General features: G+C 47.4%; 2 protein-coding genes and 2 pseudogenes across 7 annotated transcripts; 3 read left to right on the top strand and 1 right to left on the bottom strand.

Moving 5' to 3' along the window:
* Nucleotides 1-8,940: 8,940 nt before the first annotated feature.
* On the top strand, nucleotides 8,941-21,542 carry Ampd2 (adenosine monophosphate deaminase 2). 2 transcript variants are annotated; one of them, XM_070006221.1, is made up of 18 exons: nucleotides 8,941-9,378; nucleotides 13,990-14,120; nucleotides 14,349-14,479; nucleotides 14,751-14,819; nucleotides 14,917-15,028; nucleotides 15,484-15,670; nucleotides 15,895-16,036; nucleotides 16,147-16,236; nucleotides 16,470-16,599; nucleotides 16,761-16,955; nucleotides 17,043-17,174; nucleotides 17,304-17,467; nucleotides 18,833-18,959; nucleotides 19,049-19,212; nucleotides 19,481-19,601; nucleotides 19,863-20,036; nucleotides 20,203-20,313; nucleotides 20,434-21,542. In XM_070006221.1, the coding sequence occupies exons 1-18, from the start codon at nucleotides 9,369-9,371 to the stop codon at nucleotides 20,641-20,643; spliced, it is 2,400 nt and encodes a 799-aa protein (XP_069862322.1). In that variant the 5' UTR covers nucleotides 8,941-9,368; the 3' UTR covers nucleotides 20,644-21,542. The 2 variants fall into 2 exon arrangements, with proteins under 2 accessions (XP_069862322.1, XP_069862321.1); XM_070006220.1 differs by lacking the exon at nucleotides 8,941-9,378 and adding an exon at nucleotides 10,105-10,397.
* An 18,797-nt stretch (nucleotides 21,543-40,339) lies between these two features.
* On the bottom strand, nucleotides 40,340-41,902 carry LOC138817028 (RING-type E3 ubiquitin-protein ligase PPIL2 pseudogene; annotated as a pseudogene).
* A 7,568-nt stretch (nucleotides 41,903-49,470) lies between these two features.
* LOC138817416 (small nucleolar RNA U3) lies at nucleotides 49,471-49,570 on the top strand (annotated as a pseudogene).
* A 5,191-nt stretch (nucleotides 49,571-54,761) lies between these two features.
* Nucleotides 54,762-60,417, top strand: LOC138816467 (glutathione S-transferase Mu 4). Of its 5 annotated transcripts, none has more exons than XM_070006226.1 (8): nucleotides 54,762-54,863; nucleotides 55,147-55,222; nucleotides 55,629-55,693; nucleotides 55,994-56,075; nucleotides 56,180-56,280; nucleotides 57,235-57,330; nucleotides 57,980-58,090; nucleotides 60,053-60,417. In XM_070006226.1, exons 1-8 carry the CDS (start codon nucleotides 54,828-54,830, stop codon nucleotides 60,140-60,142), a joined length of 657 nt encoding a protein of 218 aa, XP_069862327.1. In that variant the 5' UTR covers nucleotides 54,762-54,827; the 3' UTR covers nucleotides 60,143-60,417. The 5 variants fall into 5 exon arrangements, with proteins under 5 accessions (XP_069862327.1, XP_069862328.1, XP_069862331.1 ...); XM_070006227.1 differs by having other exon boundaries at nucleotides 54,797-54,882; nucleotides 55,147-55,247; XM_070006230.1 differs by having other exon boundaries at nucleotides 54,798-54,882.
* The last annotated feature ends 9,642 nt before the right edge of the window (nucleotides 60,418-70,059 follow it).

Consider the following 70,059-nt stretch of genomic DNA (forward strand, 5'->3'; position numbering starts at 1 on the left):
TCGATTTCTCAACACCACATAAGCAGAAAAAAAAAAGGCGGAAGTGGCGTTGTGTCTCAAGTGGTAGAGCGCTAGCCTTGAGCTGAAGAGCTGAGGGACAGCGCCCAGGCCCAGAGTTCAGGCCCCACGACCGGACTCAAAAAAAAAAAAAAGTCTCGCCGGGCGCCGGTGGCTCACGCCTGTAATCCTAGCTACTCAGGAGGCTGAGATCTGAGGATCGCGGTTCAAAGCCAGCCCGGGCAGGAGAGACTGTGAGACTCCTATCTCCAATAAACCACCAGAAAACCGGAAGTGGCACTGTAGCTCAAGTGGTAGAGCGCTCGCCTTGAGCTGAAGAGCTGAGGGACAGCGTCCAGGCCCAGAGTTCAAGTCCCACGACCGACAAAAAAAAAAAAAAAAAAAAAAGTCTCCAACTTTTCTGCAAGGGCTGGCTTTGAACCTCTGTCCTCATATCTCAGCCTCCTGAGTAGCTAGGATTACAGGCGTGAGCCACTGGCGCCCAGCTGGCGAACATTTTGTTTGAGGTGATACCCTTACTTGGGAAGATTAGAAACATTTCCCCTGGCTCTCTCACTAGCTACTGCTCCAAGAAGCTATAAGAATTTTCCTTTATGTTGCTATTTCTTTGGGTTTGTACTATTTGTTTGCAGTATTGGGTGTGGGTATGGAATTTTCTAGGCAGGTACTCTACCACTTTCTAGCCCTTCTTCACATATATATATATATTTCTGTCCTTAGCATTTAACACTTCACAATGGACTTTGATATACTGATCTCTTTCCTACTGTGAATTTCTCCTCTTGGTGATCAGGAAACAAATCAGATTCATCTTTATGCCCCCTCAGAACTTGTAGTTTATTAGTGGATTATCATTAAAGGTTTGGTGGTGTTAAAAATAGCTTGGGATTGGGGTTGGGAAGGTGGCTCAGTAGTAGAGTGCTTGCCTTGCATGCATGAAGGCCTGGGTTCCATTCCTCAGCACCACATAAACAGAAAAAGTCAGAAGTGGTGCTGTGGCTCAAGGGGTAGAGTGCTAGCTTTGAGCTGAAGAGCTGAGGGACAGCGCCCAGGCCCAGAGTTCAGGCCCCATGACCAATACAAACAAAAAAATAGCTTGGGATGTTGGGGTGTCATAGGAATAAGAATACCAACAAGAAAGGAACTCACCAAGGCAGTTTGCTTCTGCAGATGGACCAAAAATGTGGCACACAAAGCAGACAGGTTGCTCCCTTTTTATCCCTCACCCAGAAGACCCTGCCCCTCTGCTCATATTGGCTGACCTCAGGTTCACAATCTGCAATAGGATGTAATTAAAAATCGAGGAACTTCTAGTAGATGTCTTAGTGCTCAGGAAAAGGATGAATGTATGTAAAATGTAGTTAACAAGGGTCAAGCCACCTGGCCAAAGCTGGAACCCTTCAGAAAAGCAATTCTCACAGAAAAGAAACTTTTTCTCACAGTGAGCTATGGGCAGAGGTGGCTCACATTTATAGTCCTAGCTACTCAGGAGGCTGAGATTTGAAGCCAGCCTGGAGAAGAAATCTGTGAGATTCTTATCTCCAATCATCCACCCAAAGAAACTGAAAATGGAGCTGTGGCTCAAGTGATAGAGTGCTAGCCTTGAGTACAAAAGCTCAGGGACAGTGTCCAGGCCCTGAGTTCAAGCCCCAGAAACAGCATTAAACAAACAAATATTTGGAGAATAAGAAAAGTGTGCATAGTAAAGAGGGTGGGTGAGACTGCTTTCCCTTAACCCACTAGAGACACCTGAGGCTGAGCTTCACTTGGCAAGAGAATTTTGCTGGTATTCAGAGTGGGATTAATGCCACCGCTACCCAACAAACTGCTTCCCTGGGAAACCGGAGTCTGAGTTGGGGTCAGCTCTCCCTCTACCTCATACCTGCTTCCCCCCCCCCCCTTGGGAGCAAAAAGGTACAATCTGGCAGTTATCCATAGGCACTGAGCAGTCCACTGGTCAGAAGACATCCCATGCCTGTTGTTTTCACTGAAATGTTTTTCTAGTAGAACCTTCTCAATTGGAGATCCTTTAGAACGTTTCCTCCCAAAGTTTCACAATCCTGAGGATCATCTGGTAAGTTTGTTTCTACCTCATGAAGTCTTATATGCCATCAACTATGTTTACTTAGCTTTCAAAGATGCCTCTCTCTATATATATGTATATAGTGATAGATAGATAGATAGATAGATAGACAGATAGACAGACAGATAGACAGATAGACAGACAGACAGACAGATAGATAGATAGATAGATAGATAGATAGATAGATAGATAGATAGATAGATAGATATCCATGAGCTGTATAAATTTTTTTTTTGTGGATCCTGGGCTTGAACTCAGGCCTAGGTGCTGTCCCTGAGCTCTTTTTGCTCAAAGCTAGCACTCTCCCACTTGAGCCATAGTGCCACTTCCAGATTTTTTTGTTTATGTGGTACTGAGGAATCGAACCCAGGGCTTCATACATGCTAGGCAAGCACTCTATCACTAAGCCACATTCCCAACCTTTACATATATTTTTATGTGTATGTTTTAAAACCAATAAATTTTAGTAATAATGTTAATCTCAGAGTCTGAGACACTGTTTTAAGGTGATTATTGTCATCTGGAAAATTTGAAAACTCTGGCCTAGAATAAATTCTCAAATTTTGTTTATCAGAGAGCTTTTTTTTTTTTAAGTACTGAATAAATTGATCTGTTCTACTGTCCAGGAATGAGGATTTAAAATTTCCTTGGATGGGGCTGGGAAGGTGGCTCAGTGGTAGAGCGCTTGCCTTGCATGCCTGAGGCCCTGGGTTCGATTCCTCAGCACCACAGAAGCAAAAAGAAAAAAGCTGGACGTGGCGCTGTGGCTCAAGTGGTAGAGCGCTAGCCTTGAGCTGAAGAGCTGAGGGACGGCACCCAGGCCTAGAGTTCAGGCCCCACGACCAGACCCCAAAAAAAAAAAAAATTTCCTTGGGTGACCTAGGCATTAGTGGTTCATGCCTGTAAAACTAGCTACTCAGGAGGCCAAGATGTAAGGATCATGGTTCAAAACCAAACCCAGGCGGAAAAATCCATGAGACTTTTTATGTCTAATTCATCAATTAACCTGCAAAAAGCTGCAAGTGTGTGGCTAAAGTTGTAGAAGTACCAACACCATGTGAAAAAAAGAGAAGTAAGGAAGTTTAAGCCTCAGAACTGGCACAGAAAATAAAATTTCGTCAAGCAAGTTGGATAGCCCTTAAGCTAAAGGATTTGTTCTTCCTATTAGCACTGGAATTGTGTAGCAGCCACCAGTGGCATGACAGAGTAGGAGGCAGAACCTGGGTCTCCTACCTATCAGACACCTCACCCTCTCTCCCCACCTTCCAGCTGGCAATCTGAGAAGCTGGACTGGTAGAGGATGAGGCATCTCAGAGGTGTTTTCTGGGGCAGTCCTGTTTTCCTAATCGAAACTTGGCAAGTGCTTATTGACTTAAGGGAAAATAGGAAAGTCCCTTTTTCCCTTTGCACAAGAAATTGGCTGTCTTGGCATCTTGGCTCTAAGGTTCCAGTAACAGTATCACACCACCAGTCCTGTTTTGTCCTACAGCATGCTGGTAATTGGTACCTAACTATCAGGAACTGTGCTCAACTATCAGGAACTGTGAAAGACCATGCATGTGGCTCACAGCCTTTAATTCTGAGGCATGCTGAAGGCCCACATAGCTTAGTAATAGATAAATTAATGCTCTTTTCCACTAACACCCTCCCCCCCGCCCCAATCCTGCCCTCCAAACTGCCAGTAAGAGAATTCTTGGGTGAATGCTGAAATCCAGGAATGGCAATCTTGTGTTGTAAAAGAAATCTCCAACTTGTTTCTTGGGCAAAATACTTGCACATATTCCTTTCTCAGCCCCCACAGCTACAGACTTCAATGCTGTTCTGCTTTGCTTGCTGGGTGGGAAAGGTCCCCATTCTGGCCACCAAGTTGGGGGAGGGAATTCCCAGCCCTGTCCTGGCCTCTGAGAGCACATGCCCATGATGATGGGTACAGTGAGCCCAGGCCTGGGGCCTTTTGCCTCACATCAGCTCTGCATTCTGTAACTGTTCCGTGTGATTATCCCATTTCGAGACAAGGTCCTGGTGAAGATAAAGTAAGAAGTAAGATTCCCATTTTTTAATATAACGTTATTGGTATGGTTAAGGTGTTGTACTGAAGGGTTACCATTTCCTAAGTCAGGTGATGAGTACATTTCTTTTTGGACCGTGTCACCCCCTCACTTTCCCTGTTTCCCCTGCCATTGCTCCCGATTCCCATTTTAAGAGTGAGTAAAGGAAGCTGGGCACTGGTGGCTCACACCTGTAATCCTAGCTACAGAAGAGGCTGAGATCTGTGAACCAAGGTGCAAAGCCAGCCAGAGCAGGGAAGTCCATGAAACTTATTTCCAATTAAACACCAAAAAGCCAGAACTAGAACTGTGGCTCAAATGGTAGAATGCTAGCCTTGAGCCCAAAAGCTCAGGAACAGCACCCAAGTCCTGAGTTTAAGCCCTAGGACTAGTGCACACGCGCACACACACACACACACACACAATAAAAAGAGTGAATAAAGGAAGCATAGATCCATGATCCTCATCAGCATATTGCCATATCATTTTGAGTGAAAGAGAAATCACTCATTCCTAACCATGTGGATTTACTTCCCGAGTTATTGGGACTTCTCAGGATCTGTCTCAGTCAGTGGTAGGGCTTGTCCAGGAACAGTGGGGTGGAGGCAGGGGACATATTGAAATTGGCCTTCAGGAACTTTCAGTCCAAAGGATGAAATTTACAAGAGTAACATTTTAAAAGAGACCATTACTAGTACTGGGTTTAAAAATCTCATCTCCCACTGGGTGCCCAACGCTCACCCCTGTAATACTAGCTACTCAGAAGGCCAAGATCTGAAGATCACAGTTCTAAGTCAGCCCAGGCAGGATAGTCTTATCAGATTCTAATCTCCAATTAACCAATAAATGAATAAGAAGCCAGAAGCAGAGGTCTGGCTCAAGTGGTAGAGTGTCAACCTTGATCAGAATAATCTAAGGGGCAGTACCTAGGCTCTGAGTTCAAGCCCCAGTACCTGCATGCCCATACACATACACAACAAACACAGAAAGAGGATCTAGCCTCCATTCCTGGTAAAGAAAAAATAGGCTTGTGCATTTGGGGAGAGGAAGCAGCATGAAAATGGCCTCGCGGCACACACATCCTCAAATTAGGCAGTTTGAAGTGACTGGGCTGGAGTGAAAGGTGAATAGAAGGGAGACCTGGGAGACGAGGACTGGGAAGGATTATTGGGACCAACCAGTTGAAGAGCTTTGACTGACAGGTTAAGGAGTTTAGTAAAATCCACTAGGGGCCTAACAAAGACAGATACAGCTGCATGGTACTATAAACAGTGCTGGGTGACTGAGATGAGGGGTAGGAGGAGTTGGCTGCTGTAACAGCTTGGATCTAGAAGGATCTGCATAAGGTGGTGCTTGGGAAAGTGCCCTGGCCAAGGTGGGTTTTTTTTTTCAGACCTGCAGGTAGTCTTTCCCGGTGTTCTGGCCTAGGGAAGCAAACATTATCAGTGTGTTAAAAGCCAGAAAAGAAGGTTGGTTTGTTTTTTTAATAGAAAGGTAATGACACTGGGGGCCTGAGGTTGCAGGAGAACCCCTTGATGCACATTCCCTTGATGGGAATGGACTGGGAGAAGAGGAAGGTGTGTTTGAATGAGGGAAGACATCAGGCAAAATTAACCTTAAGGCTTTGCTGTGGAAGAAGTCTTAAGGCCACAGGGTAACTTACTCCTTCATTTCCCAAGCTTTGATCTACATGGACAATGAAATCCCACTGGGATTCTTGCTACTGCTGAGTAGGTGTGAGACTGTTGCTTAGCTGGAACCAGGGCAGAATTCCTAACAGTGACTACTCACCAGATGGCCTGGGAATAGGGAGGGTTTTGGAGTGAAGGGCATGTTGTTGGTGGGAATAGGGAGACTCATAAAAGGGACTGGTTTTCCTGGGTTGGATGGAAGGCAGGGATTATCAAAAATTGACTTGTTAGGTAGGTGGATCTGCATTAGGAGGATGCTAAAGAAGCCTGGCCCATTATAAAACTCAGGTACTTAAAATTATGTCAACATTTGCATCTTATCAGAACATAGATAACCAATGTTACATGGTGCTTGATTTTTAATTCTGAGATTTATTTGTTTTCAAGATCCAACATCTCAAGTTCTTACAGGCCTTCAAACCAAGTAGAAGATCAAATTAACCAACTTTTATTGGATCCCTATCAGATCAGATAATTGTGGTTTGAAGCCAACCATGAAAGTTCATGAGACTCTTATCTCCAATTTACCAGCAAAAAGCCAGAAGTGGAGCTGTAACTCAACTGGTAGAATACCAGCCTTGAGTGAAAAAGCTAAGACACAGAGGCTGGGAAGATGGCTCAGTGGAAGAGTAGGCCCTGGGTTCAATTCCTCAGCACCACATAATCAGAAAAAGCCAGAAGTGGTAATGTGGTTCAAGTGGTAGAGTGCTAGCCTTGAGCTGAAGAGCTGAGGGACAGTGCCCAGGCCCAGAGTTCAGGTCCCCCAAACAACAACAACAAAGAAAAAAAAAAAAAAGCTAAGACACAGTGCCCAGGTCTTGATATTAACCCTCAGTACCAGCACCCAAAAAAACAGAATAGCCTATTTTTTTAAGTCAAGTATATGTGGGTGTGTGTTGGTCACTGCAGAAGTTAACAAATTTTTGTTAATTTATATTCCCTTGATCATGAAATTAGGGGCCATCCATCTACTGTATAATTTTTTTAAATGCAAGTAGGCATAAGGAAAAGCAATATAACCCATAATTCTAGTACTTTCAAAGAGTCATTTGTAAACTTTTTGGTGTGTTTATTTTCTGGGCAAATCACATAATTAAGATCTTATATGTACACTTAAAAGGTCTGTTTCACCTAACTATATTGTAAACATTTTCACACCATTAAAAATTCTTCAAGAATAATTCTGATGTCTGTATTTTATTATATGCATGTCATATAAACATTCCCTATGATTTCCAAATTTTCTGTGTGACACAGTTGGCCCTACTGTACAACTTTGTGCGTATCTTTCTGGCCAGATATTTTGATGTTTTATATTTTTGGCACTGAAGTTTAAATTCAGGGCCTTACATTTGCTAGGCAACCATTCTCTACTTGAGCTACATCTCTAGTTCTTTTTTGCTTTTAGTTAGTTTTTAGATAAGATTTCACTTTTTGCCTGGGCTGGCCTCAAACTTTGATCCTTCCAACCTCAGCCTCTGGAGTAGTTGGAATTACCTTCAAGAGCCTAAGAGAGCTTTTTTTTTTTTTTTTTTTTTTTTTTTTTTGTCGGTCATGGGACTTGAACTCCGTTTGGACACTGTCCCTGCTGTCTTTAGCTCAAGGCTAGCACTCTACCACTTGAGCCACAGCGCCACTTCTAGTTTTCTGAGTGGTTTATTAGAAATAAGAGTCTCACAGACTTTCTTGCCCAGGCTGGCTTTGAACTGTGATCCTTCAGATCTCAGCCTCCAGAGTAGCTAGGATTACAGGCCTGAGCCACTAGTACCATCCTGTTTTTTGTTTGGTGTGTCCCCACCCCCACCCCACGCTCTTTGCCCCCTTACAGTGCTAGGGAGTATACCCAGGATTTCTAGCTTGTGAGGCACTCTACCACTGAGCCCATATCCCTAGCCTAAGGCAATAGTTAATAAAGTTTGTTGCAAGAGGCAATACATGGGATTAATGGGATAGCACCATATAGGGTCCAGAATCTAGGGTGATGAGAGAAGGGGGGGGGACAAAGTTTGAGCCAGAGCTCCATATGGGTGTGGTGAGAATGGGGAGTAACTACATTAACAGCATTAGGACAAGTAGGTGTGGGGGCCAACAGCTCCCACAGGGAGAGAACAGGGAGAGGCTAATTGCTGCTTATAAATTTAATTATACTCACCGGAAGGGATTTCCTCCTCCACTTCCCTTTAGGTAAGATGCTCTACCCCTTGGAAATAAGAAAGATCCTAGCTTGATAAAATCTGCAGTTGTACAAATGGCTCAACTTCCCATCTCCTGATGCTTCCCTCACCTCCAAACTCCACTTCTTTGTAGGCCTCTAGGTGAACCAATTAGGTGTCAATAGGGACCCAAGGCCCAAACAAAGTAGTGACTACAGGCCAGACACAGCTCTAAACGCTTAATTCATTTTGAACCTACGGCCAGGTGCTGGTAGATCTGCCTTAGCCACTAAAAATTGGAAGTGGAGGTGTGGCTCAAGTGGTAGAGCACCATTCTGGGGGGGGGGGGAACTAAGAGAGAGTGCCCAGGCCTCCCTACTAAGTTTACAAACTTATCTGCACAGGGAAGTAATTTCTTCAGCACGGGTCAGGAAATGCATGAGGTTTGAATTAGAACCAGACTAAAGTTTAACAACCACAGGAATTAATATGGGAAGGGAAGGCAGCATCGCAGGGCACAGCCTGCCTACCAATGTCAGCCAGAAGACGAGACCCAGGTGAAAATGCCCAGGATATCTATAGACAGACAGACAGACAGACAGACAGACAGACAGACAGACAGACAGACAGACAGACAGACACACACACACACACACACACACACACACACACACACACACACACAATGAACCCTGGGACATCCTAACAGCTATCATTGGACTTGACTTTGTGCCAGGCACTGTGCAAAGGGGTTTTACGTTTAATCTTCCAGAGTAACCCTTGATTCTTATTGCCCCATGCCATCTTAATGATGAGGAAGCTGACGCACAAAACTTGCCCAAGACCTAGGCATGGCCTGGCCAACCGCGGCGTGTTGGCTGCCCACGTGGCGCCTGGGAAGAGGCAAGATGGCGGGGGCGGGGCCTGGGCCGGGGGGCGGGGCCTGGGCCCCTGCGGGACCCGGGGCTGCGGGGGCTGGCGCCGCGCCCGCGAGGTTCCCGAGGGGTCGCACCTGTTGCTTCGTTCGCCCGCAGTCCGGATCCCCAGATCCAGGGGCACGCCCGCAGCCTGGCCGAGTTCTGGGTCCGGTCCCCCCGGGGAGCACGTGGGCAGCCCGCGTCTGGAGCGCAGAGCTGGGGGGCCAGGACGCCAGGGGTCTCCTGAGGCCACTGAGGTCAGCTGGGGTCCGCCCCCAGCCGGCTGGCCATTTTGAAAAACTGTCTTCCCCTTTCTTGGCGCCAGGGCTGGTGGGGCGACGTGGTGGGGGGTCTGGGCCCCATCCCGCCCCTCTCTCGCCGCCCGGGCTTCTCCGCGGTGCAGACCCTCGCGGGCGGCCCTCCCCAGTGTCCCCCACCCGCCCCGGGGCTCGGGCAGCATGGCCTCAGGTAAGTGTGACGCGGGTGCGGCGCCGAGGGGCGCGGGGACCGGGGTGACCGGGTGGGGGGGGCGCAGCGCAGCCTGCGGGACGGAGGAAGGCGGCCGGCCCTGGGGAGCGGAGCCCGAGTGTGCAGCCTCGGCGGGGGCGGGCGGTGGGGGGGGGCCCGGCAGGCCCGGGGCGCCTCCGCAGCCCCGCGCGCGCGCGCGCCCGGCGCCGGCTGTCCGCCCTGCCTCGGAGGCAGCTTCAGATGGACAGTGGAATTTTCCCGAGACTGGCCCCTCCCTTCTGGGCTGGGATTCTCAGTTCGGCCCCCTCCGCCCAGAGTTGGGGGGGATCAGATGGAGAAGAAAAACAAAGGGGACGGGGCTCCGTCCTGGGGGCGCTGCGTTCCCCGTTGTTAACCCTGGTCTGGCTGGCCCCGGGAGGAGCGAGTTCTCAGCTTCGGAGTCGCTCACGCTAAGAGTCCTGTTCATTAGAATTTCTCTCCCAGCCTGGCTGAACTAGCCTAACCTGGACTTTGGCTCTTTTGCCTTGGAGCCTTGTCCAGGATGAGGGTTCGGGGGCGAGGCGGGAGGGGGGGGAGAGAGAGTTAGTGCAGAGTTAAGAGGCTGGCTCTGCCCCCATCTTTCCCCCCTTCCCCTAGCGCCTTTACCCCCCTCCCCAAACCCCCAGGGCCTGGCTACCTCGGTCACGTGACCCTGGGGACTCCCGCGGAGGGGAGGGAATGATTAGGGGCCGGGATGGAGGCCCCACTCCCGGAGGTTGCCTAGACAACATCAGAAATCGTGGCCAGGGCCTCTTCCGCCTGCGGGGCGCTGCTTCCTGCATCAGTCACTCCCGCTGGGGGCGGGGCGGAGGAAGGGGTTGGATGTGGCTGATCCGGGCCCCAGCCGGTGCCGCTCTGGCTCCTCTGCTGTATAGCCTTGGCTCCAGCCATGGCATCCTATCCATCTGGCCCCAGCAAGTCCAAAGCCAAATATCCCTTTAAGAAGCGGGCCAGCCTGCAGGCCTCCACTGCCTTTCCAGGTGAGTGTGTGCTTTATTGCTTTAGGCTTAGCTCCTGCCACCTCCTGTCCAGGCCACGCTGGACCCTCAGAGAGGGCATCCCCTCTTCTCTGCAGTGGTGCCTCTTGGCCACCATCCAAGGACTGGCTTGGCTTGTAAGGCAGGGAGACAAGGGAGGGGGTGTCTGAGGTTTCTGTGTCAGGGATGCTGGCCTCTCTGTAACAAGGAGTGGGCGTGGGTGTGGGTGCTGATGAAATGTGTGTGCACACGTGTTTGCATGTGCAGATGCTAAGACTGCGTATATGGAGTGTGTGTGAATGGAGTGGTGGGGGTGTGTGGGGCTGACTGGTTTGCCGACTGGCCACTCTGATTGGTGCCTGTGCCTTGTACCAGGCAGGCTCAGGCTAGTCTCTGGCAGCAACTGCTTCCCTTCCCTAGGACTCCAGATCTGGAATCCCTCTCTGGCATGCTGACATCTGGGCCCACCCATTGCTAGCCCACACACCAGAGCTAGGGCTTCTCTTGACACTGTCTTCTGCAGTTTGTGCTTGAAGCCTCCTTGGGAGAGTGGGGTGTCCTTGGCAGTCTGTGTGCTGTATGCCTTGCACCCTTTGGTTTGGTTCCCACTCCGGGCATCCCGCACCATTCAGAGTTGGTGGTATCCTGTGGCTATGCCCATCTTGTTTTGAGGGCTCTGTCTGTGCTTCCTGAGGAGTGTCTGCTGCCCCTAGGACCTGTGCTAATGAAAGACCCACACTCATTTTAGTGCGGACTGGCTCCCTGCAGCTACACTTATCTGTTGTCTGCCTGCCCCTTCCTGGTTGGAAGTCTGTGCTGTCTTGAGGATCTGTGTTCTCTGTGCTATCCAGAAAGTGTGGGTCCTTAGGCTATCTCTCAGTTGCTTGCCTTATTAAAGCAGAGACCCAGGTGGTGAGCTCACCTTTTCCTAGGGTCAAAGCCTTGGACATCTCTCTGTCCACTTGGCAATGAGTGAGAGGGACTCGATTAAGAGAGGGGACAATGAGGGATCAGAATCTTGGAGTGGGTAGAGTGGCTGTATGGGGTGTAGCCCCTGCTATCTTTTGGTGTACTCCATTATGAAGTGTGGATATGTCATGATACAACCAGGAGCCTCCAGCTCAGGTCCTAGGAGAAGGGACCAGCATGTGCTCAGTCTTTAGCCTTGCCTAAGAGATCCAGGAGGTTCCTGCCTGTGTGTCACCTCCAGTGAGTCTCAGGCAGCCCTCTGCAGTGGCTTGGCAGGCTGACTGCTAGAACTTGTCCTTCCCAGCATTGCTATGGAGGTCCCAGGCCACCAGCTAGAAGGGGGCTCCTTCCTGTTGAAGAGCTTAGAAGTGGTCTAGGGCCATATGTAGGGAGGAAGCACATAGGGTCTGAGTTTGGGCGTAAACAAAGGCCTTACAGCTTGAGCCTAGGCAGGTGCTCATCTTTCCTTCTTTGTATACTCTTCCCTTTTCTGAGTGAGATGGTATCACCTCATTTCCAGCCCTGCCAAGTTTTGTTCTCTTCATTGCTTTTCCTGCTCAGCTGCCTTGACCCTGATCTGGAATCAGAAAACCTTCCACCTTTTTCATTGAGCGTGGGCTCATGCATGACATCTTTTGAGGGTCCCAGGAGTTTCTAATTGCAGCTATTGCTGGGCTCAGAGCCTGTACCTTTCCAGAATACTACTATAACATTTTTCTCTGTGAGCCATGGGGCTGTAGCTTGTTTATAGCCCAAGCATTGAGATAAGCAGAGCAGAATCAAGTATCATCCTTGTGTATGGTAGTCCTTTCCTGAAGTTCTCTGGATAGACTAGCTGCCCCCACTTTGACAATGGGCTTGAAACGGATTAGGTCTAGGGCCCATGAAGTCTCCCTAACTGTCCCTATCCAGCTTAAGCCATAGGCCCAGCTGCCAATCAGCTCCCTTCCAGCAAAGCCTGTCTCTCCCGAGAAACCCTGTAATCAGGGGATAGTGGTAGGCACTATCTAGGGGATAGAGATAGGCAGAGGCGGCTGGCCTGGAGCTGCAGAGTTTGGAGAGGAGGAGGAGGATTGTTCCCTGTCCTTTTCTCCCCTCTTGGCTAGCCAGAGCCTGCCTAGTCCTTGTCCCTTCGAGCTGAGGTTTAAAGGAGGTTTGGTTCCTCCCTATCCCTGCCTATAGCAGCCTGCCCTGCTTCTCCCCCTTGGGAGTCCCTTATATGGCTGGGCCTCCTTGGCATGGAGGAGGTTAAGGCCCTGTTAACTCTGGAGTTCCTCTTGTCTCCCAATTCCTGCTCTTTCCCTGGATTTCTTGGCTCCCCTGAGCTTTCCCAGCCCCTGTGGTGTGGTCATCTCAGGGTCTCCCCTGCTTGCAGCTGCACTTGGTACAACCCATGCCGGCCCCTGAGCTGTCCTAGGGGACCAGCTACAGCTTTACTCGCAAACAGGCAGGCAAGGGGCACAGGGCTGCTGGTCAGCGTGTCTGAACTCTGCAGGTAGGGTCCAGGCAGGGACCAGGGCAAGCAGGTGGCTGGGTCCTGGGTCTGGGGTAAGCACTTCCCTCTTCCCTTTGTCCACCCTTGGGACCAGACTTGGAGGACTAGGGAATGGGCACAGAGACCTTAAGGTATGCTACTTGAACAGAACCACCATTCCTCCCTTGGGTCAGGGTGGAGGGGGGGAAAAGGGTGCTAGATGGGAGCCCTTCCCAGCTGGATGGGAGAGCCAGCTGCCTGTTGGGGAGGCTGGGCTGCTGGAACCCAGAAAAGGTCCAATAGACAAGCAACTTCAAGGCCTCACAGTGTCAGCCTCCTGAGAGTGCAGATGAAGAGTTCTGCCCTTGACAGAGGAGAAAAACCCCTGGTTCTAGTATACCCTTCCGTGGGGCCCTCCATGGGGCCTCTAGCTCAGATCCTGGGGCCTCTAATTGGTGTACACTGTGGTGGCTCCCTTTGGAGGGGCAGCCAACAGTGGGAGGCGCGGGCTGGGGCCAGGCCACATCTTGGCAGCCCTGGGGTCCTAGGGAGAGAGCAGGCCTCCAGAGAGGAGAGAGTTCCCTGCCAATCAGGTCCTTCTCTTGCCCAAGGGCTGCTTCCCTGGGTCAGAACTGGGTGTCTGCAGTGGCCTCCCCGAGTCTGTAGGTCTAGAACAGCAGGCAGGGCCCTGCCCTTTTGTATAGACCATCCGCAGGTCTTGGGCAGGTCTGATCCTGGATTAGCCACTCTGACAGCTGGCTGCTAAGGGTCTGTGGTAAGACCCTTCACCAGTACCTGGTAGTATCTGTGTAGAGTAGGTTCTCCAAGCTTCAGCCCAGCTGACAGGGTTGTCGTGTGAATGAACCCACTTATTCCAAGATTAGATGAAAGACCTCCACCCCTGAGCCTGGGATGGTGAGGGCCCCTGTGTAGACATGAGGGAGAGGATGATAAAGGGGCCCTGAGTAGAACGAGGGTGAGGATGATAAAGGGGCCCTGTGCAGATGTGAGGATGAGGATCCCGGGGAGTCCCACTACTTGGCTTCTCTGCCTCTGTGGAGGAATTGTCCACTCTGCGGGGCTGGCCTGGGGAAAAGGGGCACCTAAGCCCTGCTCCTCCACCCCTTGACTGTGGCATCACTGTCTCTGCAGAGGCTCGGGGTGGTCTGGGGGCCCCTCCGCTGCAGTCTGCCCGATCTCTGCCGGGCCCCGCCCCCTGCCTCAAGCACTTCCCGCTCGACCTGCGCACGTCTATGGATGGCAAATGCAAGGAGATCGCTGAGGTACCCCCCCGGTGCCCACGCCCCTCGCCCTGCACCCTGCCTCTGCTCCCACGCCCTCCACCTACCTCACGCTTGGCTGTCCCAGATCCTCAGTCTTCCCAGGAACCCCGGCTCCTGCTATCCTGCTGTTGTACCCCATGTCCAGGCTCTGCAGGGGAGGGCCCGGGGCAGAGGATCTAGGGACCAGGCCACCTGACCTTTCCTCCTTCCCAACCCCTTCCCACCCAGGAGCTGTTTAGCCGCTCACTGGCTGAGAGTGAGCTCCGCAGCGCCCCATATGAATTCCCCGAGGAGAGCCCCATTGAGCAGCTGGAGGAGCGGAGGCAGCGGCTGGAGCGGCAGATCAGCCAGGATGTCAAGTGAGCCAGACTGCCAAAGGGCAAGCTGTAGTCTGCCTAGAATCCTGTGCTTTCCTGGGGGGGGGGGGAGTGAAGGGGAGGGAGAGTGGTCCCGGGAGGCAGTGGAGAGCTCATTCTTTGGAGCCAGACTACTAAAGTCTGCTTAAATTCTAGATTTGTGTGTCGTCCCATGAGGACATGTGACACTCCTTGTAGGACACTTAGCACAATGCTGGGAGCTGGAGCCGCTCCCCTTTCGCTTTGCCCGACCCCTTGTCCCTCTCACCTCTAGGCTGGAGCCAGACATCCTTCTTCGAGCCAAGCAAGATTTCCTGAAGACAGACAGTGAATCAGACCTCCAGTGAGGGCAGAGGGATACGGAGAGCAGTGGGGAGGAGACGCTGGGGCCCGTCCTGCTCTGGGCACCCATCCCTCACTGCTCTCCTCCCTTCCTCTAGGCTCTACAAGGAGCAGAGTGAGGGGCAGGGTGACTGGGGCCTGCGGGAGCGGGATGTGGCACTGGAGCGGGAATTTCAGCGGGTCACCATCTCTGGGGAGGAGAAGTGTGGGGTGAGTATAGGGCGGGAGCTGGGGTGGGGGCTGAGAGGGTGCTATTCTTCTTAACACCTGGAGGAGTGGAGAGTCTGGCTGGGAGGCCCCTGGTAGGCTAGGACCAGAGTGTATGGAGTGTTTCTGGGGTCAGGGCTTGTAGGAGATGAAGTTTGGGGAAGGCCATGGGGCAGCAGGAGAGCCTGAGTTAAGTCAGATCCCAAAGAGTGACATGAAGTCCTCTTTTTCTTTCTTTCTTTTTTTTTTGTCTAGTCCCAAGGCTTAACGCAGGGTCTAAGCACTGTCCCTGATCTACTTTTGCTCAAAGCTAGCACTTTACCACTTGAGCCACAGTGCCACTTCTGTCTTTTTCTGTTTATGTAGTACTGAGGAATTGAACCCAGGGCTTCATGCATGCGAGGCAAGCACTCTACCACTAAGCCACATCCCCAGCCCTACCATGTCCTCTTCTCCAGGTGCCATTCACAGACCTGCTGGACGCAGCCAAGAGCGTTGTGCGGGCGCTCTTCATCCGGGAGAAGTACACAGCTCTGTCTCTACAGAGCTTCTGTCCTACCACGCGCCGCTATCTGCAGCAGCTGGCAGAGAAGCCCCTGGAGACACGGACCTATGAGCAGGGCCCTGACACCCCTGTGTCTGCTGGTGGGACCCCCATCCCTGCCACACCCCAACCAAGTTCCCAGGTCTCCTGGGCACTTGAACTTGGGACCTGAACATCTCCCTATTGCCTACTTTTCTTACACTTGGCCTCAATCCAGCATCTTGGAGCCTGGGAGGGTGGAGGTCGGAGCAGGAGCTGGGACTGTCAATGTCTCTTGCTCTCTGTGAGACCTCTGGGGATGACTTCTGTCTTTCTGCCTTTGCAGATGCCCCAGTACACCCCCCTGCATTGGAACAGCACCCATATGAGCGCTGTGAACCAAGCACCATGCCTGGGGACCTAGGCTTGGGTCTGCGCATGGTGCGGGGAGTGGTACATGTTTATACCCGCCGAGAACCTGATGAGCAGTAAGAGGGGTGTGGCACGTGCTTGGGGACACTATGTGGGAGGCTCCATTGGCTTGGGGGAGGGCTTTGGGCCTGGTTTACCTCCCTCACCCCAACTCCCTACATGCCAGTTGTGCAGAGGTGGAGCTGCCATACCCTGACCTACAGGAATTTGTGGCTGATGTCAATGTGCTAATGGCCCTGATCATCAATGGTCCCATGTGAGTCTCCACCTGTCCCATTCAGCGTCCCTCCCTGCCCAGATTCTCCAGCAAGAGCCCTACCCTGCCTCAGATACCTGTCGCCTGAGCTCATTCTGCTCCCTAGACACCTGACCTCCCGGTGGCCCCTACCTTATATTCTCCAGCCTTCTCTGGGTCTGCTACCTGGGCCCACTCAGGTGCTTCCTCTAGGGCCTGAGTTCTACCTTGCTTTCCTCCTTTCTTCTGCCCAGAAAGTCATTCTGTTACCGCCGGCTGCAGTACCTGAGCTCTAAGTTCCAGATGCATGTGCTGCTCAACGAGATGAAAGAGCTGGCTGCTCAGAAGAAAGTGCCACACCGAGACTTCTACAATATCCGGAAGGTGGGCCCTCTGCCCATGGCCTCCTGCGGATCCTGACCCTGCACCCTCCTGTCCGGGGCCCAAGCCATCCCTCTGGCATCCCTTCCCCATCAGCCCGCTGTGCTCATCCTGGACCTTCTCAGTCTCTGATGGACCCAGCAGCCCTGTTCTATGTGTTCCAGGTGGATACGCACATCCACGCCTCATCCTGCATGAACCAGAAGCATCTGCTGCGCTTCATCAAGCGGGCCATGAAGCGGCACCTGGAGGAGATCGTGCATGTGGAGCAGGGCCGTGAGCAGACGCTGCGCGAGGTCTTCGAAAGCATGAATCTCACAGCCTACGACTTGAGCGTGGACACACTTGATGTGCACGCGGTCCGTGCCTGCAGCCTGGCTGGAGGGGGTTGGGTCAGTGCAGGGGCTGGGGATCAGGGATAACCTAAGCCTGCCCATCTCCCCCAGGACAGAAACACCTTCCACCGCTTTGACAAGTTCAATGCCAAATACAACCCCATTGGGGAGTCTGTCCTGCGAGAGATCTTCATCAAGACTGACAACAGGGTTTCTGGAAAGTACTTTGCTCACATCATCAAGGTATGGAGGCAGAGAGCCTGCGTATGGGGAGGGGGGGCTCATTTGATGAGGACAGTGAAGAGGCATGAACAGGTCTCTGGAGCAGTCCTGGTAGAGCCTCTACGTGACAGTTTCCCCCCACCTGTCTAGGAGGTAATGTCAGATCTGGAGGAGAGCAAATACCAGAATGCAGAGCTGCGGCTCTCCATCTATGGACGCTCAAGGGACGAGTGGGACAAGTTGGCACGCTGGGCTGTGACGCACCGAGTACACTCTCCCAATGTGCGCTGGCTCGTACAGGTGCCCCGCCTCTTGTGAGTACCCCTCCGAGCCGCCATTCAAGGTACTTGTGCCTGCCTCCTGCCCGCCTGCCTCAGCTGAGCCCTCTTTTTTAAAAGAAAAAATGTTTTTGGTATTACAAACGTGATTACAGATTGGTTACCTACATAAGTCAACAAGAATTCTTTTCTTGGCCTGGGAAGGTGGCTCAGTGGTAGAGCGCTTGCCTTGCATGCATGAGGCCTGGATTCGATTCCTCAGCACCACAGAAGCAGAAAAAGTGGAAGTGGCACTGTGGCTCAAATGGTAGAGCACTAGCCTTGAGCTGAAGAGCTGAGGAACAGCGCCCAGACCCAGAGTCAGGCCTCACAACCGACAAAAAGAAAAAGAAAAAATCAATTTCCTTTTGGACAATGTCACCCCTACCCTCACTCCTAGTTTTTCCCTCCTATCCCCACCTACAAGTTTGTTTTTTTTTTGTTTTTTTGGGTTTTTTTTGGTCCGGTCGTGGGGCCTGAACGCTGGGCCTGGGCGCTGTCCCTCAGCTCTTTCAGCTCAAGGCTAGTACTCTACCACTTGAGCCACAGCGCCACTTCCGGCTTCTTTCTTTTTGCTTATGTGGTGCTGAGGAATCGAACCCAGGGCCTCATGCATGCAAGGCAAGCACTCTACCACTGAGCCACCTTCCCAGCCTCCCCACCTACAAGTTTTGTAGTTCATTTTCAACAGAGTGTCGTGTGAGAATCACACTCCCTGAGGCTCGGGTGGAGGAGGGCAGTCCACCCTATGCCTACTACCTGTATTACACTATTGACAACATTTGCTCATCCTTTGTCCCTCCATTTCTGTGCCTTCTCTTACCTACCCAAAGACATATAAATGAACAAAGGAGACCAAAAGAAAAGAAAACATAAACATGAACAAAGAAAAAAGCCTCTTGTTTCCATTTCGAGGAGTTCCATCTCGATAAATATTTTGTTATGATCAGATGCACATAGACATTGCACCTCTGTGTTCCTTCTCTGAGAGTATTCTCCTTTGCTCTCACTGTGTGTGAATGCCTAAAGTCCTGTACAATTTATCACAACCTAGTGTATTTTAGAGCTAGCTTCCACATATGAGAGAAAACTTGGTCCATTTGTCTCTCTGAGCTTGGCTTAACTCACTTAACATGATTTGTTCTAAGTCCATCCATTTCCCTGAAAATGACATAGTAGTATTCTTTCTGATCCATCCGAGCCCTCTTGAGTGGTAAGGAGGGACTTCCCAGGCTCATTCCAGGCCTGGCCTGCCCTAACAAGCCTGCTCTCCATGGCTCTGGCCGTCTGACCCTTCCTGGGCTTCCTGATTGCCTCCTGTTGGCCTCACTGCACTGGTTTGTTTACTGTCTTAACCTGCAGTGATGTGTACCGTACCAAGGGCCAGCTGGCTAACTTCCAGGAGATGCTGGAAAACATCTTCCTGCCTCTGTTTGAGGCCACCATACACCCCGCCAGCCACCCAGAGCTGCACCTTTTTCTGGAGCATGTGAGCAGCGGCATGGTTGGGGGGAGGGCGGGCAGCCAAGTACAGGCCCCATCCACATGTCTGGGGCTGACCACTGGTTCCTGTGCCAGGTGGACGGTTTTGACAGTGTGGATGATGAGTCCAAGCCCGAGAATCATGTCTTCAACCTGGACAGCCCCCTCCCTGAAGCCTGGGTGGAAGAGGACAACCCCCCCTACGCCTACTACCTGTACTACACCTTCGCCAACATGGCTACCTTGAACCACCTGCGCAGGTGCGTGTACCTTCCAGTGCTGAGCCTCTGCTCACTGTGGGGTCCGCCCATCAGACCTCACCCTGGGCTCTCTGGACTAGGGACTCCGTGGACCCTGACCTTTAAGCCCAGGCCGATTCCATTCTTGTCTCTGCTCTTGGGCCTCACCTCTAATCCTTCCTAGCCAAGGATCCATCCTTGCCTTCTAATCCCACATCAGCAGAGTCACTCTGGGTGCGGGGCATGCTGGGGTTAGGGCTGTGGACTGAACCTGTCTTCATCCCCCCAGGCAGAGAGGTTTCCACACATTTGTGCTGAGGCCGCACTGCGGGGAGGCTGGGCCCATCCACCACCTGGTGTCAGCCTTCATGCTGGCTGAGAACATCTCCCATGGATTGCTTCTGCGCAAGGTCAGGATCTGCACCCCAGCTCCTAGCCATACACCTTCCTTTGAACCTTTTGGCCCCTTCCATAACCGATGGGCTCCTCACCCAGTCCCTCACATAAGTGGTATTCTGCACCCCCCCCCAGCCTCTACTTTGGGACCCCAGCCTAGATTCTGTGTAGAACCATTCTCACACTGGGTCCAACATGGACCCAGTTGTGTCCTGTATCACCCAGATTTTCCAGCTTCAAATCTGCCTGACTGCTCTTCCCTTTCACCTGCACAGGCCCCTGTCCTGCAGTACCTGTATTACCTGGCCCAGATCGGCATCGCCATGTCCCCACTCAGCAACAATAGTCTCTTCCTCAGTTACCACCGGAACCCACTGCCTGAGTACCTGTCTCGTGGCCTCATGGTCTCATTGTCCACAGATGATCCCCTACAGTTCCACTTTACCAAGGTCAGAGCCCCAGTAAGCTGCTATGCTGTAGCCTCTGGCCCTGGGGTCTCTCTGGGCTGGCACTGCCCCCTGCTGGTGGAGCACTGCAGGCTAAGTGGCAAGTCCTACAGGGGAGGGAGGGGCATCAGGTCGGGGGACCTGCTTAAGGAATTTTGGCCTGTGCCAGGAGCCACTTATGGAGGAGTATAGCATCGCCACTCAGGTGTGGAAGCTCAGTTCCTGCGACATGTGTGAACTGGCCCGAAACAGCGTGCTCATGAGCGGCTTCTCCCACAAGGTACTGTGCTGGCCCACTAGCGGCAGGCTTTCCCCCTCTTCTTCATTTAGGGTCCTGGCTTCATCGATAGGTTGATTGGGAGCCGGTTGCAGCTCTGCTCCTTGCTTGTGTCTCCTGTAGGTAAAGAGTCATTGGCTGGGACCTAACTACACCAAGGAGGGTCCCGAGGGCAATGACATCCGCCGCACCAATGTGCCAGACATCCGTGTGGGCTACCGCCACGAGACTCTGTGTCAGGAGCTGGCGCTCATCACGCAGGCCGTCCAGAGTGAGATGCTGGAGACTATTCCAGAGGAAGCGGGCATTGTTACCAGCCCAGGGCCTCAGTGAGCCTGGCCCTGTGGTGCCTGGTCCATCTTACACCTTGATCATGCCTTGTTCTCAGACCCCTCCCGCCCTGATGTGGTCTCTGCATGTCTCTGTTGCTTTTTTCTTTGTTTCTGTCCTGCATGTCTCTTGACCATGTCCTGTCCCTGGGCCACCTCAGTGAAAATGACATCCAGGAATCTTCTTTGCCACTGTCTTGGCCCAGATGGTGCCTGATAGCCAAGATTTAAGGGCTGGCCCGGCTGGTGGCTCTGTGCCAGCATTCTCAGAATTCTGTCTGGCTGTCCTATGGTGTCTTCGCTGTCTGTAGGGGAGCAGGGAGTGGGATGGCTGGGTGGGACTGGCCCTTCTAGCCTCTCAGGTCCTACCTTGGCAAATTCCAGTTTTATCTGGAGCTGAAGTTCAGTCCCCCTACTTTGTAGATGTGACTGAGGGGAAGGTAGGGGGCCTATGTATCTGCTATGCTCAGGCTGCGGAGACCCTGGGGGGCTCCAGCAGCTTAGCACGGCGTGGATTTGGGCTTAAACTTGCTCAAGGCTCCAGATGCCGCCAAAGGGACGGACTTAGACCTTAGAAATGCTGGACCACTGCCTGTGCCAGTCTCTGCCCAGCAGCCTTCTCCATTCTTCCCTGGCCCACATGCTCCTCCTGTGGTGTCCGCTTCTGTGCCTCTGTAGGAGGGGCGGCATCCCTGTGCTGTCCGGGCCACTGCAGCTGGAGGGTGCTGGATCTTCTAGTAACCCTGGGGGTAGTTTCCCCTTTGTGGTCCCCAGATCTCTGACCAGACCCCAATCCCAGTTGGCCCCTGTGTTGTGTTCTCCACTGAGGCCTTTGCTGTGAAAAGCAGTGTTTGATATGACCCATCTTTCCTAGTGCATGAGAAATAAAGACTATTTAAGTAATGTGTTGGGTGGAGTGTCTGTTGGAAGAGGGAGCACTGTGGGTAGAGGAGGTTGGGGGCAGGGCCACTCTGGATAGAGGTAGCATGTGTACATGTGCGCATGTGTGTGTGTGAGAGAGTGAACAGGGTCTTGCTGATGATGTTCAGGTGGGTCTCAAACTTTCTGTCCTGCCTCAGCCTCCTGGGTGCTGGAAGTACAGAATGTACCAACATGCCCAGCAAGTGACAGGAGAGCTGCTGGACATGTATGGCATATGTGTGTGCACCTGACAGCTGTAGGAGAAAGGAGATAACCCACTCACCCAGCTTTCCTTTGAGGAGGACCTCTCAGGCCCCAGGGGGGGTCATCCCTGTCACACCAGCCTGGAGGAAGGCACTTCATACCATACCTGGCACTTCTTTGTACTTCCAGATAGATATTTGGCACTTTTTACACCATTCTTAGCTAGATGGAGGCTACTGGAACGGGTTTCCTACAGAACCTGTTTCTACTGCTCTTTGTAAGGCTCTGAGGTAGGACGTGTGGCCACAGACCCGAGAGCTTTTAGGAGTGGGTGATGACAAGGGTCTAGAACAAGTGATGGTGTTCAGCCTTAAGCTGTCTGGCAGCATCTCCTTGCTTCCAAGGTTGCTGGAGTTGATTGTCACTATACAAGAGGCTGGGGATGTGGCTCAGGAACCAGAACACCTGCGTAGTGAACACAAGGCCCTGAGTTCCATCCCTAGTGTCACAAAGAGGAAGTGATATGTACACAGATCCATGTAGGTGACAGAAACCAGTGGCCTGCTGTTTGGTAGGGATGCCCTGCCCAGTGTAGTTGGCGGCTTGGCTGGGGACATCCAAGGAGGAAGGTGAGCTTCTCCTCTGCCCCAGGTCAGAGGCCCTCCCTCCCACGGAGGCCTTGCCCCACTCCCTCCCCTCGTCAGAGGCTAATCTCCATGCCCCCTTCCCCACCCCTCCCCACCATTGCCTCTGCAGGTTACCTACTCACCTGCTAAAGGTTATAGCTAGGCTTATTGGCCAGGACCCTTTGTGGGTACAGAAGATGTGTTGCCAATATCAGAAGAAAATGCTGGAGCTGAGGGTGAGTCGAAGGCTACAACATTGGCCAATTTCTTGCTGAAGACACTGACAGAGGTAAAAATGGCCAGTGGCAGAATCTAGATGTGCTTGGCATCCAATGCTCTGTTATTCCCCCCGCCCCCCCCCCAGGCCTTGTCTGACCCCCAACAATGCTTTTTGAAGATGATGGAAGCTGGCATTTCAAAGAGGTGAATACATCTAATGGTACAAAACCACTCCTTTGTCAAACAAGCAAGCCGGTTGAGACCTTGCCTTGAAGCAAGGACTGCTTGTCCATAACAGCTCTCAAGACTTCGCTAAGAAGTGGGCACTCTGTATTTACACACTGAATACATCTGTCATTTAATCGAGGCTTTTGTTCATTTTCTTGTCCTCTGGCTTTCTCAGTTTGTTCCGAGGTCTTGCCCTAAGAATATACTAATGCAGAGTTTCTTAGCAACCTCTCCACAATGTTTGTGATCTCGTTTTCTCAGAAGTTTCTTTCTAATGTTTACCAAGAGCAAATAATCTTAAATCTGGGTCTAAAAAGAAAATAATACGTGCTAAAGAACATGGAGAAGTACAGAAAAATTTGGAAGAAAAAAATCCACTAACCATCTTCAGTTCAACGAAATGCGGGTAACCTGCATGCTTAAGATTTATGTATATATGTGTGACACATTTTATATGTTTATATCTTCTTTCTAGTTCTTTTTCCAAGGAATTTTTAAAAAACACAATTTTTTTTTTTTTTTGGCAGGGTTTTCTGTGTAGCCCAGACTGTCCTGGAACTTTCTGAACTGCTGCAGCCTGCCAAGTGCTTGGATTACTGATGTGAACCATGCTGGATATTTAAATGGCTTTTTTTTTCAGTTGAGGTGGTATATGTATTAATTTTGCATTTAAGATGATTTTTAACATGCATTCCTTATGAAATATTCTACAAATTGATTGAAAGACTTTATAAATATACATTTAACTAGACTGCCTTGCCCCATTTGTGAGCCTCACCATGATTTACCATCCTAGATCTCTGTTTGTTAAGAATAACTATAAGCCAGGCACTGGTGGCTCATGCTTGTAATCCTAGCTACACAGGTGGCTGAGATCTGAGGATCGGGGTTCAAAGCCAGCCCACGTAGGAACGTCCATGAGACTCTTATCTCCAATTAACCATTCAAAAACCAGAAGTGGTGCTGTGGCTCAAAGTAGTAGAGCATTAGCCTTGAGCTGAAGAGCTCAGGGACAGGGACAGAGTTCAAGCTCCATGACAACCAAAAAAATAAAATAACTATAAAGCCTGGCACTGGAGGCTCACATGTATAATCCTAGCTATTCAGGAAGCTGAGATCTAAGGATTGTGATTTGAAGCCAGCCAGGGCAGGAAAGTCTATAAGACTCTTATTTCCAACTAACTACCCCAAAACCAGAAGTAGAGCTGTGGACTCAAAGTAGAAGAACACTATACTTGAGTGCAAAAGCTAAGGAACAGCCCCCAGGCCCTGAATTCAAGTCCTAGCGTGTGCACGCGCACACACACACACACACATACACATTAATAAACTACACACCAGGCTCATAACTTTAATACATGGGAGACAGGATCACAGTTCAAGGCCAGTCTAGGTCAAATAGTTTAAGAACCCACTTCATGAGCCCCTTTCTCTAGGAATAGCTGAACATCATGGTGTGCATCTGCATCTTTGATTTAGAGTAAAGCCTAAGCCCAGGTGGGCCCAGGCATAAATGAGACACTGTTGGAAAAATAAGTAAAGCAAAAAGGCTGGCGGCCTGGCTCAAGATGGTTCAGTGCCTGCTCAGTAAGTGAAGGCCATGAGATCATTCGCCCTTACCACCAAAAAAATAACAAAATAATGCTCTGACTAGTATACACACTGGAATCGGAACACCTGGACTTGGGTTTGGGCTCCACCCCTTTTTGTACGCAGCTGGGTGACTTCCTCTTTTCAGCCTCATCCATTGCATGAGGATGATAATCACTCTCCTAATGCCTTGATGTTGGTTTAATCACAGCATAGAGAGCACTCAGCACTCAATAAGCATTAGCTGTTGTCTTTGTATAATGCTATAGAGATTTTTCTCCTATTCTAGATGTCCATGAGAAAAATTGCCAGGTCCCAGACATAGTATTATTTTCCATAGAAATGGATCAGCCAGGTGCTGGTGCCTCATGCCTGTAATCCTAGCTACTCAGAAGGCTGAGATCTGATTATGTTTGGAAGCCAGTCTGGTCAGGAAAGTCTGTGAGACTCATCCTCAATTAATCAGCAAAAGCTTGAAGTGATGCCAGGTACTGCTGGCTCAAATCTATAATCCTAGCTACTCAGAAGGCTGAGATCTCAGGATTTCAATTCAAAGCTACCTCAGGCAGGAAAGTCTGTGAGACTTGTCTCCAGTTAACCAGTAAACAGCCAGAAGTGGTGATGTGGCTCGAATGCTAGCCTTAAGCAGAAGAGTTAAGGGACAGCATCCAAGTCTTGAGTTCAAGCACAGGTCCAGGAAAAAAAAGGCCAGAAGAAGAGTCATGGATGGTACAAGTAGTACAGTGCCTGCCTTGAGTGGAAAAACTAAGGGACAATGCCCAGGCACTGCACTGAGTTCAAGCACCATTAACGTGTGTGTGTGCGCGCACACACACACACACACACACACACACGGAGAGAGATAAATGAATCAAAGCTTCCCATTTTCTCTACCTTCACCCCTTGTTGGAGTCCCATCATGCACCTCTGGTGACACGCATGGAAGGTATGTGACACATCTTCTCTTCCACGCTGGCACTTAGGGGTGGGAACTCTGTCTCAGGTGTGGTGAGATTTTTTTTTTTAGTTGCTCTGCCTTAAAAAGTCCTTATCAGAGAATATAAAACAGCAGAATCTGCCTTCTTTCCATACTAGAGCTGGTGCTGTGTGAAGTCTACCTGGGGACTGATCCTATCAGTCACAAAACTTTGCCAACGGGACAATTCCTGGACCACTCACCAAGCCACATTCTGCCCTGGTTTATCAAGGAGTACAGATGGGGAGGTGCTTAGAATCAGAGTCCAGACTCTCCCTGGGAACATTAACTCCAATACAGTATTGCCTCTGATGAATTTTCTCAAAGTAAATTCCAATAAATATTTAACTATTAAATCACATTTGGATGTTTGACTTTGTTTTTGAATTGAAAGAAAAGTTGCCCAACGATACTTCCTGGTTAGTTTGGGGGTGTGTGCGGTCTTTTTGGCTGGTCCACAAGGGCTATGTACATGTCTGGAGTTGGCACCCTAAATGCCCTGGCTTTGGGCATAAGCTTGTCCTCTGCAAAGGATAGAGCCAATTTTATAAGACCTGGGAAATGTGGGGCTGCTGAATCTCCGAGGGCTACAAAGTATGACAAAAGCAAAATTGACAAACGCTTAATGAAATGCCTTCAGAAAATAACATGTCAACTTCAATATTTGTTAAGTGTAGTATCGTTACAAATGTCACTATATTTGAAAACAAATTGTACATTGGATTTTTGGCAAAAGCTCTAGAAAATACAGGATGATGGAAGAGAAATCATGGCCAATAGTAAATTAAATGAGTTACTCATAGTGAAGTAATTGCAAAAGCAAATTTATTTTTTAAAAACTTGTTAGCCAGGCGCCAGTGGCTCACGTCTTAATCCTAGCTATTCAGGAGGCTGAGATCTGAGGATCTCAGTTTGAAGCCAGCCAGAGCAGGAAAGTCTGGGATAATTTTTTTTTTTGGGGGGGGGGTCCAGTCGTGGGGCCTGAACTCTGGGCCTGGGCACTGTACCTCAGCTCTTCAGCTCAAGGCTAGCGCTCTACCACTTGAGCCACAGCGCCACTTCCGGCTTTTTTCTTTTTGCTTATGTGATGCTGAGGAATCGAACCCAGGGCCTCAGGCATGCAAGGCAAGCGCTCTACCATTGAGCCACCTTCCCAGCCCAGTCTGGGATAATTTTATCTCCAATTAACTGCCAAAAACCAAACCAAAACACAAACAAACAAACAGAAGTAGAGCTGAGGCTCAAGTGGTAGAACTCTAGCACTGAGCAAAAAGTTCAGGGACAGTGCCCAGGCCATGAGTTCAAGTCTTGGACCAGCAGAAAACAAGCAACAACAACAAAACAACAACAACAAAAAAAACTTTTCAAGTTTAAAACAAAGAGTTACATGGATGAGGAAAATGCTGTGCATTTTTTGTTACAATAAAACTTTATTCATAAAAACAGAAGATGGTGGCTGGGAAGGTGGCTTTGTGGTAGAGTGCTTGCCTTGCATGCATGATGCCCTGGGTTTGATTCCTCAGCACCACATAAGCAGAAAATGGCTCAAGTGATAGAGCACTAGCCTTGAGCTGAAGAGCTGATGGACAGTGTCCAGGCCCCACAACCAACAAAACAAAAACAGAAGACAAGCTGTAGTTGCAAATCCTGTATTTAAAAATATGTCCACCCTTCATAGTGATGTAAAAGAACTTCAAGTTTCATTTTCTTTAAATCACATTATATTTCTTTTTTTTTTTTTTGTTTGTTTTTTTGTTTTTGGGTCCAGTCATGGGGCCTGAACTCTGGGCCTGGGCGCTGTCCCTCAGCTCTTCAGCTCAAGGCTAGCGCTCTACCACTTGAGCCACAGCGCCACTTCCGGCTTTTTTTTCTTTTTTTTTGCTTATGTGGTGCTGAGGAATCGAACCCAGGGCCTCAGGCATGCAAGGCAAGTGCTCTACCACTGAGCCACCTTCCCAGCCCCCATTATATTTCTTTAAACAATTTTACACTCTCTAGTGGTATATTTGATGAGATACTTCTTGTTATTGCCAAGAGGCCAAAGAGTGTAAGAGTAAACCTCCAGAGGAGGTGATAAACTTTCTTTGGGGTGTTCTCACTGCCTCACCTAGTTGCCTCTGTGACCCAAACCATGGATTTATGAAAGTTAGCTGGGCTCATGGGGTAGAAGTTTCTAGAAAGGAGACAGATTTTTGCACTTGGAAAATGTAACTCACCTGTGAGAGAATTTCACTTATGATCTAAGCATCTTTATCTTCATGCTTTATTGTTATTATAAAGGCAATGTACAGAGGGCTTACCATTTCATAAGTCAAGTAATGAGTAGGTTTCTTTTTGGACAATGTTACCTTTTCACTCTCTTGCTTAGTATGTTTAATGCTTGTTAACAGAGAGACTGGGGCCTATGAGAATTGCAGATGCAAGATTCAGGAGCTGGGGACTCACACTTGTAATCCTTTCTACCCCAAATCCCAACCCTAACCCTAATTCCTAAACCTAACTCTAATCCCTAACCCAAACCCCAACCCTAACTCCAGCCCCAACCCCAATTCCAGTGCAAAGCCGGACAGACAAGAAAGCTTGTGAGAACTTTATCTTCAATTAACTATTAAACAAAACAAAACAGAAGGAGAGATATGGCTCAAAACGCTCAGAGACAGTGCCTTGAGTACAAGCCTTAGCACTGACACACACACCCAAAAAATAAAGAAAAGGCTGGGCTCAGATGGCTCTCGCTTGATCGAAGGATTGTGGTTTGAAGTCATTCCAGGGAGGAAAGCCACCAATGCCTTGCCCTGGATTCAGTACACACACACACACACACACACACACACACACACACACACACACACACACACACACACACACACACACACACACACACACACACACACACACACACACACACACACACACACACACACACACACACACACACGGCTCTACCCTGAAGTGATCAGGGCTGGAATCAGCTGACCCTCTTGTCCGGCTCTTCCCCTTAAGCAATCTTGCCTTGTAGGCTGAGCAGACATGGAGCCGATACTGTTACCTGGTGTCTTCTGTATGCAATTTCCATCTTTGCTTGGCAGATGAGAAACTGAGCTGGCTGTGAGCCTATCAGGTGGGAAGTCAGCCCTTCCTGCTATCCTGGGCTTTGGGGAGATAAGCAAGGTGAAGGAGGAACAGCTTATTTCTAGTTGCAAATGAAGCAAAGGACTGGGGTGTATTTCTCATGAGATAAACGATCTGCACATACTTTAGCATTAGGCAAAGCCCTTGAAAAGCATGAGTACATTGAAGTACCTAAGGACCTCTGGGCACCAGTGATTCATGCCTGTAATCCCAGTTATTCAGGAGACTGAGATCAAAGTTCAAAGCCATCCTAAGCAAACATTTCCTAGAGACTTTGATCTTCAGTGTACCAGAAAAAAACCAGAAGTGGAGGTATGGCTCAAGGGGTAGAGCACTAGTCTTGAATGGAAATGCCAGGTCAGAGCGGAGGCTCCCAGTTCAAATTCCAGTACTGGCTACGTAATGATCTTGCATCAAGGGTCATTGAACTCCCTCTTTGTCACTGTCTCTGTCTGTCTGTCTGTCTGTCTGTCTGTCTGTCTCTCTCTCTCTCTCTCTCTCTCTCTCTCTCTCTCTCTCTCACACACACACACACACACACACACACACACACACACTCACACAAGTACTGTGGTTTGAACTCTTATGGCCTAGATGCTGTCCCTGAGCTTTGTGCTCAAGGCTACTGTTCTACTACTTGAGCCAAGCTCCACTTCTGGCTTTTTGGTGTTTAATTAGTAATGAGTCTGCCTGGACTGGCTTTGAACTCAAGTCCTCAGATCCCAGCTTCCTGAGTAGCTGGAATTATAGACATGAGCCATGGGTGTCAGGCTTGTATGCCTTCTCTTAAAGAGACAAAGTAGAGGTTCCAGAAAAAAAAGTTCAGTGACAGCACCCAGACCCTGAGTTCAAGACCCAGTACTGGCCCAAATAGACCAACAAAAATAATCTTCCCCCTCCCACAAACGACAACAAAAAGCTAAAGGAGACTATAAATCAGTGCGAGCTCAGTCACATGCATCCCTGCAAACATATTGACTGCTGAATGGTGTACTGGTGTACAGTGTGTGTGTGTGTGTGTGTGTGTGTGTGTGTGTGTGTGTGTGTGTGTGTGTGTGTGACCCAAGGGTATCTGCTTTGGCCTGGGAGCTCACAGTGTGAAGAATCCAGGTGTGTGGCTATTGTCTCCTTTCTACCTCTGGGTACCCTTGCAGGCCTGCCTGAGCCTCTGGGTCTTGCACTGTTCCCAAGCTGTTGCTCACCCCCATGTAACCTTTGTGTGAGAAAACAGGGAGTTCACTGGGCAGACCTCGCTCAGAGAACTGATGGTATCTTTGCATAAAGATCTTCAAGTAAACTTCCTTCTACATCATTGTGTCTGTAGTGTGTCAGGGTAAAAGTTCCTGAGAACTGCCAAGTGCAGGATTTCAGTGTCCACTTACTTACAGTCCTGTGCAGTTCCAAACTTGTCCACAGGGTGACAGTATAGAGAATATTGTAAGCACAGCAGCTGAAGGCAGGATGGGTCCCTTTTCTGGGCATCCATGCCCATTAGTTCATATAATGGGCATATAATAGTTCATATAATGGGCACCCATTCTAGACTCTGCTTCTCTGGCATTATTCCATTACTGCATTATTTCATTGCTATCTTCTTCCTTCAGATATGTGGGCGTGGTGTGGATGAGCCATACTTCTTTGTGTGAGTGTGTGTGTGTGTGTGTGTGTGTGTGTGTGCTGGTCCTGGGGCTTGAACTCAGAGCCTGGGCACTGTCCCTGAAATTCTTTTCCTCAAGGCTAACATTCTAACACTTGAGCCACAGTACCACTTCTGGCTTTTTTTGGGTAGTTTATTGGACATAAGAGTCTCACAAACTTTCCTGCCCAGGCGGCTTTGAATTACGATCCCCAGACCTCAGCCTCCTGAGATTACAGGCGTGAGCTACCTATGCCACCAGTGTCCAGCAGACCCCATCTTCTCTTATATCATCAGATCCTAACTGGATTTCCAGATTCCCTTTCCTGTCTGTCTGGAGCCCCTCTCAATTTCTAGATGATTTCTGCAGGTATGCCCTTTGTCTTTTCTGATGGACTTTCCTGTACCCCTCAGAGCTTTGAGAAGTCTTCGTTTGAACCCCCATGGACTGTCATACTCCGGGCCTGGTGGAGATGAGGCTGCACACTAGGAACCCTGGTAGAGGCCCAGCTGGGCTGTGAGTGGTCACGACAGCTAGGGAGCCCTGAGGTCTGCAGCACTTGGGCAGTGTCCAAGGAGATGGGCTTTGACTAACTGTGCAAGGACAGGGAGGATTTGCATGGAAGACATTTTGTAACTGTGTTGGGGGCATCTCTTCCTCATCCTCTGGGGTAGGGACAATAGAAGGCCACAGGTGCAGGGGACAGCAAGCACTGCCTTTGGCCTTCAGACCAGGACTCTATTGGGATGGGACCTGGATGGTCTCCTTGCCTCTCTTGGAGGCAGGGTTTGAAGAAACCAAACAGGGCCTGGGACATTCCTAGGCACTGATAAACTTGTTTAGGTTAGAGAAGAAAACACTGAAACTTCAAACATGTAGAAACTAGTTGCAGTATTAAGCCAGTCTACATCCTCATATGAACCCCATGTCCTGACTTTTGTGTAGACATATTGAAGCTGATCATCACCACTGCCATTCCTCCTCCTCCTCCTCCTCTTGCTCCTCTTCCTCCTCCTTTACCTCCTCCTCCTCCTCCTCCCCCACTCCTGGGCTTGAACTCAGAGCCTAGGCACTGTCTATGAGCATTTTGCTCAAGGCTGGTGCTCTACCACTTGAGCCACAGCTCCATGTCTGGCTTTTTTGGTGGTTCATTGGAGATAAGAGTCTCACAGATGGGCTGGGAAGGTGGCTCAGTGGTAGAGCACTTGCCTTGCATGCTCGAGGCCCTGGGTTCAATTCCTCAGCACCACATAAGCAAAAAGAAAAAAGCCGGAAGTGGTGCTGTGGCTCAAGTGGTAGAGCGCTAGCCTTGAGCTGAAGAGCTGAGGGACAGCACCCAGGCCCAGAGTTCAGGCCCCACGACCAGACCCAAAAAAAAAAAAAAAAAAAAAAAAGAGTCTCACAGACTTTCCTGCCCGGGCTGGTTTTGAACTATTATCCTGAAATCTCACCCTCTTGAGTAATCAGGATGACAGGGGTGATTCCTCAGTGCCTGGCTCAGATCACTTCTTTACTTGTCCAACTCATCGATTAACTGCATCACTGGGTATGCAGTTCTCCTGATTTGGTGATTTCGACATCATCTTGGTGTTCAGTGATTCTTTCTTTGAAATCCTAGTCAGTCTCATCTCTGATGAGGGAATTCTCTGCCTTTGGTGCCAGCCCAGCAGTGAGATCCACACAACAAAACGTACTTTACAGGGAAATCCATTCTAGGAGCACTGGAAAAGCACTTTGAGAATGAATCTGCTTTAAGATAGAAATACTGAAAATATTGATAGCCATGGAATGCAAGGGTTTCTTAAATAGGACACAGGAAAGAGGAAAATGATATTATATTAAGATAAATCCTATTTATGAGAAGCCACAGAATGGAATTAGATATTTTTAAAAATGAGGTGGGTTGAAATCAGGAACTGGTGGCTCACACCTGTAATCCTAGCTACTCAGAAAGCTGAGATCAGAGGACTGTGGTTCAAAGCTAGCCTGGGTAGGAAAGTCTATGAAACTCTTATCATCAATTAACCACCAAAAAAGTTGGAAGTGGAGCTGTGGGTCAAGTGGTAGAGTGCTAGCCTTGAGCAAAACAAAGCTCAGGGACAGTGCCCAGGTCCTGAGTTTAAGCCCCTAAACTGGCACAAAATAAATAAATAAGCAAATAAACAAATAGGATTATATTCAGAATAAAGTCATCCTCCTTCAAGTCAATCAGAAAAAGAAAATTTTACATTAGTTCTAAAAATAGAAAATAATCAGAGGTTTTGGTCAGGCATTTCCTAGAATAAGGCATCCAAAGAACCAAAAAATGACTGTCAGGGAAATGCAAATTAAGACTTAAAGGAAGTGTAAGCCAAACAATCCAACAGAGCTGGGTGCCTGATGGCTCACACCTATAACCCTAGCTATTCAAGAGACTGAGATCTGAGGATTGTGGTTCAAAGCCACCCAGGCAGAAATGTCTGGGAGACTCTTATCTTCAAATAACCAACAAAAAGCTGAAGGAGAACTGTGGCTCAACTACTAGAGTGCTATCTTTGAGCACAAAAACTAGGGGACAAAGCTGGGTGCTGGTGGCTCATACCTGTAATCCTAGCTACTCAGGAGGCTGAGACCTGAGAAATGGGGTTCAAATCCAGCCCAGGCAGTAAAGTCTATAAGACTCTTATCTCTGATAAACTACTCAGAAAAAGCCAGAAGGGGTGCTGTGGCTCAAGTGGTAGCCTAGAGTAAGAATTCTAGCCTAGAGTAAAAGATAAAAGAAGTTCAGGGATAGCACCCAGGCCCTAGGACCAGCACACACACAAAAAGGCCTAAAGCTCAAAGTTTGTGCTAGTGAGGATGTGGAACAGAATTCTAAGGCATTAATGGTGGCAGAGTGAAATGGAACACAGGATGATGATCTGGAATCCCACTGGGATAGTACTATTCATCTAGCTCAGGAAATACTATACACCAGTCAATTGTAGAAGGAACAGCCACATGGCATCTGGTCAAGCTATGGACAGGAGGTAGAAGCAACGGTGGACACAGTGCTGTTACCCACAGCAACGTGAATGCAGGTTCCCCAAATGATGCTGAGTGGAAAAAGCCAGACACAAAAGAATATATACTATATAATTCCATTTAGGGAAATGTGAAATCAAGCAAAATTAATCTGCAGTATTAAAAGCCAGAAAAGTGATCGAGACAGGATATCTTTTTTTTTTTTTGTTGGTAATGGGGCTTCAACTCTGGACCTGGGTGTTGTCCCTCAACTCTTCAGCTCATGATGAGCACTCTACCACTTGAGCCACAGCTCCACTTCTGGTTTTCTGGTTGGTAATTGGAGATAAAAGCTTCATGACCTTTCCTGTCCGGGCTGACTTTGAACCTCCATCCTCAGATCTCAGCCTCCGAAGTAGCTAGGATTCCAGGCGTGAGCCACCGGTGCCCGGCAAGACAGGATATCTTTTTTTTTTTTTAATATTTTTTTTTATTGTAAAGATACTATATAGAGGGTTACAGTTACCTGAGTAAGGTAATGAGTACACTTCCTATTGAGCATTGTTACCCCCTCCATTGTTTTCCCCCTACCATCCCTTCTCTCCCTACCTTCCCCGAGGTTCTTTTTTTTTTTAATTGTGATTAAGGGATTACATAATTTCCCGAATTTCACAGTATTGTGGCATAATGATGCTCATTTAAAGTCACAAGTTCATTCTAACTTTCCTGGAGCAAATTGTCTATCACAGTCTATAACATATAACGGTGTACACATGTTATACACCATACATGTGATCAGCAGCATGGGGATATTTAGTAGTGGTTTGACCAGATGAGTGGGAGTTCTTTGTTTCTTAAGTCCTGTTAGTTTTGTCGTATCACCTAACATTTTGGATTTAGCATCCACTTATCAGGGAGACCATGTACCGTTTGTCTCTTTGCTCTTTTTTTTCTTTTTTTGGGGGGGTCCAGTCGTGGGGCCTGAACTCTGGGCCTGGGCGCTGTCCCTAAGCTCTTCAGCTCAAGGCTAACGCTCTACCAGTTGAGCCACAGTGCCACTTCCGGCTTTTTTTTTCTTTTTGCTTATGTGGTGCTGAGGAATTGAACCCAGGGCCTCATGCATGCAAGGCAAGCGCACTACCACTGAGCCACCTTCCCAGCCCCGTCTCTTTGCTCTTGGCTTACCTCGCTCAACATGATTTCTTCTAGCTCCATCCATTTACCTGCAAATGCCATTATTTTGTCATTTCTAATGGCTGCATAATATTCCATTGTGTATAGATACCACAATTTTTGGATCCACTCATCTGTGGTGGGGCATCTGGGTTGTTTCCATATCCTAGCTATTGTGAACAGTGCTGCAATAAACATGGAGGTGCACGTGTCCTTGTATATTGGTTCCAAGACAGGATATCTTAAGCCTGTAATCCTAGCTACTTGGGAGGCAGACACTGGAGGATTGCAGCTCAAGGCCAGCCCAAGCATTAACATTCATGAGACCCACCTGCTCCTCATCTCTCTAAATAGCTGGACTTGGAAATACAAGGGAAATACAAATAAGAAGGTTAAAGTTGGGCTGGGAAGGTGGCTCAGTGGTAGAGCGCTTGCCTTGCATGCATGAGGCCCTGGGTTCGATTCCTCAGCACCACATAGCAAAAAGAAAAAAAAGCCGGAAGTGGCGCTGTGGCGCAAGTGGTAGAGTGCTAGCCTTGAGCTGAAGAGCTGAGGGACAGCACCCAGGCCCAGAGTTCAGGCCCCATGACCAGACCCCCCCCCCAAAAAAAGGTTAAAGTCCAGGTCAGCCTGGGCATAAAACAACATCCTATCTCAAAAATAATCCACATAGCCAGGTGCTGGTGGTTCACATCCATCTGTAATCCAAGCTACTCAGGAGGCTGAGATCTGAGTGAGAATTGCAGTTCAAAGCCAGCCTGGGCAAGAATGTCCATGAGACTCTTATCTCCAATTACCTACCAGAAAACCAGAAGTGGAGCTGTGGCTTAAGTGGTAGAGTACTAGCCTTGAGCAAAAACAAAACTCAGGGACAGTGCTCAGGTCCTAAGTTCAAGCCCCAAGACCAGTGCATGCACACACACCTCTACTCCCCCTGACACACACAAAAAGGGGCCAGAAGAGTGGTTCAAGTGTGTGGCCCTGAGTTCAAGTGCTAGTACTGCCAGAAAAAAAAAATCAGAGTAGTCACTCTTAGGGGTAGCACAGGCCCTTGGGATTTTGGAGTTGTTGAATGTTCTGTTTTAGCCAATTGCTGGCTACCCCAAAATGTTAAATTTCTGAAAATACATCAAGTTGTGCATTTACAACTTGGGTACTTTTTCTGAATGCATTTTACTTTTTATTTATTTTTAGTGTGCTGGGGATCAAACCCAGGACCTTGAGCAGGCTGGGCATGTACTCTCCCACTGAACTATATTCCCAGGTACATTGTTTTATAATCCAGTAAGAAGTAAAACGCGAAGGAAGTGCCAGGCCCCAAGTCCCAATCCCAGTGTTTAAAAAGGAAAAACAACAACAACCACCTCCCCCCAACCCCCCCCCAAAAAAAAATTCTGGTGAAGGATGTCATCCGCAGACACTCCTGGGAGCCCTCATGGTCCTGGGTAAGGGAGTTCCTGACCCAGGCTTGTGGTAGAGCTCAGGGCTCCGTGGGTAGCAAGTTGGTATTGAAGTGAGGGGCATAATGTGACTGTGACTACCAAGAGGTGACCCTGAGCTCACCTTCAAACAAGGGGTAGTCAGGCACCAGTGGCTCATGCTTGTAATCCCAACTACTCAGGAGGCTGTGATCTGAGGATCGCAGTTCAAAGCCAGCCAGGGTAGGAAAGTCTGTGAAACTTTTATCTCCAATTAACTACCAGAAAACTGGAAGTGGCGCTGTGGCTCAAGTGGTAGAGCGCTCACCTTGAGCCGAATTGCTCAGGAACAGCACCCAGACCCAGAGTTCAAGCCCCACAACTGACAAAACAAAAACAAACAAACAAACAACAAAAAAGAAGGGGTAGAGGGCACAACAGATTGGAGAGAGGCTCAACAAATAGGACTACCTTAAAAGTTTCTGCACAGCTAAAAACATAGCTACCAAACTAGAGAGACAGCCAACCAATTGGAAAAGATATTTACTAGCAATATATCAGACAAAGGCCTGATATCCATTATATACAAGGAGCTCAAGAAATCCCTCCCAAATCTAACAAGCCAATCACTAAATGGGCAAGGGAGCCAAGGGGTACTTCTCAGAAGAAAAGGTAAAAATGGCAAGAAACACATGAGAAAATCTTCATCATCCCTGGCTGTAAAGGAAATGCAAATAAAAACAACCCTGAGATACCACCTTACCCCAGTCAGAATGGCCCAAATCCTAAATTCAGATAATGACAAATGCTGGAGAGGCTGTAGAGAAAGAGTAATCCTATTGCATTGCTGGTGGGAATGTATACTAATGCAACCACTCTGGAAAGCAGTCTGGAGGTTCCTCAGAAAACTAAACATAGACTTTCCCTACGACCCAGCCATACTACTCCTAGGCATCTTCCCTGAACAACAGGAACCAGGATACAAGGATACATGCACCTCCATGTTCATTGCTGCTCTGTTCACAATATAGCAACAACCCAGATGCCCCACCACAGAAGAATGGATCCAAATATTGTGGTACCTATATGCAATGGAATTTTACATAGCCATTAGAAAGCTCAAAATAATGGCATTTGCAGGGAAATGGGTGGAACTAGAACAAATCATGTTGAGCGAAATAAGCCAAGATCAGGGAAACAAACAGTGCATGTTCTCCCCAATATGTGGATGTTAGATTCAAAATGCAACGAGAAGTCAGGTACTGGTGGCTCACACGTGTAAATCCTAGCTACTCAAGAGGCTGAGATCTGAGGATTGCGGTTCAAAGCCAGCTCAGGCAGGAAAGTTCGTGAGACTCTTTCCTCCAATAAACCACCAGAAAACTGGAAATGGTGCTGTGGTTCAACTGGTAGAGCACTCACCTTGAGCTGAAGAGCTGAGGAACAGTGCCCAGGCACAGAGTTCAGGCCCCATGACCGACAAAAAAAAAATGCAACAAGATATGACAAAGTAAACAGGACTCAAAAAACAAAGGACCTCTTCTTAATTTGTCTTATAGCTTCTAGATGACTATGGGGTACACACGTGCACATCTGAGGGGAGCTAGGAGGAGGGCACAGAATGAGAGGAAAACAGGTGAAAAAATACAGCAGAGGGGCCATCAGCTGCACTGGACAAGGGAATGGGAGGGAGGGAACAAGAGAGAAAGAGGGAGCAGCTGACACTAAGCAAAAAGAAAGAAATGTACAAATCACCTGATTTGGAAGAAATAGTTTTACTGCTAAAGTTTGTAGAGTTCATAAACTTTGTAGATTAAGATAATGACAATTTGCATTGTGAAGGTTATGTTTGGGACTTTAGTTAAGTATCACTCTGCTGCAATATGGTTAAATTTATGCAATCACTTAATCTCAATAAAGAAATTACAAAGAGAGAGAAAAACCAAATGTCAGAACCAAACTCAGGGATGATACAGAATCTGGAATTATTGAACAATTTAAAGTGATTAGGATTTGTAGGTTAAGGGCTCCAATAAAAAAAATATACAACACGGCAAGAAAAAAAACAAGGGGTAAGAAAGATCTGTCAGGGTTGGGGGTGTCCTCAGCTGCCAGAGGGGAGGCACTGTGTGGGCCCACCGAGAGTGACCACTTATGTAAATCTGCTTTTCTAGCTCACGTTTCAGGCTTTGGGTGTAGGCCTTCCCCATCCACGAGCTACCATGTTAGTATTTATTAATAGTTTTTGTTGTTGTTCATGTGGCTTGAACTCTGGGCCTGGGTGCTGTCCCTCAGCTCTTCAGCCCAAGGCAAGTGCTCTACCACTTGAACCACAGTGCCACTTCCAGTTTTCTGGTGGTTTATTGGAGATAAGAGTTGCACAGCCTTTCCTGCTTGGGCTGGCTTTGAACTGCCATCCTCAGATCTCAGCCTCCTGAGTAGCTCGGATTACAGGAGTGAGCCACTGGCACCCAGCTAATAGTTTCTTTAAATTGATTGTCCCCCCTCCCCCCCCCCCCCCCCCCCCGCCACCTCCCAGTCCTGGGTTTGTGAGAAAAACATTATTTCTACCAAATTGGTTTGCTTCCTTTCTGTTAATCTTTTTTTTTTGGGGGGGTCCGGTTGTGGGGCCTGAACTCTGGGCCTGGGCGCTGTCCCTCAGCTCTTCAGCTCAAGGCTAGCACTCTACCACTTGAGCCACAGCACCACTTCCAGTTTTCTGGTGGTCAATTGGAGATAAGAGTCTCACGGGACTTTCCTGCCTGGGCTGGCTTTGAACCGGGATCTTCAGATCTCAGCCTCCTGAGTAGCTAGGATTACAGGTGTGAGCCATTGGCGCCCACCTCACAGACTTTCTTGTCTGAGCTGACTTCCAACTATGATCCTGAGATCTCAGCCACCTGAATAGCTAGGATTACAGGCATGAACCATCAGTGCTTGGCCTTTAAATTGATTTATTTTTATTTTTTTAACTTCACAGCAAGATTTATTAATACATCCAAAAGAAAGAAAAAGCATTTGTCACACTATACACAGATAATACATGCAGAGGTTTAACACACATATTACATCCCTTTTTACACAAGAAAAAATTCATAAAAATGTAAACTTTTATATACAAAAACCATTACACAAATTAAACAAGGACCAGATAACAAATGAGACCAATCCATTATTATTTTATCAATTTTTTAAAAAAACAGTAATACAGTACATTCATTGAGAGATATATGGAAAATGTAAGCTATCTCTTTTTGTTTAAAGGGAAATTACAAACCAAACATTTTTATTTTTTATTAAGGTGATGTACGGGGTTACAGTTACATAAGGTAATAAGTACATTTCTTGTTTCCCCCCCTCATTTTCTCCCACTTTCCTTCCCCCAATGTCCCCCCAAGTTGTACAGATCATTTCCAATATATTGTCTTGTGGGTATCACTGTTGCATTGGTTTCCCCCTTGTCCTTTGTCTCACCATTTTGTTGTTCCCTTTCAGGAGCTTTTGAGTCTTTGAAAATTCAAGAATTTAGAGAAAGAGAAAACCAAGGATCAAGTTTAAGTTAGAATTTGATACAAACCGGAAAGGAGTGGTAATGCAAAGACAACAGGGAGCCTGGGCTGGGCTGGACATCAAGTGGGACTAATGCCAGACAGAACACTGCTATGACTCTGTCCCCACACTTCCAGAGAAGCCCTTAGGGGATGAGATAGCAGGTCCTAAGATTGGGACTGACACAGACTGAGGCTGGACAACAAGCATTGAGAAGCAGGTGAGGGATTTGGACTTATTTCATAGGGCCAAGGGAAGGAGCTGGTGCCATGGTTTGCAAGCCAGAGAAGATGGGCTGGACTTGGAGCAGGGCAGCCTCTTCTTCAGCTGTTCACACACACATGGGCTATTAGCTTCATGCAGGTATGGCTGACAGAGAAGACAAGTGGAGCAGCCAGCAGTGTGGATAAGCCAGACCCAAGCAACAGGCAGCAGCTAGACATAGTTTGTAAAGCTCACCAGCTTATAGAACTCAACAGGTGTTTAAGCTCTGCCTTAGGGTCAGCTCTATCTAGTGCCTGATGTTTTGTTTTGTTGAGATAAGGTCTTGCCATGTAGTTCAGGATGTCCTTGAACTCTCCATCTCTGCTTTAAGCCTGTCAAGTGCTGGGATTACAAACATGTACCTCAGCACACAGTTGGTGAGAAGATGTATTTCTAACAAGGTACTAGGTGGTGGCACTGGTCAGGTGACCATGCTTAATAAGCACATGGGTCATTCTTAAGATGACAGAAGAGAGGACAGGAAAACCTGGTGGGGACCCAACTTTTGTCAATGATCCTAGCCTTCCTATAGATACCAGCTCACCAGGCAAGGTGGAAAGTCAGACCCAGAAGGCTGGGTTCGAGCCTTAGAAAGGAGCCAGACTCCTCCCGGGTGAGGGATGGGGAAACCACAGCCTCCCAGGAGCCAGGAATGGGGCAACAGGCAATGGTTTCATTGAACCCGAGCCTGTCAGGCAGTTTACAAGGGTAAAATTTGCAGTGGTGTGGACATAGCCCTCAATCCCTGCACCCCTACCAGATCCAGGGTAGCAGCCCACTGCTACCAGGAGCTGAAGTCTCCAAAACCCCGTCTGGGCCTTTTCTTGGTCTCAGAGGCAGCTGTACTGGTTGATGGTTCTTCTGCTGCTCGTTTTATGGCTGCTGGGTTGATGTACTTGCCCACCCCCTGACGGTATGTCTGGGGGCCTTGGCTACCAGATTGGGATTGGCCGGTCTTGACCTTGATCTCTGGGGCTTCTTTTAGCTGTGTCTTCTTCCGTTCCTCGGCAATCTGGGCATCTGCTTCCTCATATGGGTCCACGAACACTGTAGTGTTGTGGATACGGATCTCCTCCTTAGGACGGTCAGTTTGGGGGTCACTTTCTATATTCTCCATGAAAGTCAGTGTATCAAAGCCCCCAACAACCCGTCCAAAGATGGTATGCTTCTTATCCAGGTAAGCACAGGAGCGGAATGTGATAAAGAACTGAGACTTGTTGGTGTTGGGTCCCGAGTTGGCCATACTGAGGATGCCACGGCCTGTGTGAGAGAGGTTGGGTCGGAACTCATCTTCGAAGGGCTTGCCCCAGTATGACTGCCCCCCTGTGCCAGTGCCTGTGGGGTCACCACCTTGGATCACAAAGTTCTTGATGGACCTATGAAAGACGGTGCCATGGTAATAGTGCTTCCTGCAGAGTTTGATGAAGTTCTCACAGGTTTTTGGTGTCAGGTCGCAATGCAACTCCAGGTTGAGATCTCCCTTGTTGGTGTGCAGTCGTACATAGCCCTTCTTCTTCACAAACTGGTATCGCAGCACATCTTCATCGATGGCAGCTGCTTCATGAGTTGTAACTGGCACCATGGTGGTGGAGGTAAAGGAAGCACTGACCTTCCCCGTGGAATAGTGGGCAGCATTCAGCTGATCCACTTTTTTCTTCTCTGGGGGCTTCATGGTGGCTGCTAGGATCTCATCCCCTTTGAATTCCTTGTAGAGCTCCTTCAGGGTCTCTCGGGTCTCAGCATTTGTGTTTTTCAAATAGTAAGATGGGTCTTGCTTGGCTTTTTCCTTATTTGAGTCTGTTACTTTCATGTTATTCTTAACATGAAAGAAGCTGGAGATGTTAAATTTGTCCAGATTGGTGGGATCCTGGAGAGTGATGATATCCTGGCGAGAGAAGGGCTCATCAGTCAGCAGGTCCCGGAAGTTCTTGGCCTTGATGTTCAGCTGTTCCACTGCCTCATAGGCATAGACATTGCCAGTTGTCCTAATAGCCACAATGTGGGTGTTGTCAGTGAACACGGTGAATAGCACCGGGCAGTGGTACTTCCCTTCACTGTTTTTGGCAAAGTTCAGAATGACCAGGGATTTTGTATCAAGTTTCTCTCCATTGCTGGGGTTGATCCCATACTCTGTAAGCCATGGATAAATATTCAGCAAGTCAAAGATGATGCCTTCTGGAGTGCAGACTGGGTGGGTGAAGGGCTGTAGAGAGAGGCTGCAGTGGTCAAAAGGTAGACGGCGAAAATTTGACCTTGGGATCTCTGGCTTCTTGCCACCACAGAAGTGAGTGTATTCAGCACAGGTGATGTACATCTTGTCCTTCTGGTGCTGTCGCTTCCCCATGGTGGCAGCGGCGACTGCAGAACTAGCGAGTGTACAACTCAGAATGAAAATTAATTCTATTTGAATTAAAACACCCTGCACCGACTTCTTTGGAAAGAGGTTATTTAGAAGAAAGACGAACTTACCAGCTTGCAGGTGACTGAGGTGCGAAGAGACTGAACGTTTAGGGCAGGGGAGAGGGATTATATAGTGGAGGGCAAGGAGGAGGTGTGGCCACAGCAGTTGCGGAAATGACCTCAGGGAGCCTCTAACTGTGGGAAGAAGGCGTGGCTGGGTGGGTGAGGGTGTGGCTGGGTGGGTGAGGGCGTGGCTGGGGCTGAAGAGGAAGCAACCTCAGCCTGGGTCTCTTTGCTGAATCACAGGTAAATTTTCCCCCCTTGGTTTATAAACCTTTAATGAATGCAACTTTGGAAGATCTTACAAATTTTTCCAGTTCAGTCACTAGGAGGAGCCTGTGCCCAGCAAGTCCATGTTGTTTACTAAATCCACATGAATTTCTGCAATTCCACTTTGAAGAATTTTTTTAAACATTTTAAAACTTATTATTATCTTTAAGTAGTTGTACAAAGAAGTTCCCGGGCACTGGTGGCTCACGCCTGTAAACCTAGCTACCCAGGAGGCTGAGATCTGAGGATCACTGTTCAAAGCTAGCCGGGTAGAAAACCACTCACAAAAATAAACCACTCACATAACCAGAAGTGGCACTGTGGCTCAAGTGGTAGAGCACTAGCCTTGAGCTGACGAACTGAGGGACAGTGCCCAGGCCCAGAGTTTAAGCCCCATGACCATAAAACAAAAACAAAAACAAAAAAATGGCAAAGAAACACATGAGGAAATGTTCATCATCCCTGGCTGTAAAGGAAATGCAAATAAAAACAACCCTGAGATACCATCTTACCCCAGTCAGAATGGCCCACATCCTAAATTCAGCCAATGACAAATGCTGGAGGGGATGCGGAGAAAAAGGAACCCTACTACATTGCTGGTGGGAATGTGCACTAATACAACTACTTTGCAATCTGGAGGTACCTCAGAAAGCTAAATATAGACCTCCCCTATGACCCAGCCATTCCACTCCTAGGCATCTACCCTGAACAACAGGAACCAGTATACAAAGACACATGCAGCATTGTTCACAATAGCCAAGATGGAAACAACCCAAATGCCCCACTACTGATGAATGGATCCAAAAATTGTGGTACCTATATACAATGGAATATTATGCAGCCATTAGAAAGGACAAAATAATGGCATTTGCAGGGAAATGGATGGAACTAGAGAAAATTATTTTGAGCGAGGTAAGCCAAGAACAAAGAGAGAAAAGGCATATGGTCTCCCTGATATGTGGATGCTAAAGCCAAAATGCAAGAAGATATGACAAAGTAAACAGGACTGGAGAAACAAAGGACAGCCACTCATTTTGTTGTATCATTACTAAAGGACTCCATGTTCTTGACCATATATATGGTAATATATGCACGCAACAGAGGAAAGCCAGGAGGAGGACACAGAATACATGGGAAACAGAACAACATACAACAAAGGGGCCCATCAGCTGACTGGACATAGAAGAAAAAGAACTAAGCAACCCAAAGACAGCGATGGGAAGGGAGGAATGAGAGGGAAAAGGGGAATAGCTTACACTAAGTAAAAGGAAAGAAATGTAAACATCACCGATGTGAAAGAAACAATTTATATTGTCAAAGCTCATAGAATTCACAAACTTTATAGACGATGATAATGAAAATATGCCTTGTGAAGGTTAAAATGTGTTTGTGACTTTAACTAAGTATCACTATTCTTTAGAGAAGAGTATAGATCTTTATATCTATATAAACATGTTTATATAGTTATAAAAACACACCAGCTGTCCTTCAGCTCCTCAGTTCAAGGTTAGGGCTCTACCATTTGAGCCACTGGGCCACTTCTGGTTTTCTGAGTGGTTTATTGGAGATAAGAGTCTCACGGAATTTGTCTGGGCTGGCTTTGAACTGCAATCCTCAGATCTCAGCCTCCTGAGTATCTAGGATTACAGATGTGAGCCACTGGGACCCCTTCTTCAGAGACGAGCATAGATTTTTCCTAAGCAATGTTTATATCTATATAAACATATTTATATCTATATAGTTATATAAACACACCATCTGTGGGCCCTGGGTCTTCTGAATATATATATATATATATATATATATATATATATATATGTATATGTATATACACACACAAATAGGTATATATATATTATTTTGCAGAACACAGTGTCTCATGTTTGGGCAAGTACTCTACCATTTGAACCGTATTTCCTGCCATTTTGCTTTTGAAATAGGGCCTCATAAACTTTCTCAAGGTTGGCCTCAAACTCTAAATCCTCCTGACTCCCACCTGGAGTAGCTGGGATCACAGGCATGTACTACCATAGCTAACTCCTTTATTTCCTATTAAGTTTCTACTTCATAAGATGACTCCTCCCAGGCTTCCTGGAAGGCAGAACATACTCCAACATCACAGCAGTGTTTTGTACCTTCACTAAGCAAGCTAGACAAATGGGAAAGCTGTGATTCTGATGGTCCAGAAGACTTCCAACAGAGTGAAAAATCCACATGTCTGTAGCTCTGGAAATCTCAGTGTCTCCCACCTTCGACATATAATATGCAAATAAGGCACATAATTTATTCAAATTTATGACATGCTCAGCTATGGAGAACTCTCGGGGAAATTAGAAAGCTAATAGTGAGTATAGCCAGTGCCCCAAAGGTATTCCTTGTAGGCTGTACAAATCCCTACAGACAGCCATGACAGGAAAGGTTCCAAATAAGTCAGTCACACACTGGTAAAGAAACTGGTTAGACAGAATTTGAAAACAGGTAGGAGGAAGGTCAGGAATCTGATTACTTGCAAGCAATCTGGATCTTGAGTAAGTGGTTTAATCTCTTTGTTCTTGAATTTCCTCTTCTGATTATAGTAGCTCATACTTCAAAGGGCACTTTCATTCACCTCATTTGATCAGGTATCTAATGCTTACCAAATCACTGCTGTGAAATTCAGCAGTAAGCAAATAAACAAAGTTCAGATTTCACAAAAATTCCTTCAGTGGGGTTTATTTTGCAGATTTAATAGGTTGATAGTGGGAATCTCTTTGACCAGTATCATATAGTATGAGGTGTGTGTGTGTGTGTGTGTGTGTGTGTGTGTGTGTGTGTGTGTGTGTGTGTGTGTGTATGTGTGTGTGTGTGTGTGTGTGTGTGTGTGTGTGTGTGTGTGTGTACTGGGGCTTGAACTCAGGGCCTGGGTGTGATCTCTTAGCTTTTTGCCAAAAGTTGGTGCTCTACTACTTGTGGCACACCTCCACTTCTAGTTTTTTAGTGGTTAATTGGTCTTGTGGACTCCTGCTTGGGCTGACTTTGCAACGTGATCTTCAGATCTCAGTCTCCTGAGTAGCTAGGATTACAAGCGTGAGCCAAAAGTGTTTGGCCAACATGATATTCCTAGTGTATGGTAAATGTGTGCGATCTTCAGCCAGGCTCTGCCCTTCCTTGTTCTGTGGCCAGTGAGTGCTCTCCTGGGGTCCCTCTCTGCTCTTATATTTTTAGAGATTTGATCTCACGCTTGACTGTAAACCTTTTACCTATTTCCTTTGAGATAACTCTGCCTCTGCTCTCCTGGTCTAGCCATTGGAATGGACATCATGCTCTCTGCAGGGTCCCCTGCCTAGAGAGAGTTCTCAGCTACACTAATTGGGAAACCCTTCCATGTGGGGTTGCAGCTCTCCCCCAGTCCTGGAACATATTGCCCCTAGCCTCTGCTTCGGGGTGTCTTGAGGAGCAATATGTTCTTGACAATTGATGTAAATATGATAGTAGAGTTGGTGGAGGTGTCACAGGCCTGTCATCCCAGCTTCATGTAAGCAGAGGCAGAAGGACATTGGGTTTAGAGGCTAGCCCTGCAATGCCTAGTATTACTCTGTATTGAAGACAAAATAAAAGCAAAAGGGCTGGGGCAAGGGGGATAGCTTCGTTGGTAGAGTAAGTGCCTACAAGCACAAGACCCTGAGTTTAAGTCCTAGCATTGCAAAATAAACAGTAAATAAATAGGCAAAAAGAGAAAGAAAAAAAGGAAGAGAAAGAAAGAAAGAAGAGAAAGAGTAGAGAATAAAAAGAGAAAGATAAAAAGGAAAAAAAGGATAAAGAGCTCTTCTGTTCTCTGCCTGCCCCCATTCTCCTCCTTCCCTCCTCCTCCCCTTCCATCTCCACCGGTTTAGTGACTCTCTCCCACCTCACCTGGAGCTCATTCTGGAGCTCAGCTCCAAAGTTTGGAGAAGTTTTGACACTGCCATGTTCAGCCTTGGGAGCTCTCAACCCTCACAGCCAATTATTGTATATAAAAATAAATAACATATAGATGTTTACAAAGTGTATTTTTAATAGTTTTTTTGTCACTAGAGGGGCTTGCTTGGCTTTCTTGCTCATGGATGGTACTCTACCAGTTGAATCATACCCCCAGTCTGGCTTGGTTTTTTGCTGATTAATTGGAGATGGAGCCTGTGGGACTTTTCTGCCTGGGCTAACTTTGAAACTTGATCCTTTTGAGTTTCAGCCTACTGAATAGTTAAGATTACAGACATGAACCAACAGTATTCGACTTTAAACATACTTTGAAATTCATGTATTTACACCCATATAGTTACTTTGTCCCATCCCCATCCTTCCTTCCCAAGAATTTAGAAGGTCTATGGCAAAGCCCAGCATCTATCCACAGGGGGTAGATCTAGTCCATTGATGTTTGTGTGCATGCATGTGCCAGTACTAGGACTTGAATTTAGGGATTTGTGCTCTTCTTGGCTTTTTTGCTCAAGGCTGGCATTCTACCACTTGAGCCACAGCTCCATTTCCAGCTTTTTGTTGGTTAATTGGAGAAGAGTGTCTCACAAATTTGTCCACCTGGACTGGCTAGCTTCCTGAGTAGCTATAGGTATGAGCCACTGGTGCTTAGCTTGCCTGGTTTAAAAAATATATAATTTTATTATTAGGGCTTTGTACAGAGGGGTTACCATTTCATAAGCCTGGTAATGAGTACATTTCTTTTTCTTTTTCTTTCTTTTTAGACAATATCACGCCTTCCTTCGCTTTCCCTCATTTTTCCCTTCCTATCCCTGCCCATAAGTTGTATAGTTCATTTTCTTTTTCTTTCTTTCTTCTTCTTCTTCTTCTTTTTTTTTTTTTTTTTTTTGCCATTTGTGGGGCCTGAACTCAGGGCCTGGGTGCTATCCCTCAGCTCTTCAGCTTAAGGCTAGCGCTCTACCACTTTTGGCTTTTTCTGCTTATATGGTGCTGAGGAATGAACCCAGGGCTTCATGCATGTAAGGCAAGCACTCTACCACTGAGCCACTATCCCAGCCCATATAGTTCATTTTCCACATGGTATATACTGAATAGCATAATTGCATTTGTTTACTTTTCCTCCTTCCTTTTGTGCGACCCTTATTTTATCCCCCCTAAAAAGAAACTCAAAAGCAAAAACAAACACCATCACTATCAACAATAATAATAAAGACAAACAAAAAAAACCTCTCATGTTCTTGGCCTTTTCTTTTTTCTTTTTTCTTTTTTTTTGGTAGTGGGGCTTGAGCTGTGGTCCTGAGAGCTTTCCCTCAGCTCTTCAGCTCAAGGCGAGCACCCTACCACTTGAGCTACAGCGCCACTTCCGGTTTTCTGGTGGTTTATTGGAGATAAGAGTTTCACAGACTTTCTTGCCCAGGCTGGCTTTGAACTGTGATCCTCAGATCTCAGCCTCCTGAGTAGCTAGGATTACAGGCGTGAGCCACCAGTGCCCGGCTGGCCTTTTCTTTTTTAAATGTACAAGTCTTTTGTTTCCTTGCTTACAATTATTTCTAAGGATTTTGGGGGTCTTATTTTAAATGGATTGCTTTCTCTGTTTCCTCTTGGGCTTTTTGTTGTAGTGTATAGAAATGCAACTAATTTTTGTATATTGTTTGGACCCTGTAACTTTATACTGAATTCAGCTGGAAGCATAGTTTAAGTGGCAGAATACTTGTCTAGCAAGTTTGAGACCCTGAGTTCTAACCCTAATACTGCAAAACAAAACAATTGCAACAAAACATTTTACACTGAATTAACTGATTAGTTCTAACTTGAATTTTTTTCTGAAATTATTGGGATTTTCTATGTGTAAGATCATATCATCTGCAAATGATAAGAGTCTCATGCCAGGGCTGGCTTTGAACCTTGATCCTCAGATCTCAGCCTCCTGAGTAGCTAGGATTACAAGTGTGAGCCACTGGTGTCCAGCTCAGTTTCAGTGTTTTACAGTTAATCATGATTGTCATATGTGGTTTTTGTTATATGAACATAAATTTCTTCTAATACCTAGCTTATTGAGAATTTTTTTTATAAATCAACAAAGTATGTTGAATTTTGTCAAATGCTTTTGAAATGATCATAGGATTTTTTTTTCTGGTCCTGGGGCTTGAGCTCAGGGCCTGGGTACGGTCCCTGAGCTTTTGTGTAGAATCTAGTGCTCTATCACTTGAGGTACAACTCCACTTCCAGCTTTTTCTGAGTATTTTATTGGAGATAAGAGTCTCCAGGACTTTCCCGCCTGGGTTGGCTTGGAGCAGCAATCATCAGATCTCTACCTCTTGAGTAGCTAGGATTATAGGCATGGGCCATCAGGATCCATCTGGATCATAAGATTTTTAATCTTTCTTTTAATGTGGTATATCAAAGTAATATATTGAGTCATCTTTGCAAGGACCATGACATTTTTCTGAGAAGACATACACATGGCCAATTGGGATATTAAGAGAGTCTGCCTAGTTCACCCCCAGGGGAGTAGCAACTGTCCCTGCACAGGTCTGCTCCAGAGTTGTCAGGGATGTTGTCTCCACCAGGGCTTCTGTCTCTGCCTTACAGGGTCTTCAAGAAGAGAAAGCAGAAGGGGCGTTGCTCCCTGGGGCCCCTGGCTCTTCCTATCTGCCTAGTCTTTCTCTTTCTGCTTCTCCCTCAAAATGGTTCAGCCATACTAGGAAACAACATGGATATAGTTATAAATAGAGCTTTCACATGATCCGAAATCCTGGGCTGGGTATATGGCTTAGTGGTAGAGTGCTTGTGTAGCACACGTGAAGCCCTGGTTTTGATTCCTCAGTACCACAAAAGCAGAAAAAGCTGGAAGTGGTGCTCAAATGGTAGAGTGCTAGTTTTGATCAAAAGAAGTTCAGGGACAGTGTTCAGGCCCTGAGTTCAAGCCCCAGGACTGGCAAAAGAAAAAAAATCCTGTCTTTTGGGTATAATCCCCCAAAAAGTGAAGTCAGGGTTTCTAAGCACTGTTAATACTCCTGTGTATTCATAATAGCCTAAACATGGAAGCAAGAGAAATGTTCCTTAATAGATTCAAGGATAAAGAAAATGTGGACTACACACACACACACACACAGAGGAATATTATTTAGCCCCCAAAAGAAGAAAATTCATCAGTATGTAACACTCTGGATGAACTTAGAGGATGCTATGTTAAGTGAAATTAGCCAATCATGAAAGGACAAATATTGCAAGACTGTACTTTCAGGGATTATTTCTAAAGTTTGCTACTAGAGAAGTTTCTCTGAATGTGGGTACACCAGAAGAACAAATATTACATGTTTCCACTTGTATGAGCTATGCAAAGTAGGCAGACTCAGAGAGGTTAGGGAGGGGAAATGGGTGGTCACTGTTCACTGGGTAAGATTTCAGTTATGTAATGTAAATAAGCTCTACAGGTCTATTGTACTACACTGTGCTTACAGTCATAACACTGTAAACTTCACATGATGCTAATGAGGTAGGCAGAAAGTATGGGATCCAGAGTTGCCCACCCAGCAGGCCGTGTGTCCTTTGCATGGTACCAAGGCCATTCACAAAGACCAGGTGCTGAGTCTGCCCAAAAGATCTGACCCTGACCTTTGCATGTGAAATGACTCAGTTACTTTACAACTAAGTTAGTAGAATTCTTTTTCTCACTAAATCATTCTGTTAACTGTGTTTTTTATGCACTCTGTGTTTTTAAACCATTTGGCCAGAAATTCCCCAGACTGCGCTGACCTAATTTTTTAATTTAACATACATTAGTTATACAAGGGGGAGATGTTTAATGTGACATTTCCACACGTGTAAACAAGATATACTTCTCCCCCTGTTTAAAACAATTTCAGCAGTTATCAGTGTTCCATTTTCATATAAACAAATAAACTACAGTTTGGACTTTATTTTGAATATTTATGAATATGAATAAATGTAATAAATAAAAATAATACAAATAAGCCAGGCACCGGTGGCTTACATCTATAATCCTAGCTATTTAGGAGGCTGAGATCTGAGGATTATGATACAAAGCCAGCCAAGGCAGTGAAGTCCATGAGATTTTATCTCCAATAAACCACTAGAAAACCGGAAGTGGTGATGTGGCTCAAGCAGTAGAGTGCTTGCTTTGAGCTAAAGAGCTCAGGGACAGCTCCCAGGCCCAGAGTTCAAGCCCTACGACCTACCCCCCCCCCATATATCTATATATACATTTAAATATATTTCTATTTAATCATATTTTTCTACAAATATTTATAAATATGTTCTCACAATCTAAATTCACCCTTAAAATATAAACCAAAATGAAAACTAAAACAATTGTTCTCACCTGGCTCTACCAGCTGGTAAGAAGTGTGTGTGTATATATTCATTATAGATGTATCTTTGTGATAGACTATGATTTAGAGCATTTTGGAAATGAGTTTCTAACCTGGACAAAAAAAAAAAACCTGTAAGGACTAAATAAGTTAAAATAAACCTTGTAGCTGTTTTGCTATTACCTAAGGAAATAGTTGTAATAAAACCAGAAAGAACATTATTCAAGCATAAACACCCAGAGCCTCAGATTACTGCTTTTATTGCCATGATAAATAAAGCAGGATTAACCAAGCTAATTGCTTCTATAATCACCCAGAAAAGAAAGATGGGAAAAAAATTCAAGAAAGCTATTTTTAACTATCACAGACAAGCCTTTGATTGCAAAAAGCAGGAAAGTGGAAAATTTTCGAAGGTGGAAAATTCTGGATGCTCCTTGCATGGCTAGGGCAGCTGACTCATAATCTTAATTATTTACAATAGAGTTGAACAAAAATGTTTCAGGGTGTTAATAGCAGGGATAAATTAGCAACAATATTAACAACATTGGTATTGTATAGGTATTACCAGTGATGTTTTTAAACCATGTCTCTCTGCCAACAGTGCACTTGTAATAACTCTAAATATGGCATATGAACAAGAACCAAGGTCCGGAAGGCCCTTTTAACTTCCAAATGGCTTTGTGCTCTCTCGGCTTTTTTTTTTTTCCCCCTGAAGCTGGCACTCTATCATTGAGCCACAGCTCCCCTTCTGTTCTGGCTTTCTGGTGGGTAATTGGAGATAAGAATCTCACAGACTTTTCTGCCCAGTATGGCTTCAAACAGCGATCCTCAGATTTCAGCCTCTTGAGTAGCTAGGATTATAGGTATGAGCCACTGGCACCTAACACTTCCAGCTCTATAATCAAAAGCTGTTAGTGACATTGCTACCCACCTATGACTTAACAGGAGGTGATTCAGTGTTCTGGAAAAAAAAAGAAAAACTGCCCTTGAAGCCAGTGGGGAGAGTGTTATCCAATACTGTTAACAACTGACAGCATTCAAAGTCCAAAGTTGATCCTAAGGATTGACTGAGCTATTATTATTCAGCCCGAAAGATATAAACTCTCCTAAAACACTGGGCCTCCATACATTGGAAACCTTAAAGTGATATTGTTAGGAATTTTCCAGAAGATGCTGATTTATTTATTTATTTATTTATTTATTTATTTATTTATTTATTTATTTATTTATTTATTTATTTATGTCAGTCATGGGGCTTGAACTCTGGGCCCGGGCACCGTCACTCAGCTCTTCAGCTCAAGGCAAGTGCTCTACCACTTGAGCCACTTCCAGCTTTTTCTGTTTATGTGGTGCTGAGAAATTGAACCCAGGGCCTCGTGCATGCAAGGCAATCACTCTACCACTGAACCACCTTCCCAGCCCCAAGATGCTGATATTCTATGTGCTTAGCTTTTGCCCCAGACTTTTGATAAAGATTAACATTCAGATTCCATATTCTTTCTGCCTACCATTCCTTGTTTTTATTTACTTTGAAGATTTCTAAAGTATTAGTTCCCTGACTCCTTTTTTTTCTTTTTTTTGCCAGTCCTGGGGCTTGAACTCTGGGTCTGGGCACTGTTTCTGAGTTTCTTTTGCTCAAGGTGAGTGCTCTACCAGTTGAGCCACAGCTCCATTTCTGGCTTTTTTGAGTAGTTTATTGGAGGTAAGCATCTCACGGACTTTTCTGCCCAGGCTGAACTACAATCCTCAAGTCTCAGCCTCCTGAATAGCTAGGATTACAGGCATGAGTCACCAGAGCTCCCCTACTTCCCTGATCTTAATACATTCTGATTCCCTCTATTCTCTATCTATCATTTAAGATTAAAAAACAAAAATCCACCAAACACTTGTGTGTGTGTGTGTGTGTGTGTGTGAGAGAGAGAGAGAGAGAGAGATGGTGGGGAAGATATTGTAGAGTACTAGGGCTTGAATTCAGAACCTTGTGCTCTCCCTTAGCTTTTTTGTTTTCTAAAGTCTGGTGCTCTACTGCCTGAGCTACAGCTCCACTTTCAGCTTTTTTTGCTGATTATTTGAAATAAAAGAAGAGTCTCAGGGGCTTTCCTGCTTGGTCTGACTTAGAATTGCAATCACTGTCTTTGAACTCAGATCTTCAGATCTTAGCCTCCTAAGTGAATTACAGGCTGAATCCCAGTGCCTGGTTCTTTCTTTTAAAAATTAACACACATTAGTTGTACAAGTGAGGTTCTACTATATGTTTCTTGTATGTTTTATATAGACTATTGTTATGTTTTGAATCTATGGATTGCTAGATCCATGGCCTTCACTTGATCTTGTCAACAAACATTTAATAGCTGTTGTTTCAAAAACTTTAGAAGGCCACTTCTCTTTAACAGGATTCTTACGGTAGTCCCTTCTTTCACCTCATTAATCCGAACCTTTTGTCTTGAAAAAACTTAATGCTCCAGTGGTCACTGCAATTCTGTTAACAAGATCAACAAATTATGATTAATTTGGAGGTAGTTTCGGCTTACAAAGTTGTTTGCTGAGTCTGCCTTGGAGGAATTGTTTAATTCTTATAACTCAAAGAATAAACAAAAGTGACTTGCTCCAGAATAACAAATGAGCTGGCACCAGTGGCTCACAACTGCAGTTCAAGTTAATCAGGAGACAGATCTGAAGATCGTACTTCGAAGTTAGTCCAGGCAGGATTGTCCAGGAGACTCTTACCTCCAATGAGCCACCAAAAATCCAGAAGTGGAGCTGTTAGTGGCTCAAGTGGAAAGCCTTGAGTAAAAAAGCCAAGGAAGATCTCAAGGCTGTGAGTTCAAACACCAGTACCAGCATGACCAAAAAAAAAAAGTATGCATTATTAGTGCAATTTTTGCTCCATGAAGATATTCTCTCTTGTGAGACTGGCACCTGCTAAACTGATTGATTCCAACCAATTGTTAGAGATTTCCAGATTGCTAAAACTGCTGTCCCATTAGGAAATCGTGTTTAGCTAAAAAGTGTAACTAGCGCCCTCCAAGATGAGGCAAGCACCGGTAAGTCCCTCCGATTCCTTTTTTCTTTTCTTTTTCGGTCGTGGGGCTTGAACTCTGGGCCTGGACGCTGTCCCTGCGCTCTTCAGCTAGCACAATAAACTGGTGGTTTACTGGAGATACGACTCTCATGGACTTTCCTGCCCGGGCTGGCTTTAAACCGTGATTCTCAGATCTCAGCCTCCTGAGTAGCTAGGATTACAGGCGTGAGCCACCAGAACCAGGCTCCTCCGATTCCTTTTCGTAAGGGCTACAATGGGAGTAAACCCAGATGAATACAGAAAATACGGCAGACTTGAGGGGAGAATTAGGCGGTTCTACAATCATAATGAGAGGCATCAGTACCCACTCTTTGTAATGGGTGGGGCAGGCAGACAGAAGAGAAAGCAAGGAAAGAGAAGAGCTGAACTACACTCTACCCAATAACGCGAGAAAGTAAAGCAGTATGCCATGCTACATTGGCAGTAGCCCCCTCTTGATTGCTTGGAGAGGCAGGGCGGCTCCCGAGTACCTGCCAGGTGTGTGCACGTACCCAGCAAGTTCCCAGCACGAAGTGGCTCACTGCCTGGGATGACACATGCTTGCTCACAGGCCAGGCCCTTTGGGAGCGCGTTAGTACTGCCTGGTGGGAATGCTTCTACACAAGAATTCACTTTCAGGCTGCTTCCTAATAGAGACCCAACACAGGACCCAGCCGGGTCCTGGCGGAGGAACACCGACGGCCGGCCTGCATTCCACTGGGCCCAGAAACACCTGCGGAGCCCGGGCATCGGCAGAGCTTTGCAGACGGGGGACGGCGCGGGACCTCCAGGAACGCCCGGGCTTCCCGCGTCGGACACCGACTCCAGGGCTCAGAGACTCGGGCCCAGAATGGGAGAGCAGTCGCGCCTACCCGACGCGCAGGCCGCCCGCACCCGCCCACTACCGGTGACCGCGGCCCGCCCGGTGGGGCGGGCCTGTAGCGGATTCCGTTCTTACTCCTTCCGTAGCCGGAGGCGGGGGACAAAAACTACTTCCGGCCTTCCGGTTTGAAGGTTAGGGAGGAGCAGTGGGGGCGAGGGGAAGCATGGGGGCGAGACGGGGCGAAGGGGCGGCGCCATGGGAGGCATGGGGGCGGGGCCAGCAGCCCCGCCCACCCCCACTGGACACTGGGTAGAGTCACACAGTCCAAGTCGGCCGAGGCCAGTGTGGCTCGGTCCATAATACCAGCACCATGCCCATGACACTTGGTTACTGGGACATCCGCGGGGTGAGCGACCGACTAACAGGTGGGAGGGGCCGAGGAATGGGGAGAAGCTGACTCCGGCTGGGGGGAGGCAGCTCTAGAATGGGGATCTTCCTCAGAACTTGCTGGAGTCTTCTGCCTAAGCCTTACCAGAGGGCACACACGTGCGACCTGTTTCTTTCTGTGTGTGCACGCGTAGCGTGTGCATGCATGTGGAAGGTATTGTTAGACTGGGCTCACCTGGAGGAGGTGAAGAAACAGACAGGATCCCCCATTTCTGATCTCTCTCACCTGCCAACTTTCCCAGCTGGCCCACGCCATCCGCCTGCTCCTGGAATACACAGACACAAGCTATGAGGAGAAGAGATACACGATGGGGGACGGTAATGACACCTCCTGGTCAGACTTGTGAGCAGTTCTTGCCCATTGGGGTGCCCAGCCACTCATACTGTAGTCACCTGTTGCCCAGGTCTGCAGGCCTCCAACCTCACCCAGGGCCTGCTCCTTCCCAAATCCTAAAAGGGTGCACTTTGGATTTCCAATACAAGGAGCTAGGAGTGGAGGGCCAAGGACCCCTTTGTCTGAAGTTGGGTGGGGTTGTCTAGCATTGGCCTAAACCTTTTGTGACCTGGTCCTTAGATCCCTCATCCTTCACAGCATTCTTCACCCCTGTAGCCTTGGAATGTGGGACACAGCTGGTCAGAGTGCAGATCCCCTGCCTCAGGGGGTCCTGGGGAAGGAGGGCTGGACTCAGGGAGGTTTGTTTTCACTTGATCTCATCTACCACAGCTCCTGACTATGACAGAAGCCAGTGGCTGAGTGAGAAGTTCAAGCTGGGCCTGGACTTCCCCAATGTAGGTGCAGGGGAAGGAGTGGTCTAGGGAAATGTGGCCTTCCTCCCTCCTTCCACCCTTTCCTTGCCCAGCTGAGAGCTTCTAGGATCAGTGCTTTTCTGCTCTACTCCTTTCCTTCCTGGCTATCTGTGGTTTTCTATGACGCTCTATGTCTTGACTCTTGCATTCATTCTGAAGTGTGTTTATGTGGGGCTCACCAGTGCCAAGCACACTGAGTGCTAGGTTCTGTGTCTGCTCTAACCCAGAGAAGGGCTGCTGGGACCTGGGGCCCCTTGTAACCTTCTCTGCTTGTCAATCCAGCTGCCCTACTTGATTGATGGAGCTCACAAGATCACCCAGAGCAATGCCATCCTGCGCTACATTGCCCGCAAGCACAACCTGTGTGAGTAGGGCTGGCTGCTGGGCGTGTGTGGGACAGGCAGTGGCCATCCCCTGGGCTTGTTTGGGGTGGGGTGTAGAGGATGCAACTGAGTTGTGTGGCTGCAGGTGGGGAGACAGAGGAGGAGAAGATTCGTGTGGACATTTTGGAGAACCAGGCTATGGATGTCTCCAATCAGCTAGCCAGAGTCTGCTACAGCCCAGACTTTGTGAGTCATATATTGCTACCCACTCCCTGTCCCTCTCCTCCTCTGCCACGGGCTGTGTCAGGCAGGGTTTGGATCAAGAGTCAAATCTTTTAAATTCCCATCTCTGCTGGTCCTCTTTCACTTTTGAACTCATTAGAACTGCTTATCTTCCAGGATATTTCCTGTGTTGCCACCCGTGTCCCTCACCGGACTGTATTAACTGAACGTTCTGATTCAGTCCCTATCAACCTCAGAGTGCTGTGTAGATATTCCAAGATGGATATTCAGTCTAGAAAGTGTCAGGGTTTCAGAATTCTCTCCACTTTTGCCCTCTGCCCTAGCTCTTCTCCCAGCAGGTTCATTCCATCTACATGCTCATGAAATAAACAAACTCACTGAGGAGAAAGGGAAGTCCACAGGCAGAATTGTCATGGAAGTCTTGAGTTCTGGCCTCTGCCCAAATGTTTCCTAGTGCTGTCCCCTTCACATCAGCATGAATCAATTACTTTTCCTAATAGGGCCAGCCAGAAGACCTCTGCTCCTCTTTTTCAGCTTCATTTTTTGCTTTATGAGAAAGACTCAGATGTTTATTTCATGCTTTTGAAACTTACTAGGTAGAGCTATCATCTTCTCTACTGGTACTTTTAGTTCTTGTGTCTTTGATTCTGCCTGGCATCATAGCCTAGATCTCCCAGGGAATCAGAGCACTCCTGGGATAGACACACAGGAGGTTGTTTGACTATCAGGAGTTGTAATGTTTCCTTAAGAGAAGTGGCCCATTCCTGTCTGACTTTTTATTGCCTTTCAAGGACTGGGTGAAGTATCCAGAAGGAGTCTATTAAAGATTGAACACCAACCTAGTCTCCATCTGAGGGAAGATGGCTGCTGATTGGGGCTATGCCCAACACTGTGGAGACTGGTCACTCTGTCAGGGAATTTGTGGGTGAGGGTAGTGACAGCTGTTTTCTGTCTCAGGAGAAACTGAAGCTAGAGTACTTGGAGCAACTCCCTGGAATGATGAAGCTCTTCTCAGAGTTCCTGGGGAAGCAGCCATGGTTTGTTGGTGACAAGGTAAAAGGGAGGGAATCAAGCTGGGTACCAGTTGTTCACATCTGTAATCCTAGCTACTCAGGAATCTGAGATGTGAACATCATAGTTTGAAGCCAGCCTGGGCAGGAAAGGACCTGAGCCTCTTACTTCCAACAAACTGTTACAAATAAAGTATATTTGCCTTGAACAAAAAGAAGCTCAGGAACAATGCCCAGGCCCTGATTTCAAGCACCAGAACTGGCACACATACACTAAAAAGGGAAGGGATGAGAATTTGTTCTTTCAAGAGTATGGAATTTCATGCTCACAAGCTGGGAGCCGGTGGCTCACGCCTGTAATACTAGCTACTCAGGAGGCTGAGATCTGAGGATTGTCGTTCAAAGCCAGCCTGGGCAGGAAAATCCTGAGATTCTTATCTCCAATAAACCATAGAAAACTGGAAGTGATGCTGTGGCTCAAGGGATGGCAGCACTTGCCTTGAGCTGAAGAGCTGAGGGACAGCACCCAGGCCCAGAGTTCAAGCCCCACCCACGACTGACAGAAAGAAAGAAAGAAAGAAAGTAAGAAAGAAAGAAAGAAAGAAAGAAAGAAAGAAAGAAAGAAAGAAAGAAAGAAAAGGAAAAAAAGAAAAAAAGAATTTGATGCTCACTTATCCTTGGCTGTTTTGCAGATCACCTTTGTGGATTTCCTGGCTTATGATATCCTTGACTTGCACCGTATATTTGACACCAAATGCTTGGACACATTTCCAAACCTGAAGGACTTCGTTTCTCGCTTTGAGGTGGTACCTCTCATCCTCCTTTTCTAGGCTATGACCTCCTTCTTTTCAGGATGTTTTTCTAGGCCTAGAGCTGAATGAAGAACAACTAGGGCCTGTAGTTAGCAACTTGCATCTATTGGGCTGGCATTCCTACAGATAGAGCAATCTGTCCCACTGGACAGATTAGGAACTTGGGAGTGTAGGGGTGAGTCACTTGTTCAAGATCTCAGTCCTGGGGGAGGCTGTTCTGGGATCCTTGTGGTCCTCTGACTTCTAAGGGCAGCAGTTTAGTAGCTTTCCAGGTTTTGTGCTAAAGGAAAAATCTACAGGCCTTATGCAGTCTGGGTTAACTGCCCAGGACCTTGGGCAGAGTCAGCAGAGTCTATTCAACAGGTATCAGGGAAGTGAGAGGAGGGATTAATGTGAATCCCCAAGATTCAGACAGTATTCACACCTGATCTGCAGGAGGCTTTTCTCAATCCAGTCAGATCAGTAGTTGGTGCTGGATTTGGAGAGGCCTGGGATAGAAGTATTCTATGGTGTGGGCCTTTCCTTCCACCTTCTTCCTTTGTTTTTTTCTTCTTCCTTTCAATGTGCCAGATGGTTCATCTGTGAATTGATCTATGAACTTATTTTTACTCACGTTTTCTGACCTTTTCTCTATGAGGCTCCATGTCAGGCGAGTACAATACAGAGAGATACCCCTTTCCCCATCTTGGCACTGAGCAAAGCATGGAATAGTTGGAATTCCAGACTGTGAGGTGCCCCACTTGGGTTCTGGGGAGCCCAGCCTTGTTCTCACCTCACAGCAGGGCCTGGGGCACTAAGAGTCCTTAATTTGAAACCCATAAAACCTACTTTAGGAGATTTGGAAGTTGGAGACATCGGTGTGAATTATTTCAGACTAGAATTTGTTGTTTCCCCTTCCTCATGGAGTGTTGTGCTTTTGCAGCAAGTTCTCATCAGTTCTGGTTCTGGTCCAGATTATATGGCCTTGGGGATTGTGCAAGAGCTGGCTTGACTCTGAGATGGGAGGGATGGGACAGATGGGCAGGATGAGAGGGGGAGGGGCTGGGAGGGCTAAGGCTGCTGCTTGAGGCTAGTGAGGACTTGATCCATTGATACAGGCAACCCTAGATTACACTGAACCCTTTAGAAATTGCCCAGGAACTGAACTTTGGTAATAAGTCCCATAATACAATGGAATGTCATTTAGCTTAGTCTCTGTATCAGGGCTGGCAGTTGGGTGGGGTACAAGTGGAGAAAATTGGACTTTATGCTCTTAGAGGATTGATTAGGACTTGCTTTACCTTTCCTTATGGGTCCTCCTCCATCTGTGTGTGTGTGTGAGTGTGTGTGTGTGTGTGTGTGTGTGTGTGTGTGTGTGTGTGTGTGTGCGCGCTTAAACTCAGGGCCTCATGCCCTTGCTTGGCTTTTACTTTTTCTTTTTTTCTTTTTGCTCAAGGCTAGCACTCTACCACTTGAGCCACAGCTTCAATTTTAGCTTTTTTTTTTTTTGCTGATTAAATGGAGGCAAAATAAGAATTTCAGGGATTGCTCTGCCTGGACTGACTTCAAACTTCAAACCACGATCATCAGATCTCAGCCTCCTAAGTAACTAAGATTATAAGGTGTGAGCCACTGATGCCCTCTTCCTCCATCTTCCACACTTTTACCCAAGGTTTACTGAGTTGCTGGGTAAGGCCTGGGCTCTATGCCAAACAGCATGGCAAATTCTTAGCTCCTTTGTTCTTTCTGGTCGTCCCTTGTGTGCAAATCCAGGCAAACAGGAGCTTCCCTGGGAAAGAAGAGCATGTCTTTGCAGACAAGGGCCTCCTTTGTGAGGGTAGAAAGGGCATGTCCAGAGAGGACAGACTGACAGACATCCCTGTCCTTCTCACTATCTGCATGAATAAGAGGAAGTTGCATTCCCTCTGTGGATCTCCACATATCCTGAGCCTCTGCTTTCTCTTTTCCACTCAGGGCTTGAAGAAAATCTCTGCCTACATGAGGAGCAGCCGCTTTCTCCCAACACCTTTGTATACAAAGGTGGCCACATGGGGCAATAAGTAGAGCTTTGAAAGGATAGTAAGAAGTCCGTTTTGCCCCTGCCTGGGACTCTGGGAAACAGCTGGACCCCTGCAGCCCTAGCCCAAAACAGATGATAGCCATCCATGGAGGCATGGGGCAGGAGCTCAGCATTCTTAGATCACAGCCATACATAGTTAAAGCACTTATTGTTGGTACCAGTAAGTCTTGATTGTAATGTCTTTTACATTGTTTATTTTCTTCCTTTAAATGGATAGATAATGTTGGTAAATAAACTTGACTACTGTTAAACCTTTTAACAGCGGTTAAAGGACCTGGAGACTGACTGGCTTGAGCAAAGAATGAACAGTCACAAATGTGTCCCCAAATCAAGATTCTGGTGCCAGAATGCACTGACCAGCAAGTAGCTTGTATGGGACTTTTGCCACCACTAGCCTTGGGAACTCTAGAAGACCCTATGGTCACTCTCACCCAGACTAGCCAGGGAACACCTCATTACCCTAGTGGCCCAGCTGAAGACTTGTGATTGGTGCAAACAAAACCCTTCATTTGCATGAAGGAATTCAATGATTGGTGTAGACCCATGGCAAGTCCTGTTTCTTACTGTGTCAGCAGGCTGTGTGGCTTACTTTGTGCACATCATGAGAAAATCTCTTTGCTTTTCCTTGTTATTACAATATAAGGCCCAAGTAAAGAGTGATTTTCTTTGCCTACTTTTGATTTTCATTGTTAATACAGTGATTGAGGGGGTAATATGAAAACAATTGGTGCCTGTAGTCAGGCACCAGTGGCTGACGCTTGTAATCCTAGCTACTCAGGAGGCTGATATCTGAGGATCATTATTCAAAGCCAGCTCAGGCAGGAAAGTCTGTGAGACAATTATCTCCAATTCACAACTGGAAAACCAGAAGTGGTGCTGTAGATCAAGTGGTAGAATGCTTGTCTTGAGCTGAAGATCTGAGGGATAGTGCCCAGGCCCAGAGTTCAAGCCCCACAACTGACCAAAAAAAAAAAAATAGTGGTGAAAGTGGAGAGGCCAAGCCATCAAGGCGGACATGGCGGCAGAACTTGCAGAGCACATGGGCAGCAAAGATGGCACTGAGAGGGAGTTGAGTGGGCAGAGCCCGATTTGCCTTAAGTTCAGTGCATAACCAGCCCATGGAAGCTTAGGTGCATGATAGGGTGGACCTTGACAGTGATTGGTTCCTCTTCCTCCCCTGCCAAGCCACTTGCTCCTTTTTGGCTTTAAAAAGGGCCTGTTCTCTGTTAATAAATGAGGTGTCTACCTGCTTGACTTGACTTCCCACTGAGTCTGAGTGTCTCCCAAGCTGAGGGAGGCTGGGGAACGGGCCAGCACCACATTTACCTTTCCTTGGACCCCGTCCATCTTTTCTTTGTGGGACTGGGACGGACGAAGACCCAACATCTGGCGCCCAACATGGGGCACGAAAGGAAAAGATACCTGCCGAGGCTAAGCAGTCTCTCAGGGTAAGTGAACCCTTAGTATGGGTAATGGTATCTCACAGAAGAAGGAGGAGGAAGCAACATTAGGCCTAGAAGGAATACAGGAGGACTTGGGAAGTGAGAAGGAAAAGGAACGGGTCAAATTGGACTGAGAACACACTGAAACATGCACAGTGGAAGTCAAAACGAGGGTAAAAATGACTCTGTCTGACTCTGGTGCTCCTGAGGGTCCTAGGCCCCCTCCCTATTCCCCCGATTGGAGGGGAGGTAGGGCACCCTATGAGACTTGGGAGAGGGACTTTCAAGACTTAGACCTCTACCAACCTTCCATGGAGGGGCCGAGGGCTGGGGAAGTAACCTACTCGGAGACCTACCCTGGAAGGTAAGGGCCTCCTGAGAGCCTGAACTCTAGGCCACAGGATTCGCTTCCGCAAGCGTATCTGGTCAATCTGGTAGCAGGGGCTAACAGGCCCTTGGAATGGTATTCATGGGAAGCTAAGGATCTTAAAGAGCTCTGCAAGGCGGTTGTGGAGGTTGGCTCAAACTCTCCTTGGGCCCAGACCCTGTTACAGGATATTGCTTATCACCCATGTGTCCCTTCGGACTGGCTGGATGTGGCCAAAGCTGTCCTCACCAGTTCTCAGTTTATTAAATGGTGTGCTTTCTTTAAGGAGGAGTGCAGAGTGCGAGCCGAGAATAACCAGCAGGCTCAACCCTGGATACCTATTACGCCATGTTAACAGGGATGGGGGAAGGATGCTCCACTGGCGTCCAACAGGCTGCCATACCTGGCCCGTACCATGACCAGGTGAGGCAGGCAGGTCTTGCCGCGTGGTACAAACTGGATGATGGGCCTACTGAGTCCTGCATAGCAGGAGTGAGACAAAAACCGGGTGAGCCTCTACCTGATTTTATAGACAGAGTCCAACAGAGCGTTTACCTCAAGCTGCCGGCAGGGAACCTCCGAGATCAGTTTGTAAAACTGCTGGTCTGGGAAGGGATGAATGCAGACCACCCCATAGCCTGTGATGGATTGAGAGAGAGTTCCCTGGGCAGATGGGTGGTGGCCTGGCAGGATGTGGGAATGCAACAGCACCAGTCCCAATCATTAGCTTTAGCTTTACAGGCTCAGACATCTGCAATAACTGAGGCTATTACCCAGGTGCTGGCAGCCCAAGGCCAAGGAACCCCAAGACCATCAGGGAGAGGGACTTGTTTTAAATGCGGGCAGGAGGGGCACTTTAAGAGGGACTGTTTACAACAATTCCCCACCAACCAGCCCAGGGGAGCCATAGGGCCCCCTACACCCTGCCCCAAGTGCAGGAAGGGATACCATTGGAAAAAAGGATTGTGGATCCAAGTTTGATTTAGATGGGAAGACTTTAAACTAGTGGAGGGGCATCCTCCAGCCCTGTTAACTCAAGGAGGAACCCCCTGTACTGTGAGGCCCAGGCAGCCTCGTGGCAGGGTGACCCAGGCCCATTGGACCTTCCCCCTGGTGGAAGGACTGCACCCTAAAATGAGTATATTCATAGGCGGAAAGAGGTTTCACTGCTTAATTGACACGGGGACAGATCGAACCATTCTTAGGGAGGAGGAAGTGCCTTTGGACTGGAAGCTTGCACCTGGGCCCCTGATATTGGGGGTAGGGAGGAACTCCCAGTCCAAAGATATGGTTGCCATTATGAAATGTACTAGCTCAATTGGAAAACACGGAAAGATACGCCCTTTAGTGGCAAAACAAAACAAAACAAACAAAAAAAACCTCACTGCCTATTTACTAGGGCAAGACATGCTAAGACAAATGGACGCTGTGGTCACTACAGACCATCCTGGATGGAGAAGAAGCACAAAGGCTTAAACAGGATCTAGAGAGAGTTAAGGAAAAGGATTTTTTAACTTTCATAATTACAGAGAAGAGCATAGGGGACCCGCTCAGGTGCACCCCCAATCCTAAAGGCCACTGCCCCCTGAGGACCTCCCATTAGGTGGAAGCCAAGAAGCCCAATCTGGGCAGAGCAGTGGCCATTGACCAAACCTAAACTTGTAGCCCTCCACCTTCTGGTGGAGGAACAGATAAACCTTGGGCACACACGCCCTTCTATGAGTCCTTGGAACACACCCATATTGTTACTCAAAAAGCCTCGGGGGCTTGGCATATACTCCAAGATCTACTTAAGGTAAATGAAAGGATGGAGCTAGTAGGAGTGCCCCTAAGAGGCAAGCTCTTGGCTCCCGCTATACCTTGGTTGTGATTGATATTAAAGATTGTTTTTTTTTCTATCCCCCTACATCCCGATGACTGGGAGAAGTTTGCTTTCTCCATACCTTCTCTTAATTTTTCCCAGCCTGATCGGAGGTTTGAATGCACAGTGCTGCCACAGGGAATGGCTAATAGCCTGGCCTTTTGCCAACAATACTTGGCCACACTTTTAGGGCCTGTGCTGGGTTCAGATACCTCCCTTGCCTATGCCTCCATGGATGATATAATTCTGGGGCACCAAGACTCAAGCTGCCTGGAGGGCCTTCTGGCCCAAGTTCTAGCCATATTAAAAAAGGGGGGTTTTACCATAGCCCTTAATAAAATTCAAAACATAGCTCCTTTTAAGGTGCTCGGGACCCACCTTACCTTGACTCAGGCCAGTCCCCTTTAGCCTTTGCTGGATATTCCAGCCTCTCTAACCTTAACCCAACTTAAGAGTCTTTTAGGGGAAATCAATTGGCTGGTGCCATGGGTTTCTCCCTAAAGATAGTCTTGTGCCCTTATTTGCTCTACTAAAAGACAGGATGCCCCAAGAAGTTATTACAATTACAGACAGCCATTGGACAATATTTTTACAGTTCCAAAAAGCCCTGGATGAAGTTTCCCTAAAGAGGTATTCTATTTTGAGCCCATTTACCTTTGGTTGTTTGCAGGTGTCACATTAATTTCTGCAGTTTTAACTCAAAGTTGGGAGCCATTAGAGTGGGTTCACACTCCTCTGGGGGGCACACCTCAGGTGTACTCTCAAGCAGACCAACTTGCAGATGCTATTGTCAAGGGAAGGATCCAATCCCAAAGGCATTATGGCCTTGACCCTCCTGGGCCTCCCTTGTGAGGTCCCCATCTTCCCATAGCCCAGCTCTGGTGCTTCAGAACTTGCTCTTCCCCATGGCTGTGGCAGCCAATTTTAAAGACTCAAGTGTGTGTGCGTGTGTGTGGGCACAGCAGTATTAGAAATTGAGTTTAGGGCCTCTAGCTCTTGCTTGGCTCTTTTGTTCCCCCCTCTTTCAAGGCTGGTGCTCTATCGCACTCCATTGTTTTTCCTTTTCGGATGGCAGACGTTGAGTGGCTCACTCGAGCCAATGCTCATCTTGCTCTCTCCTTGGAGGAGTTTCTAGGCCAAATTGACTGCCATTATGGGCCATTCAAATGGACTGTCATGTTATGGCGACTTCCCCTCAAAATGCCATCTCTAGTTTCTCCTATGCCTATTCCTGGCACCCTCCATGTTTTTACTGATGGAGGTAAAGCAGGCTCTGCCTACGCAGCCTTTGAGGCGCAACAAAAGACCCTGAGCTAACAAAGATTTCAACCTTGTCAAGGGTCAGCACAATATAAAGTAATGCTGGCCGTAATTATGGCTCTTCAGGACATTCAAAAACCCTTTAATTTGTATTCTGATAGCCTATATGTGATTAACATGCTCCCTCATATTCCCCAGGCACAAATTAAGCTGGATGAAAACCCTATTTCTCCTCTTATGGTTACCCTTATGGGCCTATTAGAAGGGCGGGGAGCCCCTATTCATATTCAACATTTGAGAGGGCATTCAAAACTTCCTGGGTTTTTATCTCTAGGCAATAATTGGGCAGACCAGTTAGTCACTGGCCTGCAAGCATTAACAAACATTACAAGAGGCTACCTGTTTGCCTGATTTAACCCACATTAATTGGAGAGGTCCTTAGCATAGATATCCTCAGATTCCTGTAAAGGACCTCAAAAGGATAGTACATACCTGTAAAATATGCCAGCCCTTCTTTTTTTTTTTTTTTTTGCCAGTCATGGGGCCTGAACTCTGGGCCTGGGCGCTGTCCCTCAGCTCTTCAGCTCAAGGCTAGCGCTCTACCACTGGAGCCACAGCGCCACTTCCAGCTTTTTCTGTTTATGTGGTGCTGAGGAATCGAACCCAGGGCCTCATGCTTGCAAGGCATGCACTCTACCGCTCAGCTACCTTCCCACCCCATGCCAGCCCTTCTTAAGAGTATACTGTTACAACCACCAGGGGTAAATCCCAGAGGCCTTAAACCTAACATCCTCTGGCAAATGGATGTTGCTCATTTCTTAGCCTCTGGTAAGTTTAAATATATTTTTGTCTCTATAGATACCTACTCAGGGGCATGCTGGGCATAGCACATACAGGAGAAAGAAGTAAATATTCACAAGCACTTTTTCTTCAATGCTTTGCCACCTTGGGTCTACCAGCACAAGATAAAACCAATAATGGACCCTGTTTTGTTAGTAAAGCAATGTCAGATTTTTTTTGACAAATGGCATAATAATCATACTAAAGGAATTCCCTATAATCCCCAAGGCCAAGCAATTATGGAAAGAAATCACCAATGTCTTAAAACAAAGAATGGGAGTTAGCCCCCATATACAGTTACAGATAGCTTTGTTTACCATTAACATTTTAAATTTTTCAAAAGGGGCAACTGAATCCAGATTTCAGAAGCACTGGGGACAACTAAACCCTAAGTTCCAAGTGAAAATCAGGTGGAAGGACCCCCTGACACTACAATGGGAGGACCTGACCCCTAGTTACCATGGGCATGGGATTTGGATGCGTTTTTTCCATAGGGGAGACAGCCCCCATTTGGATCCCTGCCAAAACCTTAAGTTTTTACCCATCTCCTCTATACAGGAGGATGTCCAAGGATAAGCTAACCAACAAGGAAAGAAAAAATGGCTATGGTGGCCTAGGCTTGTGTTTAAAAGAGAAAAGCCAGATAACTACTAACCATCCCTAAGGGCAACCAGCCCTTGAGAAGCTCTGGTGTTCTCTAACAATTGCAGATGGTGATATTCCAGCTGTTGGCTGTCCTGACCCTCCCAGTCCTGGCAATGGCCCTATGGAATCTGCATCAACCTCAACGGGTACCTGGGCAGTGATCAGTGCTGGCAATGCAGAAATCATCAATAGCACCACAAGAGAAGCTGTCCCTTCGACCTTGTGGCCTGACTTTCATTTTGATCACCACCCTATGTCATTATGTATGGACCCTTTAATATTTCTGTAGAAGCTAATTATTTTAATGTTACCTGCTTTAATTGTTCTTTTACTAATTGCTTGTATAGTGCATTATTGAATCCATACTTATTGTTCAACAAGCACCTTTTGTTATGCTTCCAGTTTAGATCTTTTGCAACCCCACAGGCAAATAGCTGGATTAGAACAAGCCCCACCTCTGGATTCTGAAGTGGCAAAGACTGCTATCCTGTCCTTGACTAATGTTAAAGGACTGGTAATGACATTTCCTGGCCTGGTAATGCTTTTGCTGATGGTTTTTCTATGCCTTCCTTGCATTATACATGCACTGCAAAACTTTTATGAACTTAGCCAGCCAGTTACATAAGATTAAGCTCCAAGTGAATGAATTTCCTCTGAGAGGAATCACAGCCAGAGATGGGTAAGAGGGGGTGTCAGTCTGACCAACCTAAGACAGGGCCTTCAGCTTCGCTCTGAAGAAGTTCCTGATGATGGGTAAAGCAGACAAGGCAAGGTGATCCACCCAACCTAAGACAGGCTGGTTCGCTTCTTTAAACAAAGATGGGGGAGATGTGAGGTGTTCGGAGCCTTTGAGAGCTGACAGTAAAGCTCAAAGGTCATCTTGACCCCTGTGCTAGCTTAAAGGCACGTACAAGGAACTGGCTTACTTAAAAGACACTAGGTACCCAGGATGGCTTTGCTATGTCTGCAGTTTGTTTTAAATTTTCCTTATTTTTCTGGACTATAGTAAAACGGCCTGAGTGTGGGGGCCCACGAGGATGCACCGTGCCGCATGTGTGCAACTCCCAATACCCAGGCTGCTCCCATGTTCTGAAGAGGACGACCTTACTAGATACTGACTTTTATATATGCCCAGGAATTAATTGAACTGCTTCGGACATTTCTAACTGTGGTGGGACTGATGTTTATTACTGTGCTAGGTAGGGATGTGAGGTAACTGGGACGGGCTCTTGGATCATGCACAAGGGCCCTCCCTATCCTTGTCTGGCAAATCTCGCCCCCCAGACTTGCCTCGAACCCCCTGTGCAGCCAATGCTATCCTTACCAATGTAATCCTGTTAAAACAACCTTTACAGAGGAGGGAAAAGGATAACTAACTGGGAGGTGGGTCTGCCATTAAAACAAAAAAAAAAAGGGGGGAATTTGCAGAGCACATGGGCAGCAAAGATGGCGCTGAGAGGGAGTTGAGTGGGCAGAGCCCGATTTACTGTAGAGCACATGGGCAGCAGAGATGGCGCTGAGAGAGAGTAGAGTGGGCAGAGCCCAATTTGCCTCATGTTCAGTGCATAACCAGCCCCTGGAAGCTTAGGCACATGATAGGGTGTGACCTTAACAGTGATTGGTTCCTCTTCCTCCCCTGCCATGCCACCCGCTCCTTTTTGGTTTAAAAAGGGCTGCTCTCGGGGCTGGGACGGTAGCTCAGTGGTAGAGCGCTTGCCTTGCATGCCTGAAGCCCTGGGTTTGATTCCTCAGCACCACATAAGCAAAAAGAAAAAAGCCAGAAGTGGCGCTGTGGCTCAAGCGGTAGAGCGCTAGCCTTGAGCTGAAGAGCTGAAGGACAGCGCCCAAGCCGAGAGTTCAGGCCCCACGACCGGAAAAAAAAAAAAAGGCTGCTCTCTGTTAATACGTTTTATTCCTGCTTGACTTGACTCCTCACTTTGTCTGATTGTCCCCCGGGCTGAGGGAGGCTGGGGAACGGGCAAGTGCCACACTTACCTTTCCATGACCCCGTCCTTCTTTTTGGACAGACAAGAACTGAGAAGTTCCATGACAGTACGTGGCCTTGGATAGGCAGCTGATGGCACCCATGGTATGGGCTCTCTGGCAGCAGCAGTAGGTGGTGTGAACTGTTCTCGGAGTGAACCTGATATCACCAATTCATGAGAGCCAGAGCACTTGCCCCTCCCAACCATGACTGTCAAATATTGTACAATCAGAAGACTTGTAACACTGGCCCCAGATGTGAATTGTCTGTCTTCCTGGACCCTGTCTCCTGCCACGCCACATACACTTGGTTGAAACTTTTGGAATGAAAGGTTCTGGACAGGAGTGGAGCCTGACATAGACTCAAGCCCCAGGCATCCCCCAGGAGTTGGTGGAGAACTGGATTCCCTAAAAAAGACAATCTGGTCAGACTTAACCCATTGTTCTCTGAGAAACAGACATTCCAGTGTGACTGCTGCTCACCACAGTGACCCAGGGCCCAGTGGCAGGATGCCTGCCCTGTGCCCTGACAAGTCCCACCTGGGAGAGAGTCTGTCCTGCCTCCAGGCCAATTCAGGCCTGCCATTGTATACAACAACTCTTGTTTCTTCCTCTAACAAGCAGCTCAGTATCCAACCACCATGGGAACCCAGTCCGAGAGGCACAATGGAGAGGAAGCTGCCGAAGCAAGCGTTTGGAAAGGAGCAGAGATCACAGCAGGCAAAGCAGCCATGAAGATGTGTCTGCAAGGAGTTCTTAGCTGGGTTCAGCAAAGAGAGGCCAGCACAGGTGGGCGGAGCACTTCCATAAAACTGCCTGTGGTGGATAGATGGCTTCTGATTTGACCTCGACAACAGAATAAGGGACTGCAAGTTCAATGAATAGTCTCTGGCCAGAGAAACAAGATCAAACACTTAAGTTTCTTTATTTCCAGTGGTTCCTGGTATTTCCAGCTGAGTGGACATCTTTCTGTGACCAGTGGGTGCCACGCCACCTTCTGCGGAGTCTGCGTGAGAGATTGTGTTGGACAAAGAGCTTCAAGGAAGCATGCCCCCAGGAAGGGGGTGTTGGTTCAAGGCTTCCCATACACTTGGCTGCACCTTTATAGCCTCTACCTTTATTCTTACTATATTCTTCTTGGCTGTACATTCGTTGTCTTTATTCTCGTTTTGGCTATTTTTCCATTGATCCGTGAACAGAGCATGTTGTATTTTTCCAGTCCAATAGAGATGGCTTCTCTAAGTAATAAAGACTAAGGCCAAAGATTAAATGTGGGCAATCCCCCAATCAATCTATCATCTGATGTGACGTTGCCTCCAGAAACTCCTACAACTTCACAAGCGGTTTTGCAGCTCATGAATAGTAAATATAAAGACTTAAAATTTCTAGATATGTCTAACAGACAAAATCAATGAACTAAACTAAGTTAGAAAGAGTTATCCCAGTAGTTTAGAGAGTTCTAAAGAGAAGGGACCTCTGATTATAAAAGAAAAAGAAAGATTC

This window comes from Dipodomys merriami, unplaced genomic scaffold (assembly GCF_024711535.1).
Source record: "Dipodomys merriami isolate MVZ:Mamm:240054 unplaced genomic scaffold, mDipMer1.0.p SCAF_7, whole genome shotgun sequence".
NCBI classification, from domain to species: Eukaryota; Metazoa; Chordata; class Mammalia; order Rodentia; family Heteromyidae; genus Dipodomys; species Dipodomys merriami.

Bases quoted from the DNA above. Each gene is read 5' to 3' on its own strand.
- Ampd2 (XM_070006220.1), top strand. From the start codon at position 10,307: ATGGCATCCTATCCATCTGGCCCCAGCAAGTCCAAAGCCAAATATCCC. The intron at 17,468-18,832 runs GTGAGTACCCCT...CTTAACCTGCAG, and splicing joins GTACAGGTGCCCCGCCTCTT to TGATGTGTACCGTACCAAGG. The intron at 20,314-20,433 runs GTACTGTGCTGG...TGTCTCCTGTAG, and splicing joins TGAGCGGCTTCTCCCACAAG to GTAAAGAGTCATTGGCTGGG.
- LOC138816467 (XM_070006226.1), top strand. From the start codon at position 54,828: ATGCCCATGACACTTGGTTACTGGGACATCCGCGGG. The intron at 54,864-55,146 runs GTGAGCGACCGA...CAACTTTCCCAG, and splicing joins GTTACTGGGACATCCGCGGG to CTGGCCCACGCCATCCGCCT. The intron at 58,091-60,052 runs GTGGTACCTCTC...TTTTCCACTCAG, and splicing joins ACTTCGTTTCTCGCTTTGAG to GGCTTGAAGAAAATCTCTGC.